The 72,089-nt window shown below is 36.8% G+C and overlaps 1 long non-coding RNA gene across 1 annotated transcript; it reads left to right on the top strand.

Annotated features, from left to right (window-relative positions):
* The first annotated feature begins 15,585 nt into the window (after positions 1-15,585).
* On the top strand, positions 15,586-57,878 carry LOC118934451 (uncharacterized). The gene is made up of 4 exons (XR_005033472.2): positions 15,586-15,633; positions 21,375-21,496; positions 21,783-21,845; positions 57,806-57,878. It is a non-coding gene; the product is annotated as an uncharacterized LOC118934451 (long non-coding RNA).
* The last annotated feature ends 14,211 nt before the right edge of the window (positions 57,879-72,089 follow it).

Genomic DNA, 72,089 nt, shown 5'->3' on the forward strand with positions numbered 1-72,089 from the left:
TCTCACCATCCTCTGAAGGCTTTGTACCCTTTTGCAACCCCATTCCTTTGCCTGTCCTATTTTTTGTCTTTTCCCTGCCTATTATGCACTGTTACCTCTTTCATGATTAGCAAACTCTTCTGTCCATACCCACAAAATATGGGCCATGTGACCACCTTTGTGAAACTTTCCCCAAATATTCTAGGTATTTATATTTTATACACATATTATACCATTTATTGAATTTATGCTCCCCCTGCTCTTAAGTATGAGTTTCTTAAAGGCAGAGAATCTGTAATACTATAGTCCTAATGTTTAGTATAATAGACAACTCCAAAAATATTTATGGCATATTAAATGAATTGCAATGTCCATCACCAGGAGTGAAACCTAATGTAAACTATGGACTTGGGAAGATGATGTGTCAATGTAGTTTCATCCATGGTAACAAATGTCCCACTCTGGTGGGAGATGTTGAAAATAGGGGAGGCTATGCACGTGTGTGAGAGGAGGGTGTATTGGAAATCTCTCTATTTTTCTCCTGATTTTTCTATGAACCTAAAAAGTTCAAAAAAAAAAGTCTTTATTGAAAAAGTGAATTGCAAGTGTGAATATTTTGTTTGTTTTTCTGTCACAATGAAGTTTTATTTATGTCACAGGAGTGTGAGAGGTTTGATATGTGTGCATGTGTTTGCTTATGTACCCAAATATACACACTCTACCTACCCAGGTAAAGGTACTCAGATCCTATCTGATACTGATCAACTCCAAGAAAGCACATGGCTGATCTTCAGATGAAGACAGAGGGAAGCTATGTGATTTCAGGTCAGAACAGGAATAGACCTTTAGCAATGGTTTTCTGTGGAAAGTATCTGGTTAGAGGCACTTGATTATTTGGGGCATTCAGTCACTTCTATGTATTCCTTCAAGTTGCTAGTGGATTGACTTAGGGGAAATGAACTCTGGGAGGTTAAAGTGGTCACTTGATCCCAGATGGTTCTACAATGCTGCACCTGGTTATCTTTTCCTCTCTTCTCAAATAATACACTTTGTATAAGGCATGCCCATATATCATCCTAGAAGTGTTATTTTCTAAGGTCAAAGTTTTATCTAATAAAAATTAGCTCTTAGATCACCAGAATGCAATGCTGTGGCTAGGAAGAACACAGGTTCTTTTTTTTCTTATCAAGGTATCATTGATATACAATCTTATGAAGGCTTCACATGAACAACATTCACGCATATCATCAAGGCCTCACCTGCCTCCCCACCACTCCCTCCATCACCATTGCAGTTACTGTCTATCAGCACAGCAAGATGCCACAGATGTTGGCTATGGGTTCGTCATATACGGCCTTTATTATGTTGAGGTACTTGCCCTCTATATCCATTTTGTTGAGAGTTTTTATCATGAATGGATGTTGAATTTTGTCAAATGCTTTTTTAGCATCTATAGGGTGATCATGTGATTTTTGCCCTTGTTTTTGTTGCTGTGGTATATGATGTTGATGGATTTTCAAATATTGCACCGTCCTTGCATCCCTGGAATAAATCCCCCTTGATAATGATGGATGATCTTTTTGATGTATCTTTGAATTCTGTTTGCTTATATTTTGTTAAGTATTTTTGCATCTATGTTCATCGGGAATATTGGTCTATAATTTTCTTTTTTTGTGGTGTCTTTGCATGGTTTTGGTGTCAGAGTGATGCTGTCCTCATAAAATGAGTTGGGAAGTAGTCCCTCCTCTTCTACTTTTTGGAGAACTTTAAGGAGGATGGGTGTTATGTCTTCATTCAATGTATGATAACATTCAGTGGTGAAGCCATCTGGTCCAGGGATTTTGTTCTTAGGTAGTTTTTTATTACCAATTCAATTTCGTTGCTGGTTATTGGTCTGTTCAGATTTTCTATTTCTTCCTGGGTCAGTCTCGGAAGGTTGTATTTTTTTAGAAAGTTGTCCATTTCTTCAAGGTTGTCCAATTTGTTAACATATAGTTTTTTTATAGTATTTGCTAACAATTCTTTGTATTTCTATGGTGTCCATAGTGATTTTCCCTTTTTCATTTCTGATTCTGTTTATGTGTGTAAACTCTCTGTGGTGTGCCTAGATATTTATAATGGTTTATAATGGTTATATCCTCTTGTTGGACTAACCCCTTTATCATTATGCAATAACCTTCTTTGTCTCTTGTGACTTTTTTGTTTTGAAGCCTGTTTTGTCTGATACAAGTCCAGCAACTCCTGCTTTTTTCTCCCAATTAGTTGCATGAAATATCTTTTTCCATCCCTTCACTTTTAATCTTTGTATGTCTATGGGTTTGAAATGAGACTCCTGTAGGCAGCATATAGATGGGTCTTGTTTTTTTATCCATTCTGAGACTCTGTGTCTTTTAATTGGTGCATTCAGTCCATTTACATTTAGGATAATTATCTATACATATGTATTTATTGTCATTGCAGGCCTTAGATTCGTGGTTACTAAAGGTTCAAAGATAGGTTTTTTACTATCTAACAGTCTAACGGAACTCACTTAGTATGATATTTCAAACACAACCTGAAGGTTCTTTTTTGTTGTTGTTGTTCCCTTTCTTTGCTTCCTCCTCTGTTCTTTATATATTAGGTATCACATTCTGTACTCTTTGTGTATCCCTTGAGTAACTTTGTGAATAGTTGATTTAATTTTGTATTTGCATAGTAATTAATTGGTCTGCTTCCTTTACTCTGGTTTTATTTTCTCTGGTGACAGCTATTTAGCCTTAAGAGCCTTTCCATCTAGAGCAGTGCCTTTAAGAGACCTCATAGAAATGGTTTTGTGGTGATGAATTCCCTCAACTTTTGCTTATCTGGAAATTGTTTAATCTCTGCTTCAATTTAAATAATAATCTTCTGGGTATTATATTTTTGGTTGGAGGACCTTCTGTTTCATTGCATTAAATATATCATGCCACTCCCTTCTGGCCTGTAAGGTTTCTGCTGAGAAGTCTGATGATAGTTTGATGAGCTTTCTTTTATACATGATCTTCTTTCTCTCTCTGGCTTCTTTTAATACTCTGTCCTTGTCCTTGATCTTTGCCATTTCAATTTTATATGTCTTGGTGTTATCTTCCTTGGGTCCCTTGTATTGGGAGATCTGTGGACTTCCATGGTCTGAGAGACTATTTCCTTCCCCAGACTGTGGAGGTTTTCAACAACTATTTCCTCAAAGACTTTCTATGCCTTTTTCTCTCTTCTTCTTCTGGTACCCTTATAATGTGAATATTGTTCTGTTCGGTTTAGTTGCACAGCTCTCCTATTATTCTTTCATTTCTAGAGATCCTTTCCTCTTTCTGTTCCTCAGCTTCTTTGTTTTCCTGTTCTCTAATTTCTATTTCATTTACCATCTCTTCTACTTCATCTAATCTACTTTTAAATCCCTCCATTGTGTTTCATTTCAGATACTGTATTTTTCAAATTTTCTTTCTCTTTGTTTAAGGCCTCCCTGAGATCTTGAACATTTTTCTGTGAACATGTTTATGACTTTCATTTTTCTGTGAGTATGTTTATGACTTTTATTTTGAAGTCTTTTTAAGGATATTGGTGATTTCATTTTCACTATGCCATCTTTCTGCCATCTTTTTCTTGAATTTTTGTTTGGACCAGATTCCTCTGTTTCTTTCTTTTTTTAGTGTTTCCTTTGGGATAATAGATTTGAGTAGGAAGTGCTGTCTAGTGCCCAGAAGGTCAATTTCCTGTGTGGGAGCCCTAGTTGTTGGCCTGCATTGGGTGTGTGCAGTGTGTCTTGCTCTTGGTGTTCTGATTCCAGGTAGGCTGTGTGGGCCATCAGTTGATCAGGGCAGAGGGGCGACTACTCTCTGGAGCTGCTGTCAGGGCCTATCTCAATGGTGGGGGTGCAGGTGAGTGGAACTAGTGCCTGCTGGAAGGAAAGAGCTCCTGGTGCTGGGCTGTGCACATACATTGTCTATGGGTCTGGAGCTGCCTCGCTCAGCCTGCTGCAATGGAGAGAGACGCTGGTGAACAGGACTGGCACCTATCAACAGGAAAGAACTCCTAGTGTTGGGCTGTGCATGCATGCTGGCTGTGGAACTGGAGATACCCCACCTGGCCTGCTGCAATGGAGTGGGGCACTGGCAAACAGAACTGGTGCCTGCAGGGAGGAAAGAGCTCCTGGTGCTGAGCTGCACATGCATGCTGGCTGTGGGCCTGCTCTGATGCAAGGGGGTGCTAGTGAAAAGGATGGATGCCTGCAGGGAGGAAAGAGCTCCTGGTGCTGGGCTGTGCACACACCCTGACTGTGGGGCTGAAGCTGCCCCATCTGGCCTGCTATAGTGGTGAGGGTGCTGGCAAACAAGACCAGTGCCTGCATTTTTTTTAAAGGAATCTCCAGGGTCTCACTGGCTAAATTAGAAATAGGAAAGCAGGTGATGGGATATCAGGAAGCCACTTAGGTTGCCATATCTCCATTTTGAGTCTTTTATGATTACTTTATACTTACCTCCTCTGATGAGGTATAGCCAAATAGATGGCACACTGTTCACAAGTCCAGGACTTGGTTTAGAGCACTTTGTTTTTTAATAAGAGGAGCAAGGAAGGAGCTCTCTGAAAAATGTAGATTTATAAAAACAAAAGCCTTAATCATCTGTCCATATCAGGCAAAATTTGGGATAAATAATATGAATAATTTCCTTATTCATGTCACTATGTATGTGAGACAATCAAATAAACCCAATTCCTTCATTTAGCTTCCTTTCAGTTTGAGAAATGATATACTCAATTTAATGCACTGTTGGAAAGCTGAACAATCTCTAATTTCATGATTTCAACTCCACTCAGCAAACATTTATTGAGTGCCTACTGTGTGCCAGGAACTGCATTTAAAATGTAAATGAGTCAGATTTAATATTTCAGTAGTATATTTTCATGACTTTATACCTTTGTCAAATAATTATAAATGTACATATTTAGTTGAATGGCTAATGGAATCATAACAAGCAAGCAATTTTAACCCAGCTGTATGACAATTAACATGACTGGAGTTGATTTTGTCAAACCTGGCCCTTCAACAGGGTGTGATTTTCGTGCTAGCTTGCATGCCAAAACTGAAGCTACTAGCTTCAGCCTTCCCTTCCTCAGAAATAACTGAATCCTGGGCCTTCTGTCTGAATCTCTAGAGTTGACTTTACTATTGAATAAACAAAGCCAGATTTTTGTCTGTATGTTCATGTGGGTATGCTGTAATTAGCAAAAATAGATGCAGAAAGGTGTTTTGCTTGCCTGCCACCCCTTAGATGCTTGTAGCAGGCTTTAAGCTTCTGAATGGTAAAAACCCTACACATTCCTAGTATTTATCATTGCCATCATTTCCTAGGATCTCCACCTGCTGCTTATTTTCTGCAACTTGGGATTTCTACCCTACACTAACCCCATGATTTCTGCCCCATACCCTGACTTCAACTCACTGGGTGTTCTGTCTAACCGGTTTCCTGTAGGCATTGACTCTGGATCCCTTCCTAAGTCAGCCCAGTGCCTCACTGCTCTTGGTTGAGCAGTACATATCATGGAGGAGTTCTTCTAAAACCTATTTTCTTTGCTAAGACCAGAAGACTAATAAATACTCAATTCAGTGAATAAGCATTGAAATATCCTACCAGTTGTTATACCATGTACAGGCAAAGTGAAGTCCACAAAAGTTCTTAGTGAGACTCTCCCACTTCTCATTCTGGACCCCATGCCTTCCTTTTGCTCCATACTCAGACACCTGGAGTCCTCAGCCTGCTTGTATTTCTCCTTTTCCAAGGAGGCAAGTGATAGTTTCATTTACACTCAGGTAGCAGAGCCTCATTTGGTTCTTCCTTTAGGCAGGTTTGCAGTTTGAAAACACTACTAGGGATAAGAAAATCCTCAAAAGACAGAACGCATACTGAATAGGAGAATTTCATCCATCAGAAGATGAGGTAATCATCCTTGGGAATGCCATTCAGATACTCCACAAATCACAGTGTAGTGCCTCAGTAGCTTCCAGTATTCTGACAAAATGCTTAGCAGGTTTTCAAAAACCCACATGTTGGTTAAAGGAGACTACCATGAATGGTCCTGTGGCTCTCCAATCTTTACTGAGGAGAGACTTCACGGATGCATTATATCCAGAATGGTCTTTAAAGTAAAATTCTCTTATTTTTATTATAAAATAAAACATATAAACAAAAATATTGTGCGTATATTGAAAATATAAAAATAAAAGAAACATACATATACCCACCACCAACCCTAAACGATTAAACCTTATCAGTTTCTTTGATGTCCCAAGCGCCTGCCTAATAGTTTTCCTTTCCTCCCAACAAAGAAAACTAATATCCTAAATTATGTTTTTATCATTTCAATGCTTTCTTGCATAGTTTTCCCACATATGTAAGTGCCTTTTAAAAATATGTAGTTTAATTTTTTCATGTCTTCAACTTTCTATAAATAGAATCATCCTGCATATGTAGTTTTGGTTCATTGATTTTCTGTTTTATAGAATTCCACTGTGTGACTACCACAATTTATTCATCCATCTGTATTTGGACATTGTGACATTTCTGTTTCCTTGTTTGATTAGTTGTTTTTTAGCTATGACTATGGATTCTATGACTATGTTTCCTGGTGAATATTTCTAATAGTTTTTTTTTGAGTCTATAAAGAAGGGTAATTCTGGAGTCATATGTTAAGCATAGATACTAGGTAATGGCAAATGATTTTCCACGGTGCTTGTAGCAACTTACACTATATTACTGTGTAAAGAGCTATGTTCAGGGAGGTCTTTGTGGAAAATAAATACAACCACTGGTAATTATATTACCCAACAGCCACATTCATCAATAAAGTAGACTAAAACCACCACTCATCTAGATAGCTAAGTCCACACCCTATCTAGCTTCCTTAGCTCATGGCTATAGCTTTAGGAAATACTCCAGCTTTCAGAAAATCACACAGTAGAAAAGCCATGAAAAGGCATGATTTATTTTATGCACTATAACCCTAAAAAGGAAGAACAAAAAAAAGCATGGTTTGGCTTTTATTTTTTGTGTTCTTCATTTGTGACAAATAATTTGTATATGTAAATGATAATTTTTAATGAAAAAATTCAAATAAACTAAACTACAAAAAACAATAGATTGAACACCTGTGTAGTCACCAATCAGATTTAATAAATGTTAATATTTTGCATGTTTTCTTAAGGATAGATACGTAGTAAAATGATTTTAGTAACAACTCTGACTTCTTGTGGGGGTGGTCCCACAACAACAAGCAACTCTCCTACACTATTTAGGTATCCTACATTCAACTCAGTTCTAACACTATCTACCTCGAGACAGGACAGCATCAGATCCCACAGGTTAAGGGTTCAGTCCTACAAGTTTGCACCCTTCTCTGTACTTCAGATGCCAATCCCACCCTTGCTCCTGACCAAGGGGCTACGGAATGGAGTTCCCAACAATCCCCTCCTTAGGTTTGATAAATTTGCTAGAGCAGCTCACAGAGCTCAGAGAAACCTTTTACTTACTAGATCACAGGTTTACAATAAAAGGGTATAACTGAGGAACAGCTAGATGGAAGAGATGCAGGGAGCAAGGTATGGGGAAAGGGCTCAGAGTTTCCATACCCTCTCCCAGAGTGCTACTCTCCCCAAACCTCTACAGGTTCACCAACTGGGAAACTCTCTGACCTTTGGGCTTTTGTAGAGGCTTCATTACATAGGTGTGATTGATTAAATCATTGGCCATTGGCTATTTAGTTTGATCTACAGCCTCTCGCCCTTTCCCCCTCTCTGGAGGTCAGGAGATCAGACTGAAAGTTCCAGCCCTCTATTCACATGGTTGACTCCACTGGCAACCAGTCTCCATTCTTAGGTGCTTTCCAAAAGTCACCTCGTTAACACAACAAAATACACCTTTCTGCTCTCATCACTTAAGAAATTCCAAGGGTTTTGGGAGCTCTGTGCCAGAAACTAGGACCAAGACCAAGCATATATTTCTCATTATAAATTACAGTATCACAGATAAATATGAAAATAAAATATTTTGATTACAAGTGAAGCCCCTCTGTAATACTCTCCTATCCCATTTTCCCCCAACCTTTCTCCCCAGAAGTAACCGCTCTCCTGAAGTTGTTGTGTATCCTTGCTTTTTATGTATAGGTGCATACGCAGTGCCCATAGACAATAAAAAATTTTTTATTCATTTAAAATTTTTACATAAATTGCATTGTGTTGTATTTATCATTTGATAATATATTTTTTGATTTTTTAGTATTTCGACATTCATCCATTGGTATACCAGAACTGCTTTGTTACACCCTATATATAATCCCATGATATGGGTAAACCATAGCTTATTTATTCATTCTCCTGTTTGTTTATGTGGGTCTTTTTGTTATCCCACTTTTCACTATTATAAGTGATAAAATCCAGACGGGACTACTGCCTTTTTGAATCAGCCCATCCACCACCTCAGAGAGACCTAGGTTTCATCTGACCTGGGCTGCAAGCATTCTCCAAAGGACACATCAGCAAGCCACCAGCCCACCTATTCCCTGACCCATCCCGTCGAAAAGCCTGCCAAAAGCCTGGTCATAAAAAGCCTCTTGGCCTGTAAGAGACTCCTTTTCCTTGTTCTGCTCGTCAGAACAGAGGGGTCCCTCTCAGGCTTAGCAATAAACCTGCTTGGACTGTGGAGTTCATGTCCCTTGTTTTCCTTTCAATAAGCAATACGGCAGTGCAGATACCTGTGCACTTCCAGATCAATGTGTATGAAAGTTTTCAGTGGTATACCAGGAGCGGAATGACAGGATTGCAGAATGTGAACATTTTCTACTTTACTACAGGTTACCACATTGCTCTCAAAGCTGACTTTGCCAATCAACATACACTTTCTCCAGAAGTGTATCAACATTTCTGTTTCCTTATCTTCACCAACACTTCCTTTATCAGAGTGTAGATTATGAAGGAATGGAGAATAGTGGTCTGAGAAGAGGCAAGAGAGTAGGCAAGGGCTAGATCACCAACAGAACAAACCAGGGAACTTGGATCCTATCCTGAAAACATATTGAAGGGTTTTTCATTAGGAGAATATCATGATCAATTTTCCCTTTAGAAAGATCACAGGAGACAGTATGGAAGATGAATTGGGGTGGAAAGCGGACTTGAGGGAAGACCTCTGGAGGAGGTAGGGATTTTGGGTTCTCAAATTTTACTCATCTTGTTAGATATCTTTGTTTTGTTTTTCAATGAAAAGGACAAATTATTTCTCACATTAAATGACTTTCCTCTAGAAGCACTTCAAGGACATGAAGCTCTAGCCTAAAGGAAAAGAGACCAGGTTTTGCATCCATTGTCTGGCAGTTTTATAAAGGACACATACTGTGCAGAAGAGACATACAGCCTCTGTCAATTGCACAAACGAATAAACACACCTTTATTGCTAATTACCATTTTCTTTTTGTGCTACTGTTTGCCAAATGGCAATGAAAGCTAAAGCACAGATGTTCATTAACATCCTTCTTGATTTACTGATAATTCAACACTGACAGTTTAATAAGCTTAGGACTCAACGCAAAGATTATTTGTCACCACATTTTTGAGCCAGTCTCTTTTCTCACCCCTTGAACTGAACAGCCTGTCCAGTTTTGTAATAATTGCACCAAAAATATCAGTGGTTAGGATTTATGTTGCATATTTTCAATGAAGAGCTCAAAACATGTCTCCCCCACTCTTCAATTTACCTTCACAATAAACTGTGAGTAAGAAAGAGGTTTTATGAACCTCATTTCCCATAAGAAGAAACTGGGGATGTGCCCAAATAATGTTTAAACTTATTTGATCTGTCTATAGCTGAATATAAAGAGCAAAAATTGTTGACTTCTTTATTTAAGAAATAAGAGACTTCTTCTTTCCAGTTTTATTGAGATATAACTGACATGTAACATTGTATTGGTTTAAGGTGTACAGCATAATGACTTAATATTTGATTACATTGTGAAATGATTAAAACAATAAGTACAGTTAACATCCACTACCTCAAAGTCGCAAATTTGGTTTTCTTGTGATGAGAACTTTTCTCCTAGCAACTTTGAAATATATAATACAGTATTACTAACTGTAGTTATCTATAGTGATTATATATTACATCCCAGAGCTTATTTACCTTATAACTGAAAGCTTGTACCTTTTGACCACTTTCACCCATTTTCTCTATCCCCAACCCACCACCTCTTGGTAACCTCCAGTCTGTAAAAGACTTCTTGAAAGTGGGGCATTAACCTATTTATGGATACCTTAGTAGAGCAATATTCAGTGTGATAGAACAAACGCTTTTTGAACACATCTTAAATGGCTGTTCTATTTTAAGACCCTTCACATTTACTCATCTGGGAGGAGGGATCTGAGAGCAAGCTTAGGCCTCAGAAGATGATCCTGAGATTAATTAGAAAACCCCCAATCACTTGCCTCATTATATACTGTTCTTGATATTTTATTCTTTATGTTAGAGACAGGAGATAGTTTCAAAGTGGCCAATTTGTACATCTGCTGACATTCAATAATCCCATAAAAGGGAATATTTTAAAATATGTTTCTTCTTCTTTTTTTGTCCATTAAATCTTCCTCTCACACATATTCACTCCATGCATGACCTTTAATCTCGATTGGATTTGGTCAATGTAGGATCACTGGACAGATTTCCCTGCTGCAGCATATACCAAGGCATATACAGTGGTTGGTTAAGAGCTGTTAACATTTCCTAGTTGATGTTTTAATCTATGGTATTAAAATCACACTCAATATAAGGCCCAAATGATACAGGCACTTACACATACAAGGATAGAATGGTGGTGATAGCAGTGGTGGCCCACTTTTTACAGATTATTTTCTGCAACCTAACGTCTTTAATTAGGACTTTGATTTGGGACTTTTAACAAAGTTACTAGTATATGTTAGGCCTTTTTTTCTTTACCCTTTGTGTAAAACCATCATGGAATTGCAAAGGAGAGACAGATGCACCTGTCTCTGAGCACTCTCAGACATGCAAAAACATACATGCAAATGTTCATAGAAGGCTTATTGGTAATAGTCCCAAACTGAAAACAAACAAAATAGCTATAGGAGGTGAATGGTTAAAGAAACTGTCGGCACATCCATGCCATGAAATTCTACTCAGCAATAAAAAGGAATAAACTATAACATACAAGAACTTGGATGGATCTCAAAAACATTATGCTGAGTGTAAAAAAACCAATCTCAAAATGTCATACCTTATATGATTCGATTTTTATAGTATTCTTGAAATGATAAAATTATTTTGTCAGAACAGATTAGTATTTGCTAGAGGTTAGCTATGGTAGTGGGTAGTGTGAAGGGAAGTGTGCAAACTCTACAGGAATAGCACAAAGGACCTTTGTGGTAGATGGTGTAGTTATTTCTATATCATTATTCTGGTGTTTAATTACATGTTATAAAATGACCGATGTCATTTCTGGTTTAGATATTATAGTATGATTGCCTAAGATGTAAACCGTAAGTGGGAACTGGGTGAAGGGTACCTGGGACATCTTCTTACTATCTTTGCAACTTTCTATAAATCTCTAATTATTTTAAAATAAAAAGTTAAAACAAAATAAAAATATTGATTCTAAAAATATAGAACACTTTCTCTAAAACATTTCGGTTAGTCAAATTTTAGTTTTAATCAGATACATGGAATATTTAAATGCCATAATACCAAATGGAAAGGTCTTACATTCCAAAAATTATTGAATCATGGTTTAATACATTGAATTTGCTTAAAGATTATTTTATCTCTTTTTAATTTTTACTCTCTGTTCCAGTAGAATGGGTATCCTTTTTTTTTCACTTAGAACGATTCACATAAAGACTGGTCTCATTACTTTAATTTGAGAATGTGTAGAGCATGGGTATTGATCGCGAGCTCATTCAAACTTGCAGAGGAATCCTACATACACTGGGGTGGAGGGGGTGGATCATAAATTGATGCTGAGTGGACAACATGATGTCACCAGGTGGCAGTAGAGTATTATGACCACGCATCTAAGCACTGTACTTAAGACCTCCAATAGTCGCTAGGAAAAACTACTAAATTTCTGGGTATCCCCATGTTTACTATTATCACTGTAACATACACTTCAATCCCATAAAATATATATGCAAATTTGATCAAGAAACAGAGCCATGTTAAGATAAATAAGTTTGGAAGTTAGCTTGGCTCACTCATAAACTAAGAGACCCATTACCACACAACCTTACAGGGTATGCAGTTCCTTAAGATCATGTGTCTGATATTTTAAAAGGCTAACAAATTCATGAAGTGCAGCTCAAAGAATTGAGTCTTTCTGTCTGATTAAGAGTAAAGAAACACAATAGCAGAGTATTGCTCTCCAGATGGGATTTACTTTGTGTTTTTAAGAAGGTTGGAAGAGATGGAAGAACTTACAAAGGCAAATGTCAGCTCATCCTAAGAGAAAACCTGTGAAAGAATAGACCTGTGGTCTAAACTTGGTATAGCCCACCCCAGGAAGTGGCTCAGTCCCTCCTTTTAGGGCATGTTTCAAGCAGGGACTCAAACCCAGTTTCCTGTCAATGATAGCTGTGATATTCAAACATTCAAGTTTAATTTTATCTTTTTATGATCTCTTCTACCCTATTCATACTTCATGAAATGTAGCTAATATTTTTTTGAGTGCTTATAATATGTCAGGCACTTTTCAAGTGCTTTTCATTTACCAGATATTTATCAAACAACTACTATACCAGGAATCATTTTAGGTAATGGGGACACAGCAATGAAAACAGCAAATAAAGAGCTTCTCATGTAGCTTACATTCTACTGAGAAAGATGATAAATAATATATCAAGTAGTGATAAGTGCTATGAAGAAAAATGAAGCAAATGAGGGGATAGAGAATGATGGGGAGGAATGATATTTTAGATTGGAAGGCTAAAGAAGGTCTCTCCAGTTAGGTGACATTTTAACATAGGCTACACTGAAGTGAGAGCGAGAACCAGGCGGATTTATGGAGGAGGCGTGTGTTAGGGGGAGCAAAGTCACAGAGGCTAGAGCTTGCTCAAGTCACAGAAACTTGGCTTTGATTCCTGCCTGATCTATTACCTCATCTTGCACACGCTCTCCCATTCTGGAAATACCTCAGCCATACTTGCTTTTGTTCAGTGTGTCAGCACATCCTCCCTCTGGGTTTTTTCATATGTATTCTTTGCCATGAGCACAATTCTTTGCATCTCATTTTTGCCCAGCTGTCCCCACCTACTCATCCTTTAGGTTTTGGCCTTTAACCATGGCTTCCTCTGGGAGGTTGCCCCTGACTCTCCAGAACTGGATTAGATGTCCCTCCTCTTAGACTCTATAGCAAGAATGGTCATAGAACTTAACATCTAAAGGACATTTTTAAAGGTAAAAAAAGGGTGATATTAGTAATTATGTTGGGCCAACAAATGTAAATCCTACTTTTAATAGTCTGTGTTTACTGCCACTTTTCACAAAGTATCAATTTTGGTTTATTTTATTTATCTCTAACCAGTAGGGGACTGAATATGCAAGATACAGAATCTGGCTGAATCTTGTATATCTTGCACATGCTTTTAGCCTGTAGGGCCTGTAAATGTCCATCAAAACATGATTGCTCAATAGACTTTTTGCTCAATAATGAATGGATATAGTGGGATGCCCTCGAAAGAGAAAATTGATCCTGGGAACAGTTTGTTCCTCTACTCCACAAGAAGGAATCGTATGTGTGGTGCATTAATTTTGTGTTTTTCTTGTGGTATATGGTGGTCAAGTTTGAGGGGGTGTGGTGAAAATTGTGAAATTGAGCTGGAAGAAAGGAGAAAGAAGACAACATGCCTTGGGACATTTTTTTCTCTTTGCAAATTTCTGCTAACCACTAAGTCTATGTAGTTGCAAGCCTTAGTCTGAGAAAACTTTCTTTGAAAAGAAAGACACCATGGAAATTTAAGGTATCAAAGTCACTTTCACTTAAGGAAGCAATTTCGCATCTAATGCTAGAAATTACACTCTATGATTTCCAGCCATCTCCTGAAATAAGATGTGAATCTGGTCATTATTGACTTGATGTCATTTTCTCAGATATGTCTGACATTTTCAGAGGCTTTAGTAGTTGAGTTCTGCCTTCCTTTCCTTTCTCCTGGAGTCGTATATGTCCCCTTTCCTTGTATCAGATGTCTCCAAATCACTTTACTCAGATTTTTCTCTCCTCTACTTCAGTTCAGTTAGGTATTTTCCACCATCTGGTTTAAGCTTTTAAATGGGTATCTGGAGGCTAATATTTCCACATTCTAGTAAGAAATGGTAATTTAAAAATATGCTGCTTTTATTACCCTGTGGTGACTGAAGGAAACCATGGGCAAACAGCACTACGTTTTCTCTCAATTTAATGCAGCCACATAGCAATCAGATTCTCAGCTACTAGTGGATTTCTTTTTCCTACTAGGTTAATGCAGGGATTAGACTTCCCAGCAAACAGAATGTATATCCTCCTACAAGTCACAAAGCCAGGACAAATTTGTCAGCTCCAGTGCTAAGTCTTATTGGATCTACAGGTCTTGGGAGAGCAGGAAGAATAGTCTGCTGTGATCATCTGTCCTAACCAATAATATAGGTATCATAAAAATTGATATTTATATCGGTCTGAGTATCTATACAGCAATTGACATAATTTGTATACTGTCTGGACAATAACCACTTCCACAATAATTACTACTCAAGGCATTTAGGAAATGAAAATGAATGTGTTACATTCTGTGGAAATGGGAAAAATTAAGTCATGCTTGGCTCTGAGATATCACAAACAAAATTAAGTATCTGGTTAAACCCCAGTAAAATCAAGTTTCTAGAAGAATCCAAAATAAACTTAAATTTACATCATGAATAAGAAATAGATTTCACAATAATTGAGTAAGGAAAAACCTGTTTCTTCAGTAGATCTTGTCGTGTCAGTTCAGAGCCCTTTTGTACTTAGCTGGCTAATACAAAAACTGTCACAACAGAATTTCTTTGCTTTAATTCTAAGGTTGAATTCATTTTTAAAAGGTAAATTCCACTGGGAGAAAACTATTGAGTCTTATTTGTCTGTCACTCCTAAGTTTCAATGGGCTACCACCTCACTTCTTAAAAACTAAACTTTTAGAACTAGAAAAGAGTATAAGAGAAAGATTTTGAGAACATTAAGGGGCCAAGGAAGGTAAAGAGAAAAGAAGATCTGGAAAGGAGTGGCCAAAAGAACTAAACTCTTACTTGGTAAATTTCACTGTTGGTAAAGTGTCTGTTCATTCATTCGTCCATTCAACAATTATTCACTGGGCGGTAGGGAATATAAGGTGGACAATACCAGATATGACTTGTAAAGCTTAAAGTCTGGATTCCAGAGGGAAAATAGAGGCAACAATAACCATGCAAACAAACAGCTACAAACTAGGATTGATGCTTGAAGAAGACAAGAATACCAGAAAGGGATTTGACTTGAGACCTGCTGAATGACTTGGATGGGCATGGGATAAAATGTTCCAAAATACAAGAGGTAGCATGAGCAAAGGCCTTGGGGCTGTGAGGGAACATGGCAAGAAAACCTTGAAAGGTAGGCAAAGGCCAGACCACACAGAGGGTTGTTGCAAATGTTAAGGAGTTCTAACCTTATCCTAAAAGCAATGGGAAAGCATTGAAAGGTTTTAAATTGAAAGACGGGCCACTGATAAGGTTTGCATTAAAAATTTTTGGCAGCAGTTGGAAATGATAGGAAAGGGGTGGTAATGAATATGATGAGACAAAATTAGGAAGCTGTTGTAGTCACTTAAAGGATACTGACTTGTATTAGGGCAGTAGCAGTGGAGATTGAGAGAACTGGATAGATGTAACAGATTTGGAAGGTAAAACCCATGAGATTTAGTGCTGGATTAGCAATTAGGTAGGTATGAGGTGGTGTCAAGGATGGATTTTGATAATACGAGATCCTGGAAGAGAGTTCTATTTGATGGGATGTGTGTGTGCGTGTGGTGTGTTCAGTATTGGTCTGAGGTAAATTTAAAATAACTAAAATGTAGAAAAAGTAGTTGAATATACTTCTTTGACTCACAGATATCAGATGTCTGATCTGTATCTATCTATATATTTGTATCTGTATCTATCTACACACACACAATACTTACCACAATATGTATGCAATATTGAGATACAAGACTTGACTGTTAATAGTTTTCTGCTTCTCTGCCCATTCCTTCTCTGCTCCTTTGCAGGCTCATCCTCGTTTACGCAGCCATTACATGTTACATCTTAGAACTGAACAAAGTTTGCTCATAGATCCCACTGGCTTCTCATTCTATAATTTTCCCCCATTGCTTCAATTAGCATATATACCCAAGTGCGTAAAAAAAAAAGTATATAACATGTAATGGGCAGAGAGGTAGAAAAGTATTAAAGTATATGCTGTATATGGTAAAGAAAAAGAACGTTTCAAGAAGGATTTTGTGTTTGAAGAGTGAACATTGCTGATGAGATGAGGAACTGTAAAGTCTGTCTTATTTAGTGACACTGATGACATTAAGCAGATCTATTTTTATGGAGGGATGGGGCAGGAAGCTAAACTGAAGTGAGTGAGTGGGAGATAAAGAAGAGACATTAAGTGTAAATAATGTGGAAAACTTAGCTTTAGACAGAATGAAAGGCAGCTCCTTTGTTCTTATTGGCAAGAAGGATGATAACCTGTTTGAAGATTTAAGTACATATGTGGATTTTGTATTGAGGAAATGAGAACACTTCCTTCTGAAAATTTCTATCCTCTTTTCTCAGATCTCTGATCCCTTTTCCCACTTTCTGCATAGACACAGAATGGGAGAGGAAGTCAGAAATTTGAGGATAGTAGAGAAGCTTTGAAATAGTGACTTAAATCAGGAAACATTCTAAGGATATTAAGTAGTGTTGAAATCCTACTTAATATTAGTAAGTATAAACTTAAATTAGAAATAGTTCTTGAATATTATTGAAATTATGGGCCATGACCTCTTTGTTGGATAAACAGGCAAGAGATAGAAGGGACAATCTGAGTGAATGGGAAAAAATAGAGGAATCAGTAGACTAGAAGTCTCCATGACCCTGAGCTATGTCTATAGGATAAGCAGTTGAACAAAAAAGCTGGAAGGACTGGAGGCTGAAATCAGAGAAGGAAAGACTTTAGTGAGTTTTTTTGCTTAGAACGGTTGTAAATGATGGCGAGGTCCAAGTCAGGATTGTGGAAATGACTGACCCACATGGAGGGGAGGAAAAAGCTATTGGCATTAGTTGAAGAACTGAGAAGTGTTGGTATTAAAAGCATGATACATGTAGGTACGAGAGTCACCCAGGTGAAGGCAGAGATTCTGAAAGGGAAAAACAAAACAAAACAACTATGATCCTGACAGCAAGGTTTTAATAAAGAAAGGGGAGTGGCAGGGAGATTGTAGGTGACCGTGAGAATGGTGTAATGGAATGGCATAATTAGCAACAAAACAGGAATTTGTTTTTGCTGTTTTTGTTTGTTTTATTTAAAAGAAGAAGATGGAACGGCAATGATTGAAAATGCTAATGCAGATCAAAGTGGACACAACCTTGATGCTCAATCCATGGTGTGGTAGAAAATCAGAATCACTTTAGAGTACTGTAGGAGAAGGGGCTTTAGGGAAGAGGTAGGATTCAGGTAACACAAGAAAATGAACATAATGTTCACATGTATTCTGAGTAGTTTGTATATGATCATTTGCTAAATATGGAGCAAGGTCCACTAACAGAGGGCCTAGTAAAAGGATCTGAGAGAGGGAGTTGTTTCAGTCATGGGCAAGGAAATACAGAGCATCACAGAGGATATGGAACTTAGGAGCCTTGGCGTTATTGGTGATGACTTAGGGAGATGGGAATGAGATGCCTGGCCTGGGTAATGGTGGTACCAGACACTTTCTTCATGTGATGGCCATATGAGAGAAACATTGCATGTTTTAGTTCCAAATATTTTTTCTCTATTTTTTTTTGATCTGTGAGGAAACAAGAAGTTGAGAAAATACATCTGTTGAGATCTCATCAGTAAGAGATAGACAGTTTTGTGTCCCTGGCTCTTCCTAGATTCAATTCCTCTTCTGGAACTCATGCAGTCATAAATACATAAATACCCTTGGATAAGAAAAGCCACCATTTCATCCTACAGTATGGGAGAATATATTTGTAAATGACTTATCCCACAAGGGGTTAACATCCAAAATATATAAAGAACTTACACGCCTCAACACCCTAAAAGCAAATAACCCGATTAACAAATGGGCAGAGTATATGAAGAGATAGTTCGCCAAAAAAGAAATTCAGATGGCCAACAGACACATGAAAAGATGCTCCACGTCGCTAATCATCAGGGAAATGCAAATTAAAACCACAATGAGATATCACCTCACACCAGTAAGAATGGCTAGCATCACAAAGAATAAGAACAACAAATACTGCCGAGGATGTAGAGAAAGGGAAACCCTCCTACACTGCTGGTGGTAATGTAATCTAGTTCAACCATTGTGGAAAGCAATATGGAGGTTCCTCAAAAAACTAAAAATAGAAATACCATTTGACCCAGGAATCCCACTCCTTGGAATTTACCCAAAGAATACAAGTTCTCAGATTCAAAAAGACATATGCACCCCTATGTTTATCACAGCACTATTTACAATAGCCAAGAAATGGAAGCAACCTAAGTGTCCATCAGTCGATGAATGGATTAAGAAGAGGTGGTACATGTACACAATGGAATACTATTCAGCCATAATAAAGAAACAAACCCTACCATTTGCAACAACATGGATGGAACTGGAGAATATTATGCTCAGTGAAATAAGCCAGGAGAAGAAAGACAAATGCCAAATGATTTCCCTCATTTGTGGAGTATAACAATGAAGCAAAACTGAAGGAACAAAATGTCAGCAGACTCACAGACTCCAAGAATGAACTAGTGGTTACCAAAGGGGAGGGGTGTGGGAGGGAGGGTGGAGAGGGAGGGAGAAAGGGATTGAGGGGTATTATGTTTAGTACACATGGTGTGGGGGATGACAGGGAGAACAGTGCAGCATAGAGGAGGCACATAGTGAATTTGCGGCATCTTGCTGCACTGATGGACAGTGACTGCATTGGGGTATGGGTGGGGCCTTGATAATATGGGTAAATTCAGTAACCACATTGTTTTTTCATGTGAAACCTTCATAAGAGTGTATATTAATCATACCTTAATAAAAAAAAAGACTGCAGGAGAGCAGAGGACAGAGACTGGGACAGCTGTGTGGATAGAGAGGCTCAGAGGATGGCTGTGTGGGTAGAGAGGCCCAGTGGCACAGACCGGCTTGCTGTATGCAGACTCGCTCTGAGTAAATGAGATTCTAGTGATTGACCTGTCACTGTGGAAATAAAGTTGGGTACAACCCTTTCACCGCAAAAAAAAAAAAAAAAAAAAAAAAAAAGGAAAGAAAAACCACCATTTTCTCAACATTTGTGAATTTCTCTTCAGATCAGTTCTCTCAGTATGTAACAATTTTCCTTGCTTTCTAACACTAAATCTTTCTGAGATTCAGCCCTACGCTGGATTTTAGGTCCATTTCTTTTCTAAGGCAGGAGAATCTGAAGATTCTCAGGCCAATAATTCAGTGTCTCAGGAGCTGTAGCCTTACTCGGGGCCCTGCATTCAAATCAGGCTGTAATTCTAATAACTGGGGCTGATGACCTGCTCCCTTGACTTTCTTTCTGGTACCCTGATTTTTCTGTTTTTTTTTTTTTCCCCTTTCAAAGAATTCTAGAGATTGGCAGGCTGTCTCTGCACCAAAGTTACTGGGGCTGATTTCCACTCCCACCCTAACCACCTTCCTATTGCTTGAACTCATCTTCATTTGGCTGCTCTCAGTGAATTGGTTTATTCTGCTTTCCATGCCCATCTACCTCTGGTTGGTCTAGACTTGCTGTTATATAAATGCATCTAAAAGGATTAAATAAAGGAATAGGAAAAGAGATAGGTTGGGATGATGCATCCTAACTTAATTTTTTTAATGGTAAGATTAGTATCAAGCTGCTAAAAATGAGAGGCCATCCTGGGCTGAAGAGTGCAATATCTTCTCACATCTGGAACCTATTCAGAGCACATCAATGTGCTATACCATTTGGGAAGCTGTGGACAGGGCAAGATTCTGATCTTCTAGTTCAAGTTTACATGTAGAACACCGTATTGGTTGTAAGGGCTTAGGACAAATATTTCAATTTTATTTGGTAGGTTTGTAAAATATGACATAAATGCTTTTTGTTATTTCTTACTATTCCTATTCTATCCCATTCATGCAACTGCAAGGGAATTATTATATACTCACTGCCTTCAGGGTACAGTTGTTATGACAGAAATTCAAAGAGAAGGGAAGGAGTCAATTTTTAGCTTTTGAGTTTCAGTATAGATTTCAGAATAAGCTGTGAAGTTCACAGGAGAGGTAGCAATTTACAAGAACAGGTTTATGAATCTCAAAATTTCTGGTTTTTGATTTTTTTTATTGATATACAGTCTTACTTTAGTTTCAAGTAGACAACACAGTGGTTCAACAGTTGCCCATATTATCAAATCCTCACTCCCATAAGTACAGGGGTTTTTGATTTTTAAAAGAAACATCAGAAGAAATAAGGTGAATAGAATGCATCTTTAGAGAAAAAGGGGAGACAAACCATAAATATAATGAATTTACCCTGAAATAGATTACCCTGAATAGAAAACCCTGAATTACCTGAGTTCATCCTGAATTCATAAGATTCAGTATACCACCACAGGGCAAAACAAAGACTCTATAGGAAAAGAGTACCAAATATAGAAACATAAGGGTCTTTATGCACATATAAGTTGCATCTGGAGAGATGTTTTAAACTGCTGTATGTCCAAATCCTTTGACATGTATAATTTGAACAAATAACTCCTCAGTTAATACTGACAAGCCCACCCATAGTACCCCATCCTCTAACTAAAATGCCATTGTACTAATACCATCCTACCGAACTGATTCAGCTAACCAATATTTTTCCAATCTAAAGAGATGCCTTTTGTCCTCTTACAGATTCCTAACTTATGAACAGTCAAGGCATTTCACAATGATAAAGCTAGCAAAATCCTAAGGAAAGTCAGGGCACCTGAACACAGGCTGTAAAGGAAACAGCTAATATTTTTTTCTGAGTCAAATTTGACATTTTACCTCCTTATAGATGTGCTGTTTTTCCTGCTTATCTGAACATAGTTAAACTTTTAAAGCTTTAAAGAATTCTAATTCCTTATTTTCCTCCATTCATTTTTCTCATCAGGTAATAATTACCTAGACAATTCCACCATGTGTCATCTGTATGCCTTTGAACAACTTAACTGAGTTTCCCCAAGTCTCAGTTTCCTTGCCAACGTGAACAAGCCAACTAGAAGATAACTTAAGGTAAGGAAAAAAGATCCTTTATGTCATGATTCGGGAGGTGGAAAAGTATGGGACAATGACGTTAAAAACAGTAAGAAAACAAAAACGTTCGGAGAATTATAAAGACAATTTAGTAGATACTCAATATATGTACTGAGCACATATAAAGTTGTAGCCAGAGTTATAACATTAGCAAATATTTCTTGTTTCTACTGTGTGTAAGCATCTTACTAAATGACTACACATTACCTCATTTAATCTTCACAATAATCCAGTTAGTTGTAATTTTTATCATTCCTTGCTTTAGAGATGGAGAATGGAAGCTTAAAGAAGATAAGAAATTTGTCCCAGTTTTCACATCTAGTAAATGGTAAATAATGAGTCTAACCCTGGCAGGCATTATGAACTACTAGGCTCCTCTACTTTACCTTCATGCTTGAGTACAGCTTCCTCATCCTTATAATTCCTCTTTAATAATCTTCAAAAATGTTTTCTTATTATTTTCTCTTATGTAAACTGAATCTCACTTCATATCTTACATTTTGTGCTCCTATATCTCCTTAACAGTTCTATTCCTGCTTGGCCTTGTTGATTTTTTCATTTTTGGTAATTATTTTTCCCTGAAACACTCTGTTTTGGGTGCAACCATTATGAGATATTCTTCTATGTCCTCTGTTTACTCATCTCAGCTTGTCCATTTTGTTCACCTGGAATGGTTCATTTACCTCCTAATGAAATATCATCCCCTAATGTCTTTTTTTCATTTTGCTGATTTGTGGATTAAAAAAATAATGTTAGAAAATTATGGGATGTGAAGTCTCAAATCAATAATCTGAGTCCATACTCCAGAAACTAGAAGGAGTAAAATAAAACCAAAGCAAGCAAAAGGAAAGAAATAATAAAGATAAGAACAGAAATCAATGAAATTAAACACAGGAAAACAGAAAATCAAAGAAAGCTGGTTTTGTGAAAATAATCAACACTATTAGTAAGTCTTGCAAGACTAAAAAAAATAAATGAAGATGCAAATCACCAATATCACAAATAAAATAAGAGATACCACTACAGATCCTGTAGCCATTAAAAGATAGTAAGGCAATACTACCTACAACTTTAGGCTCATAATTCCAACAACTTAGTAGAAATGGATCAATTCCTCAAAAATCACAAACCACCAAACTCAGCATGATAAACAATCTGAATAACCCTATAACTTTTTTAAAAAGTGTATGTGCAATTGAAATTTTCCTGAAAAAGATATCTGTAGATCCAGGTAGAAAAATCTGGAGAGTTCTGCCAAACAGTTCAAGAAGAATTAATACCACTTTTACACGGTATCTTGCTAATATTTTGTTGGTGTATTTTGAGACTTAAGTTCATGTAAGATATTGGTGTGAAGTTTTCTTTCTTTGTACTACCATCGTCTGGTTTTGGTGTCAGGGTAATACTGGCCTCATAAAATGAATTGGGAAGTGTTTCATCTGAAAGAGATTGTGTAAAGGGTGATTTTAATTCTTCTTTAAATGTGCTTCCCCAGACATGATGCTCGTAAGAGGAGGCAGGAAATACTGGCCTTGATAGGACATGTAGAACACTCTTTGTCAGATTACCTGGTACGGGGAGAGTTGTCTCTTGATTCTTCCTGGTGCTCCCGGAAGGGTCAGGATGTGTGTTTCTAGGCCACTGGGTGCTGCTAGGTTCTGGTTGGGAGTAGGTGGACCTGTGGGACAGAATGTTTCCCAGGTCCTGTTTTGTCTGTCTAGTGCTGGTGTGGATACCACTCTATGAAGACACTGAGCCTGGTATGTATTCTTCCCCTTGGACAGTCAAGAGACTTTGGGCTGGTTTTGCATCTGCCCTTGGGTGGGTGGTCATTGTATTTTTCCTCAAGCCCTTGGGTCCCCCAGGCAGTCTTCTTTTCCTTCTCACCCTTGAAGGTTCTCCTATGACTGTTTTATTATTTCTAGGCTTTTTACTTGCACCTTATAGAAGGAGCTGGGAGAGATGAGTCTATGCCATCTTCTCCCAAACCAAAAGGCTATTGTTTTATTTGTAAACCAGATTTCCTGGTTGATTGTTTTCAGACGGAGAAGGTTGGTAAAGCTTCCAGTTTACTTTGCTTCTGGAAATTAAAGTTATACATCCTTAACTCCTTAGCCTAACATTCATATATTTCCATACATTTATTTCTCATTCTTCATAATATTGCCCTACTTTTCAGTCAAATCACTCTCATTAATACATCTTGCTCCCCTCGGCCACCATGCCTTAATTAATGCCATTGCCACTATTTGGAATGTTCTCTATTTTTCTCAATCACCTTACATCAATTTAATTAAGAACAAAATTATACTCATCAACCATTATGAAATTCTACTTCACTGATTTTTTAAAACATTTTTTATTAAGGTATGATTGATATACACTCTCATGGATGTCTCACATGAAAAAACAATGTGGTTACTACATTTAGCCATATTATCAAGTCCCCACCCATACCCCAATGCAGTCACTGTCCATCAGTGCAGCAAGATGCCACAGATTCACTATGTGCCTCCTCTATGTTACACTGTTCTCCCTGTCATCCCCCACACCATGTGTACTAAACATAACACCATTCAATCCCCTTCTCTGTCCCTCCTCACCCTCCCTCCGACACCCCTCCCCTTTGGTACCCCCTAGTCCCTTCTTAGAGTATATGAGTCTGCTGCTGTTTTGTTCCATCAGTTTTGCTACGTTGTTATATCCACAAATGAGGGAAATCATTTGGCATTTGTCTTTCTTCTCCTGGCTTATTTCACTGAGCATAATATCCTCCAGCTCCATCCATGTTGTTGCAAATGGTAGGATTTGTTTCTTTCTTATGGCTGAATAGTATTCCATTGTGTATATTTACCACATCTTCTTTATCCATTCATCTACTGATGGACACTTAGGTTGCTTCCATTTCTTGGCTATTGTAAAAAGTGCTGTGATAAACATAGGGGTGCATATGTCTTTTTGAATCTGAGAACTTGTATTCTTTGGGTAAATTCCAAGGAGTGGGATTCCTGGGTCAAATGGCATTTCTATTTTTAGTTTTTTGAGGAACCTCCATATTGCTTTCCACAATGGTTGAACTAGATTACATTCCCATCAGCAGTGTAGGAGGGTTACCCTTTCTCCACATCCTTGCCAGCATTTGTTGTTCTTTGTCTTTTCGATGATGGCCATCCTTACTGGTGTGAGGGGATACCTCATTGTGGTTTTAATTTGCATTTCCCTGATGATTAGTGATGTGAAGCATGTTTTCATGTGTCTGTTGGCCATCTGAATTTCTTCTTTGGAGAACTGTCTCTTCATATCTTCTGCCCATTTGTTAATCGGGTTATTTGCTTTTTGGGTGTTGAGTTGTGTAAGTTCTTTATATATTTTGGATGTTAACCCCTTGTGGGATATGTCATTTACAAATACATTCACCCATACTGTAGGATGCCTTTTTGTTCTGTTGATGATGCCCTTCGCCATACAAAAACTTTTTAGTTTGATGTAGTCCCATGAGTTCATTTTTGCTTTTGTTACCCTTTCTTGAGGAGATGCATTCAGGAAGATGTTGCTCATGCTTATATTCAGTAGATGTTTGCCAATGTTGACATCTTAGAGTTTTATGGTTTCATGACTTAACATTCAAGTCTTTAATCCATTTTGAGTTTACTTTTGTGTATGGAGTTAAACAATAAACCAGTTTCGTTCTCTTGCATGTAGCTGTCCAGTTTTGCCAACACCAGCTGTTGAAGAGGCTGTCATTTCCCCCATTGTATGTCTGTGCTCCTTTATCATATATTAACTGACCATATATGGTTGGGTTTATATTAGGGCTCTCTAGTGTGTTCCATTGGTCTATGGGTCTGTTCTTGTGCCAGTACCAAATTGCCTTGATTACTGTGGCTTTGTAGTAGAGCTTCAAGATGGGGAGCGTAATCCCCCCTGCTTTATTCTTCCTTCTCAGGATTGCTTGGGTTATTCGAAGTCTTTTCTGGTTCCATATGAATTTTAGGATGATTTTCTCTAGTTTGTTGAAGAATGTTGTTAGTATTTTGATAGGAATTGCATTGAATCTGTAGATTGCTTTAGGCAGGATGGCCATTTTGACAATATTAATTCTTCCTACGCAAAAGCATGGGAAGAATTTCCATTTGTTACTGTCCTCTTTAATTTCTCTTAAGAGGGTCTTATAGTTTTCAGGGTATAGGTCTTTCGCTTCCTTGGTTAGGTTTATTCCTAGTAGTTCATTCTTTTTGATGCAGTTGTGAATGGAATTGTTTTCCTGATTTCTCTCTCTGCTAGTTCATTGTTAGTGTATAGGAATGCCACAGATTTCTGTGCATTAATTTTGTATCCTGCAACTTTTCTAAATTCAGATATTAGGTCTAGTAGTTTTGGAGTGGATTCTTTAGGGTTTTTTATGTACAATATCATGTCATCTGCAAACAGGGACAGGTTAACTTCTCCCTTGCCAGTCTAGATGCCTTTTATTTCTTTGTGTTGTCTGATTGCTATGGCTAGGATGTCCAGTACTATGTTGAATAGAAGTGGGGAGAGTGGGCATCCTTGTCTTCTTCTGATCTTAAAAGAAAACCTTTCAGCTTCTCTCTGTTAAGTATAATGTTGACTGTGGGTTTGTCATACATGGCCTTTATTATGTTGAGGTACATGCCCTCTATACCCATTTTATTGAGAGTTTTTATCATCAATGGATGTTGAATTTTGTCAAATGCTTTTTCAGCATCTATGAAGATGATCATGTGGTTTTTTTCCTTCTTTTATTGATGTGGTGGATGATGTTGATGGATTTTCGAATGTTGTACCATCCTTGCATCCCTGGAATAAATCCTACTTGATCATGGTGGACGATCTTTTTGATGTATTTTTGAATTGGGTTTGCTAATATTTTGTTGAGTATTTTTGCATCTATGTTCATCAGGGATATTGGTCTGTAATTTTCTTTTTTGGTGATGTCTTTGCCTGGTTTTGGTATTAGAGTGATGCTGGCCTCATAGAATGACTTTAGAAGTATTCCCTCCTCTTCTACTTTTTGGAAAACTTGAAGGAGAATGGGTATTAAGTCTTCACTAAATGTTTGATAAAATTCAGCGGTGAAGCCATATGGTCCAGGGATTTTGTTCTTAGGTAGTTTTTTGAATACCACTTCAATTTCTTTGCTGGCAATTGGTCTGTTCAGATTTTCTGTTTCTTCCTTGATCAGACTTGGAAGGTTGTATTTTTCCAGATAGTTGTCCATTTCTTCTAGGTATTCAAGCTTGGAAGCATAAAATTTTTCATAGTATTCTCTAATAAATCTTTGTATTTCTGTAGTGTCTGTAGTGAATTTTGTTTCTCATTTCTGTTTCTGTTTATGTGTTTAGACTCTCCTATTTTCTTGATAAGTCTGGCTATGGGTTTATCTATTTTGTTTATTTTCTCAAATAGCCAGGTCTTGCTTTCATTGATTCTTTCTATTGTTTTATTCTTACTATTTTATTATTTCTGCTCTAATCTTTATTATGTCCCTCCTTCTACTGACTTTGGGCCTCTTTTGTTCTTCTTTTTCTAGTTTCATTAATTGTGAGTTTAGACTGCTTATATGGGATTGTTCTTTCCTGAAGTAGGCCTATATTGCAATATACTTTCCTCTTAGCATGGCCTTCACTGCATCCCACCGATTTTTGCAGTGTTGAATTATTGTTGTCATTTGTCTCCATATATAGCTTGATCTCTGTTTTTATTGGGTCATTGATCCATTGGTTATTTAGGAGCATGTTGTGAAGCCTCCATGTGTTTGTGGGATTTCTTATTTTCTTTGTATAATTTATTTCTAGTTTCATACATTTGTGGTCTAAGAAACTGGTTGGTAATATTTCAGTCTTTTTTATTTTACTGAGGCTCTTTTTGTGGCCTAGTATATGATGTATTCTTGAAAATGTTCCATGTGCACTTGAGAGAATGTGTATTCTGCTGCTTTGGGTTGTGGAGTTCCATAGATGTCTGTTAGGTCAATCTGTTCTATTGTGTTGTTCAGTGCCTCTGTCTCCTTACTTATCTTCTGTCTGGTTGATCTGTCCTTCAGTGAGTGGAGTTTTGAAGTCTCCTAGAATGAATGCATTGCATTTTATTTCCCCTTTTAATTCAGTTAGCATTTGTTTCACATATGTAGGTGCTCCTGTGTTGGGAGCATAGATAGTTATAATGGTTATATCTTCTTGCTGGATTGACCTCTTCATCATTATATAATGTCCTTCTGTGTCTCTTGTGACTTTCTTTGTTTTGAAGTCCATTTTGTCTGATACAAGTACTGCAACTCCTGCTTTTCTCTCTCTGTTAGTTGCATGAAATATCTTTTTCCATCCCGTCACTTTTAGTCTGTGTATGTCTTTGGGTTTAAAGTGAGTCTCTTGCAGGCAGCATATAGATGGGTCTTGTTTTTTTATCTATTCAGTGACTCTAAGTCTTTTGATTGTTGCATTCAGTCCATTTACATTTAGGGTGATTATTGATAGGTATGTACTTATTGCCATTGCAGACTTTAGATTCGTGGTTACCAAAGGTTCAAGGTTAACTTCCTTAATATCTAAGAGTCTAACTTAACTCACTTAATATGCTATTACAAACACAATCTAAAGGTTCTTTTTTTTCTCCTCCTTTTTCTTCCTCCTCCATTCTTTATATATTAGATATCATATTCTGTACTCTTTCTCTATCCCTTGATTGACTTTGGAGATAGTTCATTTAATTTCACATTTGCTTAGTAATTAGCTGTTCTGCTTTCTTTACTGTGGTTTTATTACCTCTGGTGACAGCTATCAAACCTTAGGAACACTTCCATCTATAGCAGTCCCTCCAAAATAGACTGTAGAGATGGTTTGTGGGAGGTAAATTCTCTCAGCTTTTGCTCATCTGGAAATTGTTTAATCCCTCCTTTAAATTTAAATGATAATCTTGCTGGATAAAGTAATCTTGGTTCCAGGCCCTTCTGCTTCATTGCATTAAATACATCATGCCATTCCCTTCTGGCCTCTAAGGTTTCTGCTGAGAAGTCTGATGTTAGCCTGATGGGATTTCCTTTGTACATGATCTTCTTTCTTTCTCTGGCTGCTTTTAATAGTCTGTCCTTATCCTTGATCTTTGCCATTTTAATTACCATATGCCTTTGTGTTGTCTTCCTTGGGTCCCTTGTGTTGGGAGATCTGTTCACCTCCATGGCCTGAGAGTCTATCTCCTTCTCCAAATTGGGGAAGTTTTCAGCAATTACCTCCTCAAAGACACTTGCTATCCCTTTCTCTCTCTTCTTCTTCTTCTGGTACCCCTATAATGCAAATACTGTTCTGTTTGGATTGGTCACACAGTTCTCTCAATATTCTTTCATTCTTAGAGGTCCTTTTTTCTCTCTGTGCCTCAGCTTCTTTGTATTCCTCTTCTCTAGTTTCTATTTCATTTATTGTCTCCTCCACCATATCCAATCTGCTTTTAATACCCTCCATTGTGCTCTTCAACAATTGGATCTCCAACCAGAATTCATTCTTGAGTTCTTGAATATCTTTCCATACCTCCATTAGCATGTTAATGAGTTTTATTTTGAACTCCCTTTCAGGAAGTGTCACGAGGTCCATGTTATCTTTCTCAGGGGTTATATTAATTTTACTCTGTACCAGGTTCCTTTGGTGTTTCATATTTGTATATGGCACCCTCTAGTGTACAGAAGCTCTACTCTCTGGAGCTGCTCAGTCCCTGAAACAATGTCGGGGGTCGCAGGGGATTGGTATTGGTGCCTGGGGGGAGGAAAAAGCTGTTTCCTGCTTCCCGGCTGCTATGTCTGTCTCCACTGCCTGATCCAGCGGACCAAGCACACAGGTATAAGCCTCTATGCTTTATGTTTGTAGTTTCTGTGGACAGATCTTCCCTCTGGCTGGCCTAATGCCAGGGTAGGGTTTGCCAGTTTGAGGGCCAGTTGGGGCTGGCTGGGAGAAAGGCACAGTAGGCTGCCTATCACGGAGGGGGTCCTTGGAGTCGTGTAGCCATCCAGGTACCTGGAGTACTTGGAAATCGTGAAAGCTCCCAGCCTGCTGGGCAGAGTACACCCAGACAGTTTTGTCTACCTGTCCTTTCTCCTGAGCAGTAAGCTCTGTGCAATCGTTGCCCCTTTAGCAGCTCTCTTGCTAAGGGCTTCCTTGTTAGTAAGTCTCTCAGACTGCCTGCCTTTCTTTTGTCCCAGAGCAGCCAGATATGGATCCCTGCTTTCCACAAGGGGCTGGAATCTCAGTCTCTCCAGGAATTCTGCCTGTCTTAGCTTTCCAATCCCCTAATCATGAGAGTATCATGAAAGCACCATGAAATGTAGGTTTGTGCTCCCCGAGCAGATCTCTGGAGTTGGGTATTCAGCAGTCCCAGGCCTCCACCCCCTCCTGAGCTCCATTTCTCTTCCTCCAGCCAGTGAGTTGGGGTGGGGGAAGGGCTTAGGTCACGCCGGGTCACAACTTTGGTACGTTACCATATTCTGTGAGGTCTGCTCTTTTCTCCAGGTTTATGCATTCTGGTGCAGTCCTCTTTCCTGTTGCTCTTTCAGGATTAGTGGTATTTATTATATTTTCATATTATATGCAGTTTTAGGAGGAAGCCTCTGTCTCTTATCTCACGCCGCCACCTTTAATCCTCTTGCATCTGCCTCTACTTCACTGAGTTTATTCTGAACCCTATTATTAGCATCCCCAGGAGATCCTTTAATCAACATCCCCTTATTACTAAATATGTAATATTTCTCCTTTCATATTTTGCAGTTCTTCATGAGCTATTTTTTTATATACTCAAACCACCTGGATGAGTACTATACATTGAGGAAAAAAGCTTCTAGTAGGAATCACAGAGAAATTATTTTAACTATTTTGAAGGCAACCTCTCAAATACTTTTGCTTGGTATTTATGAATATTTCACACATTTTTTTCCTGATTTTATTTAGGTCCTGGGATTCAAAGAGACTAAAGGCCAAATAATTTAGATAATAAGCTCCATTCTGCATTTTGATTTCATTTGTAGACCTAAATTATGTGACCAGATGTCAAGAGAAAAAGTGGAAACTCTCCCACCCTGTGAACGAATGAGATTGTGTGAAAAGACAGATGGTAAAGAGCAGCAAACATTTTCTGGAATGTTTCTTGGCTTGAAAACCCCTGAAGTTTAAAACCTGGCCTTTATTGAAGTTTTATTAAAGCATGTCTGTAAATTCCATATCTATGGTAGATTAGATATACTGACAACATGAGGTCTTTCACACAATCGTAAAGGGGGTGTTCAGTGAATACATAGACTATTGACTCCAGGATTAAATTCTCCCTTGTAGGGGCAAACTATTAAGAGTTCTGATATTCTGAGATGCCAGAGATTTCCCCAATGATGATTACTTTTTTTAAATTCAGGTATAATTTATATAGATTCTTGTGAAGATTTCACATGAGCACATTGTGGTGACAACATTCACGCATATTATAAAGTCCCCCCCCACACACCCCATTGCTGTCAATGTACACCAATGATGATTACTTTTAAACTGTGTACAGGACTTTTGCTTCCAAAGAACACAGAGTAATAGGTCTAGATTTCTCCTCCTATATGAAACAACAATAAAAGGACAACATATATGAAACAATGGTTTTCAAGACACTGGATATCTGGCAATGAAAGTAAGTGATCCTTGAGATATGAAAAATAAACAAGGTGAGTCCAATGGTGTCTCAGCTTACTGCACTGAGAATTTCCAGTCCACAGGGAGAAGGAGCCCAGGAAGAGATCCCAATAGATTCCCTGAGTTGAGGATAAAGAGCTAAGAGTCTAAGTAGATCAAGGCAACTAGAGTTTACAGAACAGAGTACTGGAGAAGAGAGTGTACTCTCAGGTGTTCAGCTGAGTAATGGTTCATTCCTGTGAGGAAACTATCCATGGCCTTGTAGGATTAGAGGATTAGAGGTAGAAATTCCCATCATTTACATAGGCCCAGGAAAAGTGACTATTCTCACCATTCTCACCAGCCGCACAGGGAAATCTCAATATTGCAAGGCATTGGGTAGAGGAAACAGAAGTATCTCTCCTCAGTAATGGGAAATAATTATCTCTGGACTACATACGTCTTGGGTTCCACCTAACAAATCTTAAAAATAAGACACAAAATGATCAAATTGTTTCTAAGTAACAAAACTGCATCCCAGAACAAAGGACCAGAAATATAAAAATACCAAGCACACAGCAATGTATGCTTCTGGATGTCTTTTCTAAGAGGTTCACAAAGAGAAGGCAATGTGAGGTGGGCAGGCTGTTTATCACAAGGGCCACTGAGGGAGTCATATCCGTCACGCATTTACTTATGATTTTGGGGCTCTTATTTAGGGCATGCTTTTGTGAGAGGACTTAGTGTCAATGCAGGCCTTGCAGGCCTCTTTACCGCACAAAATGGATACTGAGGTAGCAGTATTACAGAGTAGTTTAGCTAAAAATCTCAAAGGCATCAAAAAATAACAAAATACTTAGGAACACATTTAACTAATAAAAAAAATCTATACACTGAAAATGACAAGACTTTGATTTAAGAAATTGAAGAACACAGAAACAAATGGAAAGACATCTCACGTTCATGGATTGGAAGAATTAATATTGTTAAAATGTCCATACTACCCCAAGCCATCTATAGATTTAATGCAATCCTTATTAAAATTCCAATGGCACTTTTCACAGAAATAAAAACAAAATCACTGTCTTGAGAGATATCTGCCTCCATGTTCACTGCAATATTATTCAAAATAGCTAAGACTTGAAAATGATGTAAGTGTCCACTGATGCTTGAATAAATGAAGAAGATGTGGTGTATATATACACAATGGAATATTATTCAGCCATAAAGATAAGGAAATCCTGCCATTTGCAACAACATGCGTGGACCTTAAAGCCATTATGCTAAGTGAAATAAATTAGGCAGAGAAAGACAAATACGATATGTATCACTTATATGTGAAATCTAAAACAACTGAACTCAGAAACACAGAACATATTGTGGTTGCCAGAGGCAGGGGGAAAGGGGTGGGAGAAATGGGTGAAGGTGGTCAAAAGGTATAAGAAATTTGGGGAATATAATGTACTGCATGGTGACTATAGTTAACAATACTGTACTATATATTTGAAAGTTGGTAAGAGTAGATCTTAAAAGTTCTCATCACAAGAAAAAAATTATAACTATGTGAGGTGATGGATGCTAACTAGACTTATTGTGGTAATCACATCACAAAATATACATATGTCATGTACAAGTTAAACTAATACAATGTTATATGTCTTAATAAAATTGGGTGGGGGAGATAGGGGTTAAGTGCTGGAGAACAAAGGGAGAAAAAGGGACTCTGGCGCACTGTTGGAGAACTTACATTGGTGCAGCCACTATGGAAAACTGTGGAGTTTCCTAAGAATATCAAAAATAGAACTACCATATGATCCAGTAATCCCACTTCTGGGTGTATATCCAAAGGAAATGAAATAAGGATCTCAAAGAGCTATCTGCCCTCCCATGTTCATTGCAACATTACTCACAGCAGCCAAGACATGGAAACAACCTAACTTTCTGTCAATGGATGAATGGATAAAAAGAAAAAATGTGGCATATATGCAATGGAATACTGTTCAGCCACAAAAAGAAGGAAATCCTGCTGTTTGCAGCAACATGGATGAACCTGGAAAAATTACACTAAATGAAATTAGTCAGGCAAAAACAAATACTATATGATATCAGTTATGTGGCATCTAAAAAGCTAAACTCGTAGAAACAGAGTATAATGGTGGTTACCAGGGCCTGGGGAGGTTAGGAGGCGGATGGGGAGATATTGATCAAAGGGTACAAACTTCCAGTTATAAAGTGAGTAAGTTCTGGGGATCTAATGTACAACATGGTGATATAGTTAATAATATTGTATTATAGACTTGAAAGTTGTTAAGAGAGTATCTTTTAAATGTTCTCACCACAGAACAGAAATGCTAATTACATGGTGAGATGGAAGAATTAGCTAATGCCATGTTGCTCATCATTTTGCAGTATGTAAGTGCATCGAATCAATATATTGTACACCTTGAACTTACACAATGTTATATGTCAATTTTATTTTAATAAAGCCACAAAAAATAAATTTTATCCAATAGAGCTGGAAAAAAAGGAAAAATGTTCAATTATGAATGAATTTTTGTATAAGGTATGGGGTTTCATTTGAAATTTCTTTTTGTTTTGTTTCAGTCTATGGATATCCAATTGTTACACCATCATTTGTTGAAAAAGCTACCCCTTACCCCACTGAAATGCTTTTTCTCTTTTTTCAAAAATTAGTTAAGCATACTTGTGCTGTTTTGTTTCCAGATTCTGTATATCATATTGATGTCTGTCTGTCCATATATCAGTATTTTGCCATCTTGATTATGATAACTGTATCTATTGTTACATAATAAAAATTCAACACAGAATTTTAAAGATCTGATTGGCTTTATTAATCAATTTATGAGTCAGGCTGCATACCGTCTAGAAGTAGAGGGCAGCTCCAAGGTGCTGTACAAAATGTAGGTATCTTATTGGCAGAAACAGTAGGAAAATAAGCAAATGAAAACAATTGTTTCAGGCTGGATCACCTTCCCCTGGGGGAAAGGGCAGAGGGTCTTAGTAGGTGAGTTACCTCATCTTCCTTTGGGGAATGGAGATGGCCCATGTGACAGATTGCCTCATTGGTACTGACCAGAAAATTCCTGACTGACCTGTTAAAACTACATGCCTGGGGAAGGTCGAAACTACAATTTGGTATTAAGCTCTCGTTTGGTGACTTGACCTAGTATAACTGACTCCGTTTTGGGTCTGTAGTTTTCTTTTTAACCATTCACCTTTTTGATTAGACTCTCAGCTTAACTGAGAGATGTGATCATAATTTGAGGCATTAGCACCTCTCTTAGCTACCACTCTGAAGTTCTCACAGTTTTGTTGGTCTTTTGTGTGAAAGCCATAGGTCATGACATTTTTTGCTTAACTCCTGCAATATTTACAGGTCACGGAAGTCAGACATTCTTTTCATGCCTTTTTTGACATTCCAGTCTTACATTCTAGTTGAGAGAACAGGCAACAATAAGCATAAGTAATTTTTATGTGACGTTAGATTTTTTTTATGGTACATTCTATGACTATTAGTGCCATGGGGAAAAATAGAGCAGAACAATGAGGGCAGGGGTGTCAAGTGGGGAATGATTTACAATGTTAAACAACATAAAAAAGTGTATTTTACTTCCTTTCCCACAATCTCTCCTATTTTAGTGGATATTATTTGGGTTGTATTTTTATTTTTACTTTATGTATCTTTTTTTAATTAAGGTATTATTGATATATACTCTTATGAAAGTTTCACATGAAAAAACAATGTGGTTACTACATTCACCCATATTATCGTGTCCCCCCCATGCCCCAATGCAGTCACTGCCCATCAGTGTAGTAAGAAGCCACAGAGTCACTATTTGCCTTCTCTGTGCTACACTGTCTTCTCCATAATCCCCCCCACACACCATGTGTGCCAATCATAATACCCCTAAATCCCCTTTTCCCTCCCTCTCTATCAGCTCTCCCCTACCCCTCCCCTTTGGTAACTGCTAGTTCCTTTTTGGAGTCTGTGAGTCTGCTATTGTTTTGTTCCTTTGGTTTTGCTCTGTATGTATCTTTTTAAGAATATTTTTTTATTTTCTTACAGATTGAAATTCTCGTAAGGTTGATTCTATCTGTAGTTCAGTTTCTGGTAACATGCTACTGTGTCATACTTTTACTTGTTTATGTTCATTCGGGAACATTCCTACTCCCTATCCATATAAATCTGTCTCCTTATTTAATCAACATTCAAAATTTATTTTATGAGTGCCCTGTTTATTTAAATTTTATTGAAAGCAGGAAGCAGATGCTTGCTAAAAATTGCTTCTGCTTACTCTAGTAAATAGTTTTAATAGTGTTCTCTTTTTTCAGATTAAAAAATAGGATGAAAATTATTAATGACATCAGATCATTTTCAAATAATAAAAAACATCCCTAAAAGCTGCCATTTGACATGTTTTCACATATCATTGATGGCAAATATAAATACCTGTGTTTGAGATTTGACAATATTCTGAAGAATACACTCTTGCAAAATACAGATTTCAGGAGAAGACTTTTTTCCTAAAGAAGGCAATTACAACTGTGTTAGGTTAGAAGCCTCTGACCTATAACATCAGACCTACCCTTTTAACAAGTTTTAAGTGTACTCTAAAGTATTGTTAACTATAATCACAACGCACAGTAGATTTTTAAAGCTTTTCATCTTGTGTGATTAAAAGTTTATACCCATTGAACAGCAACTCTCCTTTTTTTATCTCTTCCCAACCCTTGGCAACCACCATTCTTACTTTCTACTTTAATGAGTTTGACTATTTTAAGTAGCTGGTTCATATAAAAGTAATCATACAGTATTTGTCCTTCTGTGGCTGGTTTATATCACTTATCATACTGCTTTCAAGGTTCATCCATGTTGCAGCATATGACATGATTTCCTTTTTTATGGATGAATAATATTCCATTGTATTTTTATGCCGTGTTTTCTTTATCCATTCATCCTTTGATGGACACATGTTGTTTGCTCCTTTTGGCTATTCTGAATTATGTGGCAATGAACCTGGGAGTGCAAATATCTCTTCATAATATTGATTTTATTTCTTTTGTATATATTCACAGAAGTAGGATTGCTGGATCATATGGTAGTTCCATTTTTAATTTTTTGAGGAGAATCTATACTGTTTTCCATAAAAGCTGCATTACTTTACATTCCTGCCAACAATGTATAAACATTTCTACTTCTCCACAGCCACACAAACACTTATTATTTTTCTGTTTTTTTCCCTTTTTTCTTTTTTTTAATTTTATAATGGCCAACCTAACAAAGTGCTATATCATTGTGGTTTTGATTGCATTTTTCTGATGATTGATGATATTTAGCATCCTTTCGTATTCCTGTTGGCTGTTTGTATGTTTTCTTTGAAAAAAATGTCTATTCAAGTCATTTGCCCATTTTTTAATTGGGTTATTTTTTTTATTTTTGTTTTTGTTTTTGCCTCTGTTGATTGTTTTATTTGTTCTCTACTTTTACTACATAAATCTCATATTCATCTTTTGCTTTCATTTTGTAGAATATTTTCATAAGCCACATGCTGGTTTTACAAAGAAAATATCTCTTAATGAAGGCAGATCTATACTGAACTGACCAATGGCCCAAATTAGCATATAAGGAGTCTCCTTGAATTCCCTCAGTGTGTCTGAACATTATTAGACTTAAAATGAATGAGAAGTTTTGCAGAAGCTTGAATTGATGTATATTTAAATTACTAAATTAGTGATACTAAAACCTGAATGGGGAAGAATTTGGAGTATTTTGGCTGTCCTTTCTGGGAGAATTTGTCTCTGCTCACTTCCTCTTCACTGTTTAGTGAAGTGATATTCTATGACTCAAAATTTTGTATCTATTTTTTTCTGCTCTGTCTAAACTACTGTAGTTATAGAATGTGGCTATGTCATAGCTCTTAGTGTTACTGTCAATTACTGTTAAAGTAGAAGCCAGAGAAAGGAAAAGCCTACCACCCCTAGGTTCTCTGTTAGATGTGTACAAACTCAACCTCATGGTCCCCTTGTAGCTGATTCCAAGTGGTTTGGATGTATAGGAATGAATTTGGTCCAAGAATCTGTTACATATTTGTCCTCAGTCTTACCATAACCTCCAGCCCATACCTTCCACATCAGAATGTTCTTTTGGCTTGTGTTAGGGAAGGACTTCTTTAATTATTCACACACTATACTGTATCTCTATGAAATGATATTTTGAAGTTTTTCAGGGTCTTAATCTTATTCCATCTTAAAAGCAGTTAGTGGAAATTCTCCAAATTGCATAGCATGTGAATATTTATCCTTTTTTAAAGATACATTTGATTATTTCAGTTGGATTTTGTTACTGTGATCAACAGAAGTATGTTCAATATTGGTATTCTAATAACCATCTTTTTTGTAAATAATATCATTTTAAAATATAATATGTGCTTTATATACATGATTAAAATTTATTTTTTTAACCACATGGTTACTGCTCACAGTTATTGTTAAAATATTAACCGACAATGAAAGTACAAGAAAATAAAAACATTCACTTTTCTTTTCTGTTTATCTTCCCCATATGCTTCTCTGAGTCTGAGAAAAATTATGTGTTCTTACCCTTTTTCACATAACTATTCTGTGTCATGAAGATCACTGTGTGTGTGTGTGTGTGTGTGTGTTTAATCAAACTACATTACATTTTATTGTTTGTGGAAATTCCTTCTTTATGTTGGCAAAAAGTCTATAAATCTTAGTTTTCTAAGGAGTTCTGCATTTTCTTTTCATTTTTAAAATGTATCCACATATTTTAGAAGATATTTGGAAAGGCTGTAGTAGCAGCTGCAGGCCAGATACCATTTTTTAAAGTTATCCCTTTTGCTTTTTTGGTGTCAAGGGCATACGAAGTCAGTATAGCATAGAGAAGACTAGTGACTCTATAGCATCTTACTATGCTGATGAACAGTGACTGCAATGGGGTGTGGTGGGGGGACTTGATAATATGGGTGAATGTAGTAACCACAATGTTGCTCATGTGAAACCTTCATAAGATTGTATAGCAATGATACCTTAATAAAAATAATAATAATAATGAAATGTGTAAATGCTCATTGACTAGAAATAATCTTCTATTATTTCTTTTGACACAATACTTTTTCTTAAGTTTATGTTAAAATATTTCCTCTACTTTTGTGGAAAGATATTTCATGTACAAGATTAAAATATAAGTGATTATTTCATTCACATATGGTATCAAGGAGTCTTCATGATTGCAAAATCGCTTTTAAGAAAAGATAATGAGTATAACAAAGTAGAGTATTTTATTAAAAACAAAAGCCATGCCTTGTAGTCAATTTATCCCAAGTAGCTAGTTTTCTATGTGTGAGTAGTTCTTATAACACATTACTACCTTGAACTTTATCTTTGTTAAATTTTTCCAAATGAGCAAGTAAAATGCTTTTAAGTTTTAATGCAGCAGGTAAACAGAAATCCTCCTGTTACTGTTTTTATGATGGATTTTAAGATTGAATGAACTTCTGAATACAGTACAGCTTAATAATGTTGAGCTTTTACTTTATAGAGTTGTTTTTAAACACCTTAATAGCAGTGGTAAATCTGTCTATCTAATCTTGTCATTGCATCTACTTCAAGGGAAAACCTATTTATGAATACTGTATTGCTGCCCTTTTCTTCAGGAAGGCTGCAAGAACATGTCGTCTGACTGAAACTCTCTTTTAAGTACCCTGTAGGCATTTTCTCACTATGATAAGTGCACATCCTGTTATTCTTAACTTCAAGAAATTAGATCATCCCTGTGGAATCACTATGTGAAATATTAAAGGTCTTAGATTCAGTGAAGGTATGAAGTGGCAATATGATGGCTTTACTAGAATACTGAACTTTTTTTTCAAACTATGGGCTCATTCTCTGTTCTTATTCATTCTGGGTGTAAAAAAGTTATTCTCAAGGCTTGAGGGGTTACCTGAGTGTCTTTTCTAATCAGATATAGCTACTTCTGTGTTTTCAGCTCACAAGAATTTTCTCCAAATCACATTTGATATGTTTGTTTACTTTATGAATTTTTTTGAAATGCCATCCTGGGTTTTATTGATAAACTCAAGAGGTTTTTGGGGGTTTCTAGTAGTTTAAATTTTCTCTTATCTTTATTACTTCCCTCACTCTCTCACCCCCACCTTTGGTTCTTTTCCCAGTTTATTTATTTTAATACTCTACTTAATTGTTTTCCATATATTTTGTTTTTAAGTATGTATTCTTAATGTTATATATTTACCTCTATGTAACACTTCAGTTTTGATATGGAGAACTTTCATTGTCATATATTCTAAATATTTTGCTTAACCCATAGATTGTTTAGATGTGCCTTTTAAACTTACCATACATGTTTTACTATATTTAGATTATGTCTCATTTAATGCAAAGTGTTCAGATGACCATTTGTATGATACTGATTCTTTAAAATTTCCTGAAAATTCAGTTAAATCCAGTACATTGTTTTCCTTTTTTAAAACAATTTTCAAGTACTAGAAAAGGTATGATTTCTTTTATATTTTAGATTATTTATGCTTTTGCTCAAAATCTTTATATCTTTACTTAAATTTTGTTTGATCTATTTTTTTATAGAATTGAGTTAAATGTCTTCCACTATATTATGGATTTGTCAGTTTGTACTTCCAATTCTGTTATTGCACATACAAGCATACACAATGGTAAGAGATGCATACGAATTCATGCTATTATATCCTTTTGTTTATTTTACCTTTTTAGTATCATCTGGTAAACCTCTTTACCACTTTTAATGCTTTTGAACCCAAATTTTACTATATTTTAGTGTGAATCTTTTTGTGCCATCTTTAGTTAGCATTTTCCTAATATAACTTTTTTTTATCATCCTAAATTTTAACCTTCCTGTAACACTTTATTTTGCTCTGTCTCTTTATAGTGACAGATTTCTGGCTTTTAAAAAATAAATCAATTAATCTTTTTTCCAATAGCCAATTTAATCCTTCTGCATTTATTTTCAATATGGACAAATTTTGAATTATATTTTAACATTAAAAAATTTTCAGTCTATCTTCCCTTTATTGTTTTTTTATTTTCTGTTCTTGCTTTAGCTTAGATTGATAATGCTCTGTACAAACTCCTTTCCTTTCATTTGCTGATATGCATGCAAAAGGTTGTACCTACTATTGTCTGTTCATTTGTCAATTATAATGTGCACTTATGTGCTAGTCCTCCATTCCATCCCCTTATATACGAAATGTTCCGGATTTGGCATATTTTTTATATTTTTAAAACTTTCTTTTAAATTTATAAGAATTCTTTGTGTATTCTTAAATAATTCTTTGATAGCTATTTGTGTTGTAGTACTTTTTTCAGTTTCTATATTGTCTTTCAGTGGACAGAAGTTCATCCTTTTAATATAATCAAGTTTTAACAAACAATTCATTTCTGGTGTTAATTGTGAATTGTTTTAAAAAACTTCCCTTATCCTTTAGGTCATAAAGAATTCACCTATATTTTATTCCAAAGTTTTAAAGTTGTTCACTGTACTTTTAAATTCTTAATCCAGCTGGTTAATTTTTCCATATAGTGAGACATAGTCATAGGACTTAAATTTTTGCAAATAGCTAACAGATATTTTCATCTTCATTTGTTAAATATTATCTTTCCTCTCCTGATCTGTCATGCTCTTTCATTTAACAAAGGACATGCATATATTTAAGAATGCTTGGTGAGGGTATGTGATCTCTCCTACCTTTAGTGAGTAGACAGGGTGCCACATCCCCAACCACTGGCTTTATAATGAGAGACTGGCATTGATCCCATCTCATGTGCAACATATTTCTTCTTTAACACACTTCAGTAGCCAGCTCCTGGCTGCTACTACATGCTCCAGAGACTAACAGATTTCAGCTCCTTTCACTGCCTTCCATTCTTATTATACAGTTGACCCTTGAGCAGCATGAGTTTGAACTGCATAAGTCTACTTATATGAGGAATTTTTTCAAGAGTATACTGAAAAACATTGGGGAGATTTCTGACAATTAGAAAAACACATTTTCTTTTATCTAGCTTACTTTCTTGTAAGAATATGATATGCAATACATACACAAAATATATGCTAATTAACTATTTATATTATTGGTATGTCTTCCACTACTACTGGCTAATAGTAGTTACATTTGGGGGAGTCAAAGTTATATGCAGTGACTGGATGGAATTGGAAGGATCAGCACCCCTAATTACAATTGTTCAAGGGTCAATTGTATTTCTGGTTCTTAGCTACTATGTCTTTTTGTCTTTATCTTTTTTATATTGCACCTATTATTGATAAATATTTAAAGCACAACTGGTGCATTAGATTTTGACCAGACTTAACTAATGAATTTTTTATGTTAGAAACTAGACTATGAGATCTTAAAAAGCAGGCATTGTATATTTAACTTCATAGAATCTTCAACAAATAATACGTATCTCAACATACAGTAAATCCTCAACAAATGTTTGTCAAATAAATGAAACAATGAGTTACCATATGATCATTCATTGCAATAGAAAGCCTGGAACAAAAAAATACGTATGTGCAATAGCACATGGCCTCCTTAGTTTTTGCTTTTACTGAGATGTTTAAAATTTTTATTTTAGTGATTGAATGTTAAGCATCGAACAGTATATGTAATTATCTGCTGGCTGCTGTCATCACAACATCATTATGTTGCTGCTAGGAATTTTGCATTTTATCTTGTGCTTAAGAAAAATACGCATGCAAACAAACCCAGTATATTTGTAAAACAATATTAAATTAAACTGTTTCTATAATGATTTAAAGCTGGTTACCACTCTATCACAAAACACCTATTTAAGCAAACTTTTTTTTATAAGGATTTAGTAATCATCAGGGAAAACAAAAACCCAGTTATCTCTCAAATTTTAAAGTTGTGACAATAATTTGTTTGCCTTATTCCCTTGTATAACCCAACACTATACAGTACCAGAATATTCTTTGTGCAATATTTCATACATTATCCATTCAGCAAACCAACTATTCCTATTTTTGGAATTCCCAACTGAGTTAAGATAATTGGTCTTTCTAAAAATTTATCACGTTCAGTGTCTAGAGCCTTTCTAATAAAGCTACTAATTAACATATCTCTCTGATTGTTCTCCTGCCCTACCCCTATTTTATTTCAAATGACCAACAATATTTTAATGGGTTTCTATAGTAAACAAATGTCACCATTAATATTGCACCTCTGGATGACTTTCAAGGCTTCTGGAGTTTAACATTCGCCAGAATGGATATATTAAAGGCAATATATAAAAAATTATTGTCGTTAATTTATTTCAGACCCATATGCTTAAGTCGTACTAAATTAATTTTGTTCAAAGTACCATAAGATTGAGGGTATTTATCTCATTTTATGGTGGTATACTTGGTAAGCACGTGAAAGAAATACTCTGTGAAGAACTAAGCTTAAAGAAATATATTTATTTTGATAATGCTAATATCCTCTGTGAAATAGGGAGAAGTTTGGGCTATGCTGGAATATGTCTAATTAATGTCTTTATTCAAACATTTAATCAAGAGTAGCATTGCATACTCATTTACCAGGCAGTAACTGACATGCTTCCAAGATTTTCAAGTTCTATTTTGATATGCAAATAAGCAACTTTATGGTTGATTTCATCAATGTACCTATCTTCAGTTCTTAATTAAATTCAGTGTCCCTGCCTTATTTCCTAAGTTGTCAAACATTAAGTTTCTTCAGGTCAAGCATATAATAACTGTCTTAATTTTGTGCTTGGGAAGAGTATTTAGTTAGATCACTGGACCATAACTTAAACCTTTGAGGTTATTTGGACATATGAGTGCTTATTGAACTAAGTCCTAAAAGTGTGGATGGAACATAAGACTGCAAATTTTATGAGGGGAGAGAGATGGGCAGGAGCTCTTTCTGGAGTTTTCCCTCCTTGGTGAAAATCCTCAAAAAGCTTATAAAAGAAGGCAGAGTCATTGCCACTGGAAGAATCATTCAATATTGAGAATAATTTTTTAACGTTTTCTTTTTAACCACATATAAAAGTACTATTTAGCGGATAGAAAGGAGCTCCAAGGAGCTGTACAAAATGAAAGACTTTTAGAGGCAGAAGGGAGCAGGATGAAGAAGTTAGACTGTAAAAAGTGGATTGGTTGTAACAAGGTCACTTTCCTTTAGAAGATGGCAGGGATCTGTCAGGCAGATTACCTCACTAGTGCTGGCCAGGTTATTCCTGATTGACTGGGTTAAGATTCCATTTCTGGGAGAGCTGAAACTGTAATTACGTATTAAGTCTTGGTTTGGTGACATTGGGCTTAGCATAAGTGACTCCATTTTTGGCCTGTTTTCTTGTTTTTAACAGTGTCCTCAATTCTAAATCAATTGAGATGTAGGACAAGATAGATAATTATCAAAATGTCAGCTATAACTCGATAAAGAGATACTGAAGACCCTTTGTTAGGTAGCCTAGCAACAATAGATTTCCTATTATTGCACCCTAGAAGGATCACAGGCACAGCTTAAACACCTCCAGACCACTCTGAAAGTTGGAGAGATTGTACCACTTATTTCCTATATGGCTGAGGGCAGAACAGAGTTCCTTTTGTGTAGTCAGATTTACCAAAGAGAAATGTTGGAGCCAAAACATTCAGTTCTTTTTCCTAAACTCACTAGCCTGATAAATCACTCCTCTTTCTCCTATAGAGAGGGTAGAACTTTTACGGTAATTAATGACCCTTCACATAGCAACCTCAACTCAAAGAAAAGTAGGTCCTCCCAACATGTATTAATAGAAAACAATGCACATATGTGACAAAAATAAAACTATAAATATTATTTCAATCTAAAAAAGACTCACAAAAACAAGATCTCTGATTCAAAAAGACATATGCACCCCTATGTTTATTGCTGCACTATTTACAATAGCCAAGATATGGAGGCAACCTAAATGTCCATTGATAGATGAATGAATAGAGAAGATATGGTACATATACACAGTAGAATATTATTCATCCATAAAAAGAAAAGAAATCCTCCCAATTGCAACAACATGGATGGATCTAGGGGGTATTATGCTCAGTGAAATAAGTCAGGTGGAGAAAGACAAATATCAAATTATTTCACTCATTTGTGGAGTATAAAAACAGCGAAACAGAAGGAACTAAAAAGCAATAGACTCATAGACACTGAGAAGGGACTGGTGGTCACCATGGGGGAGGGGTTGAGGAGGTGGATGGGGAAGGAGAAGGGGATTAAAGGGTACTACAATTCCCAAACCCAATAGAGGTAGGTCACTGGGACAGTAGTAGAGTACAGAGGATACAATTAGTGACCCTATAACATCTTTCTAGGCTGATAGAAAGTGACCGCCATGGAGAGGGTGAGGTCTTGATAATATGGGTAACTGTTGAACCACTGTGTGGTGTATGGAAACCTATCATAAGATTGCTTATCAATGATACTTTTTAAAAAAGAGCCTCAGAAAATTCCTATACAGATTGAAGGTGGACGATTTTCATAAACTTAAAGGCAATAGAGGGAAAAGACTAATAGTGGAGTTTCTCTGGCTTAGAAACTATATTTGCTGTGCTTTTTACTACTGGATCAATTTCAGTTCCTAATGGACACCTTTTAATTAATAACTTTATAATTTTGGCTTTCTCCATGATGACAATAGCTCTTTTCCCACTGTGTTGCCAGCGTTCTTATTCAACTTGACCTTGTTCTGTTTTTTTTCTTAGAGTTAATTTTCTGAATACTAATTTTATAAAAGGCATTAGAATCTACTAGAAGCCTAGCTGCCTCATATTTTCATTCAAAGAAATATCAGTCAGGAATTTACATATAAATAAAAAGCAATTACACATTTTACTGTAGCCTTCTGATAAGCTGTCAATGGGAGATTTTATTCATACTATGCCATACAAATAACAGCTACTCTCCAAAGTCTCTCCTCCCTAACTCTTCAGTATTGTCTTGGCTATTCGAGGTCCTTTGTCTTATCATTTAAGCTATAGAATCAGTTTGTCAATAATTTAAAAAAAGCTTGCTAAGATTTTAAATCAGATTGTGTCCAAACCATAGGTCAAATTGAGGAAAAATTACATTTTAACAATATTGAATCTTCCAATCCATGAGCACGTAATATCTCTCCACTAATTAGATCTTCTTCGATGTTTTAAATCACTGTTTTATTAGTTTCCCACATAGAGTTCCTGTACATATTTTGTTAGATATATACCTATCTTGGGAAGTGCTATTATAAATCATATCGTTTTGTTAAAATTAACATTTCAATTGTACATTGCTGGTAAATAAGAGAGTAATTGACTTTAGTATATTTACCTTGCATCCTGCAACTTTTTATACTCAGCAGTTCCAGAAAATATTTGTCCTTTTTTTGGGGAAATTTTCTATATGAACAATCATATCACCTATGAATAAAGATAGTGTTACTTCTTTCTTTCCTATCTGTATACCTTTCATGTCATTTGTCTTATCGCAGTAGCTGGGACTTTCATGATAATGTTGAACAGAGAGGGCATACTGTCTTGTTCCTCACCTTAGTGGAAAAGCACCCAGTTTCCCATGATTAAGCATGATATTACCTGTAGGCTTTTTGTAGATATTCACTATTAAATTGAGACATTTCCCCTCTAGTCTTAGTTTGCTGAGAGTTATTAACATGAATCGGTGGTGGATTTTGTCAAATACTTTTTCTACATCAATTAGTATGATTACTATGATCTTTCATCTTTAGTCTGTTGATGAGATGTATTACATTAAGTGATAAACTGATTTTTAATGTTAGACCAGCCTTGCAGACTATTTAGTCATGGTGTGTAATTCTTATTATGCATCATTGGATTCATTTTGCTAGCATTTTCTTAAAGATGTTTACATCAGTGTTCATGAGAGACACTGGTCTGTCACTTTTCTTGTAATCTCTTTATCTGATTTTGGTGGTACAATAACACTGGCCTCATACAATGAGTTAGAAAATGTTCATTCTATTTCTATTTTTTGTAAGAAATTGTGGACTATTGGTATCATTTCTTCCTTAAAAGCTTGGTAGAATTTACTGTGAAATCATCTGGGACAGGTAATTTGAATTTTGACAGGTTATTAAGTTGTTACTGATTCAATTTCTTTAATAGAATACAGCTACTGAGGTTATTTTTCCTTGTATGAATTTTGGTAATTTGTGTCTTTAAGGAATTGGTCTAGTTCATGTACATTATCAAATTGTGGATATAGCCTTTTCTTAGTATTTCTTTATTATCCCTTTAAGTGTTCATGGTACCAAAAAGATAACCCCTCTTTTATTTCTTATCTTGGAAATCTGTGTCTTCTTTTTTTCCTGATTAGCCTGGCTAGAAGCTCATCAATTTTATTTATCATTTCAAAGAACCAGCATTTGGTTTCTTTGATTTTCTTCATTGATTTCCATTTTTCAATTCTACTGATTTCTGCTTTAATTTTTATTATTATTTTTTCTGCCTGCCTTAGACTTGAGTGACTTTTCCCCTATAGTTTCTTAAAGTGTGCACTTAGGTTACTGATTTTCAATCATTTTTCTTTTGTAATGTCTGCACTTAATATAAATTTTCTTCTCAGCACTGCTTTTGTTGCATCTCAAAAATTTACATAAATTTCAGTTTTGATTTTTATTTTGTTCAAATATTTTTGAATTTCTCCTGAGACTTCTTCAACCCATGTATTATTTAAAAGTATGTTGCTCAATTTCCAAATATCTGAGTATCCTGGTATGTTTCTGTTACTGATTTCTAGTTTAATTTCATTGTGGTATGGGATCATACTTTTTATGATTTATGTACTTTTAAATTTATTGTGTTTTATAGCATAGATGTGGTCTGTCTTCTGAGTGTTCTATGGGAGCTTAAGAAGAATGTACATTTTGCTGTTGCTGGAGTATTCTACTGTCTTGCCAATGGGTTTCATCCCTGGACAAGTTCACTATGGATTCACTGTGACCAAAGAAATGACAGTAGAACATTCTTGGGGTGAAAGGATTATACCCAACTTTATTATTCCCACGGTGACAGGTCAATCACAAATCTCATTCACTCAGAGCGAGTCTGCATGCAGCAAGCCGGTCTCTGCCTCTGGGCCTCTCTGCCTGCACAGCCATCCTCTGGGCCTCTGTCCTCAGCATGGCCACCACTCCAGACTCTGCTGTGTTCTCCTCCAGCCTTGCAGCCATGCCACCATGCCACCGTGCTGTCCAGAGCACTGGGCGGAGCTCTTAAAGAGTCAATAACGACATTGCCACACCTGTGTAGAGAGCTAGCCAACCAGGGACAGGTAAGAATCCTGGCCACAGGACCTTTCATTTTATCCACATCTGTAAATGGCAAGTATATTAAGTTGATTGATAGTGGTATTTAGGTCAACTATATACTTATGATTTTCAGCCTGCTTGATATATCAATTATTGACAGAGGCTATTACAATCTCCAACTATAATGGTGAATTTTGCTATTCCTCCTTTTAGTCCTATTGGTTTTGCCTTGCATGTTTTGATGTATGTATTTAGATGAACATACATTTAGGCTTCTTAGGTCTTTTTGGAGAACTGACCCTTTTATCCTTGATATATTTCCTTGTTCTGAAGTCTGCTCTGCCTGATATTAATATAGCTACTTTGGCTTTCTTCTGATTGATGTTAGCATGTACATCTTTCTATATGGCTTTATATTTAAAATGGGTTTCACATGTACAATGGGTAGCAAATTTATAGCTGAGTGCTTTGTTTCCACTCTGACAATCTTCTCTTTTAATTGGTGGGTTGAGACCACTAATATTTAAAGTAGTTATCGATATCTTTGGATTAATATCATCTATGTTTGTAACTGTTTTCTACTTATTTCCAGATGCTTCTTTTTCAACCTTCTCTAGTTTTAACTCAGCATTTTATATTATCACATTTTATATCCTCTCTTACTGTATCAATTATGCTTCTTTTGAGAATATTTTAGTGGTTTCAACATACATTTTAAACTAAGTACATTTGGAAATAACAATGTCATTTCTTGTGTAGTACGGGTAACTTAACAACAAAATATTCTGGATTCCTTTCTCCTGGCCCTTATGATATTACTGCCATTCATTTCATTTATTCATATGCTAAAATCACCCAATATACTGTGACTAATATTACTTTAAACAAACCCCTATCTGTTAGATTCAAAGAATATGAAAATGAATAGATTTTGTTTTGCCTCTATTCCTTTTCTGATGATCTTCCTTTCTTTATGTAGATCTGAATTTATGACCTGAGACATTTTCCTTCTCCCAGAAGATTTTCTTTAAACATTTCTTGGATGACCATTCTCCTGGCAATTAATTCCTTATTTTTGGTGGGGAGGGTCTGCAAAAGGCTTTATTTCTCCTTATTGAAGGATAATTCCACTGAATAAAGGATTCTGGGTTGTGTTGCTGTATTGTTTTTTTTCTTTTAACACTTTAAATATCTCATGCCACTCTCTTCTTGCTTGTATGACTTTTGATGAGAAGTCCACTGTAATTGTTATTCTTTTCCTTCTATAGATAAGGTGTCCCCACTGCTGGCTTTTTTCAAGTTATTCTTTTGTCTTTGTTTTTCTGCAGTTTGAATAGGATATTTCTAGGTGTAATGTTCTGGTATTTTCCTATTTGGTGTTCCCGGAGCTAAGGTTTGGCATCTACCATTAATTTTTGAAAATTTCTCAGACATTACTACTTGAAATATTTCTCCTATATTTTTTCTTTCTTCTTCTGGTATTCCAATTGCACCCTTTGAATTTGTCCTCAAGTTCTTAGATGTTCTGTTGTGGGGGGGGTGTCATTTTTTTCTTTGCATTTCAACTTGAGAAGTTTCTATTGATCTATCTTCAAGGTCACTAATTCTTTCCTTGGCCACATCTAGTCTACTGATGACCCCAACAAAGACATTCTCTTCATTTCTGTTAGAGTTTTTATGTCTAGCATTTCCTTTTGATTCTTTCCTAGAAATGGTCATCTCTGTGTTTGCATTACCCATCATTTCTTGAGTGTTTACTTATTTCTTTACTGCCCTTAGAATATTAATCATAGCTTCTTAAATTCCCTATCTAATAATTCCAAAATCTGTGTCATATCTGAATCTGATTCTGATGTCTGCTTTTTCCCTGCAGACTATGTTTTTTCTTCTCTGTTTTTAGCATACCTTGTATTTTGTTGTTCCAAAACAGAGGGGGTGCATTGGATAACAGGAGCTGAGATAAAGAGGCCTTTAGCATGAGGATTTACATTAATTTTTCTAAGAATTGCACTGTTGATTTTTCTTTTATGGCTATAGATACTGAAGGTATTGAATTTTTATAGTGTCCTTGTTTTTGTCTCCTTGAATTTGGGTTCTATAACTATGCCTTCTCTGAGAGATTCTCTGTCTTATAGCTCCTTCAGCTGTAATCCACTGTTAATGTATTACAGGCTTGTTGGTGTCCTTGTAGCGTGTAAGGGAGGCACAGCTTTCTGTAATTTTCTGATTAAACATAAGTCTTTTAGTGGGCTTATGCCTTTGCCCGTGACTTTCACAAGTGTTTCTTCTTGTAAAGCTCCCCCACCCTCCCTTCAGTGAGACTAGAAGGCTAGAGGGGGCTGGAATAGGAGAAATATCACTCCCTCAGGTGGGATAAGGCTCTGGTGATGCCTTTTCCCTGGAGACTGGGCCTTTCTTATGGCGAGTGCTCTAGGCATTTTTCAAAATGGTTACTTTGCCCTTACTTCTGCCAAAGATATAAAGGGATTTTCCCTGGCTCTTTAATATGAGAAACTGGGAGGGTTCTTACAGGTAAAACATATGAAAGTGTGAGAGCCCTGCTAAGACTATGGCCATCAGCTGTTTCTCATTTTCACACTTATCCACATTCAACCTCCAATAATTCATCAGAATTACGATTTAAGGGTTCCTACCAGTTGATGGTTCCAGGAGTTTCTGCTCCAGGTAAGCAGATGTTAATGATAGTTCTTTGAATTGCCTGTCTATCCATTATTCATGGAGTGGTTGCCCTGCAAACTAAGTTCTGTGATGGATCTCTTGATTTTCAGTTTTTTTCCCTGTCATCTTGCCAAAAGGTTGCAGTGACACCTTGTAAACTCTTTGCATATCTGTGGATAAAGTAAAGGTTCTTATGGCCAGGATTCTTACCTGGCCTTGGTCAGCTAGCTCATTACACAGGTGTGGGCAATACGTTGTTATTGACTATATAAAGAGCTCTGCCCAGTGCTCTGGGCGACATGGTGGCAGGGCTGCAAGGCTGCAGGAGAGCAGAGGCTGGAGTGGTGGCAGCACCGAGGACAGAGACTGAGATGGCTGCGGGGGCAGAGAGGCCCAGAGACAGAGACCAGCTTGCTGCATGTAGACTGGCTCTGAGTGGGTGGGATGCTAGTGACTGACCTGTCACCATGGGAATAAAGTTGGTTATAAACCCTTTCACCCCAAGAACATTCCATTGTCATTTTTCAGTCTCATTTAATCCATAGTGAACTTGTCCAGGGCTGAAACCCATTGGCAAGACAATATCACAGCTCTCTCCATAATAGATTTTGTTACTCTGGGCCATACCACCAATATGGTAGTAAGAGTCATACACCAAAAAAAGAATGTTATGTGTGCTTATAGTAATTATTTGTGGTTTTATTTATAATTGAAGTATTCACTTTTCTACAGTTTGTGGACATGTCTGAAAGGATCTTATCAGAGTACTGTCAAGTTGTAATTTTATTACTTGGAAAACAATATGAATGTCCTGTTTATTAAGTCCCCCAAACAGGACACTGTGGCCATGATATTTAAGGAAACATAATTTTGATGTTACTTAATATCTAACATGAGTATTTTATCCCCTCATAATACTACTCTGTTTGTTCTGATGAATGTCTTTTATAGGAACTAGATTGTCTCCATCTCAGATATTTAGTTCCAGGTCTGATTTGCTCAACCTCTGAGACTGTACTTAGACTTGAAAGAAATCTTGGTGACTAAAGAAGTAATGTGATCTACCCAAATCACAAACTAATTTAGAAGCAGCATTGGGAATGAAGCTCACATCTAGTGTCACACAGTCCTGTGACAAATAGTTTTTTTTTCTTAAGCAAACATTTATTGGTGCAAGGATTTATATCATACAGTTATATAAGAATTAGTCTTTACTGTCCAGGTGTTGTCAACCTAGTTAGGAAGATAAGACAAGTATACAAGCTGTTACATGATAGAAAATGTTAAGTACCAGAAGAAAGCAGATTCAGAGTTGGGACAGAGTATATGAAGTGGAGAGATGAGTGAATGTCAAGTTCAGTGCCCTTTATAATCTGTTTTTTACCAAGAATGTTGTCTGAAAAGAATTCTTTTTATGCTTTGCTGAATGTTCAAACTTGGCCTACGATCTTATTTTTCTATTTCATAAAAAAGTATAAAATATTCCTTTTGGGTTCCTGGATCCAATCCCAATGTGTGTGTGTGTCTTTTCCTGTGCATGACACCAAGCAATTACTGAACACCTGCAGGGTGCCCAAGAACTCAACTCAGTTCTGACACTATCTGCTCCCAGATAGCAACAGATTTCCCCAGGGTAAGGGCTCTGCCTTACAAGACTGCCCTTCATCCCCCACTCCAGAAGCCAGTTGCAAGCCCCAGGCTGTTTCTTGTGCTTCTGACTGACTGGCTACAGATCGGAGGTTCCAACCACCTCCTTTAAGTTCAGTTAATTTGCTAGAGTGGCTCACAGAACTCAGGAAAACACTACATTTATCAGTTAAATAAAGGATACAAGTTAATATGGCAAGGTCCCAGATAACGGAGCTTCTATCCTCATGGAGCCTGAGGCCCAGCTCATTGGCAAATGAAGTTATCTCACAGAGAGAGAGATTGAGAGAGAGTTGTGAGGGCTTCATTGTGGAGTCATGATTGACTAAGTCATTGGCCTTTGGTGATTCTACCCCAGGCCCTTTGCCTTTCCCCCTCCCAGGGGTTGGGAGCTAGGGCCTGAGAGTTCCCACCATCTAATCAGCCTCTGCCCTTGGGTGAGTCTAAAAGACTCTCCCTTAACATAACAAGACACCCATTTGACCTCTGTGTCTCTGAAGCAGGTTTGGTTTTTTGTTTTTTGTTTTTTGTTTTTTTTTTTCAGAAACTATGGACAAAGACCAAATATACCTGAGAAATACATTTTTGTCATCTGAATGACCAAATACATATTTCTTATGTCATTATTTTGCAAATATTGATTAGGAATTTGTACCTAAATAAGACAGACCTGTGCTCAAATCCTAGCTCCATGATATGCTATGTGACTAAGAATGAGTTCACAATTCAAATCAATCAAGTTCAATTCAACAAATATTTATCAATTAACTTCTCTGTGTCAGGCAGTTTTCTAAACACCTAGAATTACCTCAATGAAAAATAAAGAAAAATATGTTTGTCTTATAATATTTACATTTTAGTGGAATGCATGTTAATAAAATAATTGCATGTAATTTAATTGTGCATAAATCTTCCAAGAAATTCAGTAATGAAACTTTCTTGAGCCTCATTTTCCTCATTTATAAAATAGGTGCTAATAATTCTTACCTCATAAGGTTATTAGTAGAGTTAAATGATTTAATATGTAATGCTTGCAGTAAAGTGTCTGGCATATAGGCCTTCTGCAATAAATGTGAGCTGTTGTCATTGTTAGGACATAGTGGTTCTTATAAACCGAATTATATCTACCCTCCCCAACATACGTATGTTGAAACCAGAAGTGTCAAAGGGACCGCCAACATCTCCTATTTGGAAAGAGGACCTTTAGGGGATAGGGCCCTTAGGGAGGTGATTAAGGTTAAATGAAGTCATAAGGGTGGGGCCCTAATGCTATAGGACTGGCATCCTTGTAAGAAGGAGGAGGCACCCGAACCCTCTCCCCTCTCCTGCACTAAGCAAAAATGTGAGGATACAGTGAGAAAGTGCTGTCTTCAGACTGAGGAGAGAAGTCTCACCAGAAACCAACCCTACTGACATCTTGATCTAGGACTTTCAGCCTCCAGAACTTAGAGAAAATAAATTTCTGTTGTTTAAGCCACACAGTCTGTGGTACTTTGTTATGGTGGCCTGAGGGGACTAATACAGTGATTGATTTGGGGATGTAATTTGCTGTTGGTGTTTAAATAAGTAAGGTTCTTATCTTGTGATTTATTTAGTTCTTTCATGGACTGAGCAAAGTGCCATCTATTAGTATAAAGGAATAAAACCATAATGCTTTTCAACAACAAAAATACCGTTCCCAGGACCATTATGAATCAATATTACAAGACATTCCAGGATCTGGGGTTTTCAGTGACAGTAGGTTTGTAAGAATAGGTATTATTACAGGCCCTGTAAGAACATGGACCACTCTTCTCTAATCCATTTGGATTATAATTCCCCCAGGCTCGTGCAGTGGCACAGCTCTCAGCCAAAAACAGTAGGGGCATCCTCTGAAGATCGCTAGGGTTCTCACTCTGTGCAGCTCTCTCCTCTGTGGTCCTCTGTCCTGTGTCCTCTAGTTACCTTGTTCTCCCTGGACTTTCAGCTCCATTTCCTTACCCCAGTGGTAACAAAGGTGCTCTGCCTGGATTATCCAACCTTGCACAGAAGCCTGGAGACTCAAGCAGGTAGTGTAGGGCATTCATAATGCTTAGCTGATTTGTTCTCCCTTCTTTCTGGGATCATGTTCCTTCATTGCTTAATAGCTGGTATCTTAGCAACTGTTGTTTCTTATACTTTGTCTGTTTTGTTTGTTTTTGTTTCAGGAGGAAGAGTAAATATAACCCCCGTCATTTTATATTGGTCAGAAGTAGAATTCTCCATTGTTTGAATTTAACATTAATCTGGACAAATACAGCATAGTGATTTTTTTAAAAATCAACTTTAGAGTCAGAAAGACCTGTGTTAAAATTCCAATTTCAACCCTAAACATCTTTGTGACCTTGGGCAACTTCCTTAACCTAAGATAATGTCAGAGTTTATGAACAGTACAAATAAATGGTTAAAAGCATGAGCTCTGAATTCACCAGCACCTCTGGTGAGCCCCAGGCCTCCCTGTGCAGGGGCATACTGTTTGCCTCACGATACAGAGCTGACATGGAAACGTGTTCTCAGCTCAACAGTAAATCCAGTGCAGTGAGAGAGAGGGTTTAACCATGCTTGCATATTTTATTCTCCCAGGCTCACAAGTAACTTAACTCACTCTTCTGGTGAGGAGAAAGATCAGGAGTATTACTCTAGGGAAAGGCCTCCACATAGAACAAGTGGAGGGGAGAGTAAGTACCCACCCACCTCCCCACAATCATTCAACTCTTGGAATAAACACACAGGTAAGAACTGCCAGTGTTCGAGTTGAATAAAAGACCTCATTTCCTAAGGGTTCTCAGTTCAATAAGAAGAGACAATTGTACCAAATATCTTTAAACTGAATTTACACCAACTAGAATCTTTTGAGAAACTGAAAGCAAGATTTTTGTGAGGAAGACATACTCTCAGATGATGGGACATGGACTGTAATGTCACAGCCTTCATTGTGATCTTTTTTATAGATGAAATTCTGTGTCATATAATTGAGCTGCCCCAAATCAAAATGGGAAAAGAAATTAGGGTATTGAGGCAGATGCTCTTTCTGTGATTTTTAAGAAATACCATTTCTTAATAAGACATTGATTAGTGATCACTCCAAAGAAAACATCTTGTGTACTGAAGCATGTAATAAACTGTCAGGAAACAAATTGAACCATCAACTGACCTTTTGAAAATTCCTCCTAACTTTATGTGATTTTTTTCATAAAAAGATGGTAAAAAGACTATTAATTCTTAGCATTTTATTTCTGGTTTGGATGCAGGTCAAATACAAGCAGGAATTATAAATAAGAATGCAATGTCTAGCACACATAAGTGATTCACCTATGGCTTAGCAAGTAGGATTGCTTTGCTGTTCTCTTTTCAGCTTCTTTTATTAGAATGGTAAATCCTTTCATTTTCTTGGTCAAAAAAATAGGAATTAATACACCAATAATAAGAAAAAATTTATCCCCTGAAAATAAGATTAACAGGGTTTTTATAGTTACACCAAACTAGGCTACCATGCCAAGTTTTTAATGTGTCTTCAGTCTTGGTTTCCATTCAACTTAGCAAATCAATATCTCCATTTACATACAGTGCCAATAAAAATCTTAAGCAGCATATATGGATTAAATTCCTATTATATGCTCTGCTATACTTTGTAATACATAAGATGCAGTTCCTCCCTCATAGATTTTTCCAGTCTAATGAAAAAACACAAAACTGTCAAATGCCCTTTAGACCCGTAGTTCACTGGATGTCTGAGAAAGGGGTCACAAGTACAGGTTGGGAGAATAGGAAGGCTTTGTGGAAGAAATGTCCTTAAGAATAAGTACAGATTAGATAAATAAATGTTAGGAGGAAGGATAGTCCTCAGTGTAAGAACATCATGGAGATAGAAATGAGACTGGTGTGAGAGAACAATTCAGGTAGCAATTTCATGATGAGGAATTGGTGGAAATAGGACTGGTGATAGAGGGTAGATCCCAAATATGGAAATCATGAAAAAGTATTCAAGATTGATGCATTGCCAAATGTGGCATTAATGAGTTCTGTGCATAAGAACAATGTGCTAAAATTTGCATTTCAGGAAATTAAAGGTTATATGAGGAAAGGCAAGTTACAGAAGAATCTAACAGGCTGCTGTACTCATTTGGGCTTAAAAAATAGTGGAAAAATGGAGAGAATTACAAAAGAAAATAAATCCATAATTATACCAGAGAATTTTAGCACAGATCTTCCCCCAGAAGTTGATAGATTACACAGACAAAACACAAGGAAGGATATAAAAGATGAAAAACATAATTAACAAACTTTATCTGGAGAAATATAGCTGCACCCATCATATATTAATGTAACACAGATTTTATGTATATATATATATAGAACACAGATACTGACCATGAACAGGTCACAAAGCAAGTCTAAAAATAAGATATATAGCCCACTTTTGCTGATTACTATGTGATAAAATTGGTAATTAATAATAAGAGAGTAACCACCATACATTTAAAAAATGAAAAAAGTTCTATTCAATTTGTGGTTCAAATAAGTAGTCATAATGGAAATAAAAAAACATCTGTAACTGAACAGTAAGTGAAAATACTACATTTCAGATTGGGGTTGAAGCTATAATGGCATGTAAAGGAAAATGCATATTTTTTAAATCTTCTCTTCCAATTTGGAATTGTATTTGTTGTTTTTGATGTTGTTGATTATGTTTTCACTACTTTTTCCCTTGAACCTAGAACACATCCTGGAATGTCTTGTTTCTTGCTTAACGTCTGTTAAGGGGTGTCTTATTTGAGATGATGAGCCACCATCTAAATGTATGGGTACAGGATAATGTACAGGCAAAACAGCATTAGTCTGAGAGCCAAAGCCTCCATTCAAGACTAGGCTCAGCAGTGTAATGTTGGGAAAGTAACTTATCTTCTCTGGACCTAAAAATAGAAATAGAAAATAGAAAGGTTTGAAATTTTTTCACATCCCTTTTGGCTGTCAACTCTAAATAAGAATCTGTAATTTACTCTTCTCGGTTAGAAATCACAGATCTATTGATTGGTTTATCTTTTTGTTCTGCATCTTTCCTCACTAAGCTTTATGGGTAACCTTGAAGCTGTTTCACTTCCAATGTACATCTGTCCCTGTCACTTCCCAAGGCTTGATAAATGTTTGCTGGGTGATGGAATAAACACTACAATGGGATAGATTTAAGACAAAATTTGAAGCGAGACCTATAGATCATGAGCAGTAAGATAAATATGTATGTGGCTTAGGTGAAAAGTCCAGGGGGAGTTATAGTTTTAGGAGGCATCAGAATAGAGGTGCTAGCTGGAGCTGTGAAGAAAGGAATCATTAAAGAAAAAAAAATGTGGGCCCCTCAGTTTTTTTAATGGTATATAATTTTCTACTTAAAAGGTAATGCAGAATCATTGTATAGAATTTGAAAAATAGAGGAATGTACAAAGAGGAAAACAACACATTTTAAAAATGTGTTTGAAAATGCCTTTGATTCACTTAAAGCTCTGGTTATAACAACAAGATATATCAATTGTGTGTTCTGTGGAAGCTTGTGTGTGGGTGGCTGGCAAAGGATTGGAAGTTGTTATTAAGCAAGCAGGAAACATGGCCTGTCCTTAAAGAGCTCACAGTTAAATTCAAGGGACAATATAGACCCCATGAAATAAGAATAATCTGAAGTACTACATGATTAAAGGCATAAACACACATAAAAATTAAAACTTAAGTGTTAATGCTGAGAGTCAGAGGTGGAACTCTGTGATCAGTGTGGGCTGGAGAATGGAGTTAGAGTTCACAAAAAAGGTAAATGTTTGCTTAGGATATGACAAGATCTAGGGGCAGGTGGTAAGGGTGATGTATTAGGGTAGAGAAACAGGTAAATAGGAGGGAGAGAATGTAAGCTGTTTTGTAACAGCTGAAAGCCTCCTTTCCTTTGCAGTTTTACAGAGGCAGCTCTTGGATTGCACTGTCATCTGAGCAAAAGACATGGGGTTTAGTCTCATCTGTCACTAATTCAAGGTGAGTTCTTAGAGAAGTTGTCTCAAGTTCTGTATCTTTGTAAGACTAGGGTTTCTTTTAGCTCTGTTACTAAAGGAAATATACTTAAAACCCATCATTTAAATCACCACTCACCCATTTTGCCTTCTTTGACTTTGGTATAAAGCATCTCATTAATGGAGAATGCAGATTGATTTGAGAGGAAGAGCATTTATTTAGACAAAACATTACTTCCCCAGCTATGATAATTTTTACAGACTTGAGAATATTTTAAACCTGAGGCAAAGCCTGAGGCAGATTTGCATAATGATTGATGTAAAAGCCTTGTCGCCTCCCACTTGGCTCTTCAGCCTGCACCCAGAACGGGAGAAGGCTCTGAGACACAAATGTATGTAATGCAAAACTTTCCCTAGGAAGTACCAAATTGCATACTTAAGTACTTGTAACCGGGAATATGTTCAGTGTTCTGTAAGTACCGTGTAATTTTCAGAATCCACAAGAAGTAATTTGCCTCCTGTGGCGAAATCCTCGTCACTGACTATTGTATCCTCCTGCCACAGACAGCCACAACCCTGCGGTTTTATAGTCAGTGCCTTCTTTTCTCCCCTGACTGTTCTAACTGCTCTCCTTCCTTTCTTTCCCTTCCTTCTTCCCTCGCTCCCTTCATTCCTTCCCTTTTTTTCTCCCTCTCTCCCTCCTTCCTTCTCTGTCTCTTTCTTTCCTTCTGAGTTTCTCTCATCTTTCATATGTAAAGTTGCTCACTCCCTCTCCACTCCAAGTATACATTAAGGTTAAATTTACCTTTATAACCTCTACTGACAAAGGTTTTTCTGGGAATCTACATTCAGACAGTTGAAGTCTTTCCAGTCAGCTTGAACTCAACATAAAGGAACCAAAGGTGTGTTCAGGTTGCATAATAAAAAAATATATTGAAAGTCATATCAACATGTCAATGAAAAGCCCACGAAAGTGAGACCACACAGTACATTGTTTTATTAATATACCGGTTGAGTGAAAATGGGAAATGGGTCAGCTAGAGCAACAGAAATTCAGAAAAGTGAACTCTTCACTGAGTCAATTAATTGATGCACTTCATTCTGGAAATGGAGGAGTTTTTACAAGATGTTCCCTTCTATTCTGCAGATCTGAAACACATCCCTGTTATTCTGTTGTTTCAGAAATAACTTTGCTATTACTTAAATGTCATCAGTGGATTCCTCCTGAACTCCCATCCTTCTGTTTTTCTACATGGCCCCAAACATGAACCTTCAGCATATATATATACCAATCAGAATGGTTTCCCTTTTCTTAATTTAGAGCTGCCTAGAGATGGTATTACAAATGATCATAGTTTTTGTGCTTTCAAGAACAATAAGATTATTCAGGACAAAAGTAGAGGCATTCATTTTCTTATTTATCTTCAGTTGATTCCTCTCAAAAGAATTATCAAATGTTAGGCTGAAGGAAAATGAACATAGAGTACTTATGATGTCCTATTATTTCTCCAGTATTAATCATTTTTAGGGTTTGCAGGTCGTAAAAAACAACTAAAACAACCAAAAAAAAAAAAAAAACAACCCCAGTGCCTGCCCAACAAATCTTTAGGTAGTCACATGTTTTTCTTTCTTGAGATTTATTGACTCTAAATTTGATTTATCATCATTGGATTCTATTGGGCTAAGTGGGTAGTTCTGGTGATTCAGGGCACTTATTTGTTTACCTTGTATAGATTAAATACTTGCACAACATTAACTCATGTATACATTTTGATTGTTTTTAGATGTACCTGTGGGTCCTCTGTCCACAGATGTGGGGAAAAGTTACTCTTGCTCTGATTCTGTGCACAGAAATGTAATTGACAAAGAGTAAAAATCAGAAAGTAGGCCCAGATATGTAAGGGTCCTGAGCAAAATTGCAAAGGTGCTTTGAACTTTGGCTACTTCACTTGGAACTGCTCTAGAAAATCTATAGCTTACAGTTACTATAACTATAAATTATCTACAGCCATTAGAGAAGTTTATAATTTTTATTCATTAATCAAGAAAAAAATAATTACTGTAGCCCTACTATTTGGCAAGCTTTGTATTAAACTCTTGACCTAAAATATGGGCTCTATCTGCAAGGTATCCATAGGGCTCTTATTTTTAATCTCAGTCATGTTAAAAAGTGTCATAGTTGAAGTCCTGAGGCTGAAAATAGCATTGTACAACTAGATTTCCATTCCATCTTATTATTTCTTACAAGCTAAACTCTGAGTAAACAGGAATAAGACTTCCTCCACATACCTTTAGTATATACAGCCAAACTCCTTTGGGCATAATCACGCTGTAGATGACGTAGGAACAGTTTTATACCCAGAGAAAGCAATTTGTCAAGCATTGTTTTATGAGCTAAAACTAGAAAAAAATAAAATGATCCTTTTTATTTTTACTGCCATTGTATCAGGTACTCATTATTCTTCACTGATACTATCTAATATCTCTTAATAGGTTTATCACCTGAAATCCATCTTTTACACCACCTATAGAAGGATTTGTCTAACAATTCAAATCTTATCACTTAATTACCTTACAAAGTGTGGATTGCTAACCATATCATTCAGATTCAGTTCTGAAAACAGCATTTAAATCTCTTAATCCACTAATCCCAACATACTTAACAAAAATCTCATCTCCAACAGTAGCCTTCACACTCTCAGAGTCCGTCCACACTGCCCTTAAAGTTTAATAAACAGGCAATATAGGCTTGTATCTCCATGCTTTAATCAAAGCTACTCCCACTACCTGAAATACATTTCTCATCTAACAAAATTCATTTTATGCATTGCAGCTCACCTCAACTCCACATTTATTAAGCCCACCCCAATCCTCTCGTTGAAATTGATTACTCTGTTTTAAGAACCCCAAGCACTTGTTTAAACTCCTTTATAGCATCTTTATCATTCTAGTAGGTTCAGGTTGAAGAAACATCCTATATATTATTTATTTATTTATTTATTTATTTATTTATTTATTTATTTATTTATTTATTTATTTATTTATTAAGGTATTATTGATATACACTCCTATGAAGGTTTCACATGGAAAACAGTGGGGTCACTACATTCACCGATATTATTGAGTCCCCCCCATACCCCATTGCAGTCACCGTCCTTCAGTGTACTAAGACGCCACAGTCACTACTTGACTTCTCTGTGCTACACTGTCTTCCCCATGATCCCCCACACACCATGTGTGGCAATGGCAATCATAATACCCCTCAATCCCCTTCTCCCTCCCTCCCCACCCACCCTCTCCCACCACTCCCCTTTGGTAACTGCTAGTCCCTTCGAGTCTGTGAGTCTGCTGCTGTTTTTTTCCTTCAGTTTGCTTCATTGTTATACTCCACAAATACGGGAAATCATTTGGTACTTGTCTTTTTCCACCTGGCTTATTTCACTAAGCATAATATCCTCCAGCTCCATCCATGTTGTGGCAAATGGTAGGATTTCTTTCTTTCTTATGGCTGACTAATATTCCATTGTACATATGTACCACATCTTCTTTAGCCATTCATCTACTGATGGACACTTAGATTGCTTCCGTATCTTGGTTATTGTAAATAGTGCTACAATAAAAGTAGGGGTGCATATGTCTTCTTCAAACTGGGCTCCTGCATTCTTAGGGTAAGTTCCTAGGAGTAGAATTCCTGGGTCAAATTGTATTTCTATTTTTAGTTTTTTGAGGAACCTCCATATTGTATTCCACAATGGTTAAACTAGCTTACATTCCCACCAGCAGTGTACAGGGTTCCCCTTTCTCTGCATTCTCACCAGCATCTGTTGTTCTTAGTCTTTTTGATAGTGGCCATCCTTTCTTGCATGAAGTGATATCACATTGTGGTTTTTATTTGCATTTCCCTGATAATTAGTGATGTGGAGCATCTTTTCATGTGCCTATTGGCCATCTGAATTTCTTCTTTGGAGAGTTGTCTGTTCATATCCTCCACCCATTTTTTAATCAGGTTATTTGCTTTCTGGTTGTTGAGCATGTGAGTTCTTTATATATTTTGGATGTTAACCCCTTGTTGGATATGTCGTTTACAAATATATTCTCCCATAATGTATGATGCCTTTTTGTTTTGTTGATGGTGTCTTTTGCTGTACAGAAGCTTTTTAGTTTGTTTTAGTCCCATGTGTTCATTTTTGCTTTTCTTTGCCTTGCTTGAGGAGATGCATTCAGGAAAAACTTGCTAATGTTTATATTCAGGATATTTTTGCCTATATTGTCTTCTAAGAGTTTTATGGTTTCATGACTTACATTCAGGTCTTTGATCCATTTTAAGTTTACTTTTGTGTACAGGGTTAACAATAATCCAGTTTCATTCTTTTACATGTAGCTGTCTAGTTTGCCAATACCAGTTGTTGAAGAGGCTGTCATTTCCTCATTGTCTATCCATGGCTCCTTTATCATATATTAATTGACCATATATCCTTTGGTTTATGTCTGGGCTCTCTAGTCTGTTCCATTGGTCCATGGGTCTGTTCTTGTACCAATACCAAATTGTCTTGATTACTGTGGCTTTGTAGTAGAGCTTGAAGTCAGGGAGCATTATTCCCCCAGCCTTGTTCTTCCTTCTCAGGATTTCTTTGGCTATTTGGAGTCTTTTGGGGTTCCATATGAATTTTAGAACTATTTGCTCCATTTCATTGAAGAAAGCTGTTGGTATTTTGATCGGGATTGCATTGAATCTGTAGATTGTTTTAGGCAGGATGGCCATTTTGACAATATTAATTCTTCCTATCTGTGAGCATGGGATGTGTTTCCATTTATTGGTGTCTTCTTTAATTTCTCTCATGAGTGTCTTGTAGTTTTCAGGGTATAGTCTTTCAGTTTCTTGGTTAGGTTTATTCCTAGGTGTTTTATTCTTTTTGATGCAATTGTGAATGGAATTGTTTTCCTGATTTCTCGTTAGTATATAAGAATGAATCAGATTTCTGTGTATTAATTTTGTATCCTCCAACATTGCTGAATTCAGATATTAGATCTAGTAGTTTTGGAGTGGATTCTTTAGGGTGTTTTATGTACAATATCATGTCATCTGGAAAGAGTGACAGTTTAACTTCTTCCTTACCAGTCTGGATGCCCTTTATTTCTTTGTGTTGTCTGATTGCTGTGGTAAGGACTTCCCAAACATGTTAAATAAAAGTGGAGAGAGTGGCCATCCTTGTCTTGTTCCTGATCTTAAAGGAAAGGCTTTCACCTCGCTGTTAAGCATGATGTTGGCTGTGGGTTTGTCATATATGGCCTTTATTATGTTGAGGTACTTGCCCTCTATACCCACTTTGTTGAGAATTTTTATCATGAATGGATGTTGAATTTTGTCAAATGCTTTTTCAGCATCTATGGAGATGATCATGTGGTTTTTGTCCTTTTTGTTGATGTGGTGGGTGATGTTGACAGATTTTTGAATATTGTACCATCGTTTCATTCCTGAGATGAATCCCACTTGATCATGGTGTATGATCCTCTTGATGCATTTTTGAATTCTGTTTGCTAATATTTTGTTGAGTATTTTTGCATCTATGTTCATCAGGGATATTGGCCTGCAGTTTGGGGTCTTTGCCTGGTTTTGGTATTAGAGTGATGCTGGCTTCAGAGAATGAGTTTGGAAGTATTCCCTCCTGTTCTATTTTGTGGAAAACCTTTAGGAAAGTGGGTATTATGTCTTCTCTAAATGTCTGATAAAATTTAGCAGTGAAGCCATCTGGTCCAGGAGTTTTGTTCTTAAGTAGTTTTTTGAATACCAATTCAATTTCGTTGCTGGTAATTGATCTGTTCAGATTTTCTGTTTCTTCCTAGGTCAGCCTTGGAAGCTTGCATTTTTCTAGGAAGTTGTGCATTTCTTCTAGGTTATCCAATTTGTTAACATATAATTTTTCATAGTATTCTCTAATAATTTTTTGTGTTTCTATGGTGTCTGTAGTGATTTTTCCTTTCTCATTTCTTTTTCTGTTTATGTGAGTAGACTCTCTTTTTTTCTTGATAAGTCTGGCTAGGGGTTTATCTATTTTGTTTATTTTCTCAAAGAAACAGCCCCTGCTTTCATTGATTCTTTCTATTGTTTTATTCTTCTCGATTTCATTTATTTGTGCTCTGATCTTTATTGTGTCCCTTCTTCTACTGATTTTGGGCCTCATTTGTTCTTCTTTTTCTAGTTTCATTAATCATGCATTTAGAGTGTTCATATGTGATTTTTCTTCTTTCCTGAGGTAGGTCTGTATTGCAATGTAGTTTCCTCTTAGCACAGCCTTCGCTATGTCCCGCAGATATTGCAGTGTTGAATTATTGTTGTCATTTGTCTCCACATATTACTTGATCTCTGTTTTTATTGGGTCATTGATCCATTGGTTATTTAGGAGCATGTTTTTAAGCCTAAATATATTTGTGGGCTTTTTTGTTTTCTTTGCATAATTTGTTTCTTGTTTCATACCTTTGTCATCTGAAAAGTTGGTTGGTACAATATCAATCCTTCTGAATTTACTAAGGCTCTTTTTGTGGCCTAGTATATGATCTATTCTTGGAAATGTTCCACGTGCACTTGAGAAGAATATGTATCCTGCTGCTTTTGGGTGGACTCTTCTGTAGATGTCTGTTAAGTCCATGTATTCTAATGCATTGTTCAGTGCCTCTGTTTCCTTACTTATTTTCTGTCTTGTTGACCTGTCCTTCAGAGTGAGTGGAGTGTTGAAGTCTCCTAGAATTAATGCACTGCATTCTATTTCACCCTTTAATTCTATTAGTACTTGTTTCACATAGTAGGTGATCCTGTGTTGGGTACATAGATATTTACAACAGTTGTATCCTCTTGATGGTCTGTTCCCTTTATCATTATATAATGTTCTTCTTTGTCTCTTGTTACTTTGTGTATTTTGAAGTCCACTTTATCTGGTACAAGTATTACAACTCCTGCTTTTCTCTCCCTGTTGTTTGCATGAAATATCTTTTTCCATTCTTCACTTTTAGTCTGTGTATGACTTTGGATTTGAAGTGAGTCTCTTGTAGGCAACATATAGACGGGTCTTGATTTTTATCCATTCTGTCACTCTATGTCTTTCAATTGGTGCATTCAGTCCATTTACATTTAGGGTGATTATTTATATATCTGTACTTATTGCCATGCAGGCCTTAGTTTCGTGGTTACCAAAGGTTCAAAGATAGGTTCTTTACTATCTAAGAGTCTAACTTAACTCACTTAATATGCTATTTCAAACACAATTTAAAGGTTCTTTTTTTGTTGTTCCTCCCTTTGTTTTCTTCCTCCTCCATTCTTTATATATTAGATATCATATCTGTACTCTTTCTGTATCCCTTGACTGACTCTGGGGGTAGTTGATTTAATTCTGCATTTGCTTAGTAATTAATCAGTCTACTTCCTTTACTGTGGTTTTATTTTCCTAGTGGCAGGTATTTAGGCTTAGGAACACTTCCATCTATAGCAGTCCCTCCAAAATACACTGTAGAGATGGTTTGCGGGAGGTACTTTCTCTCATCTTTTGCTTATCTGGAAATTGTTTAATCCCTCCTTCAAATTGAAGTGATAATCTTGCTGGGAAGATTATTCTTGGTTCGAGACCCTTGTGTTTCTTTGCATTAAATATATCATGCCACTCCTCTATGGCCTGTAAGGTTTCTGCTGAGAAGTCTGATGATAACCTGATGGGTGTTCTTTTGTAGGTTATCTTTTTATCTGGCTGATTTTAATACTCTGTCCTTATCCTTGATCTTTGCCATTTTAATTATTATATGTCTTGGTGTTGTCTTCCTTGGGTCCCTTGTGTTGGGAGATCTGTGCACCTCCATGGCCTGAGAGACTATGTCCTTCCCCAGATTGGGAAAGTTTTCAGCAATTACCTCCTCAAAGACAGTTTCTGTCCTTTTTTCTCTCTCTTCTTCTTCTGATACCCCTATAATGTGAATATTGTTCCATTTGGATTAGTCACACAGTTCTCTTATTATTCTTTCATTCCTAGATATCCATTTTTCTCTCTGTGCCTCAGCTTCTTTGTATTCCCATTCTCTAATTTCTATTTCATTTACCATCTCTTACTAAGGCTACCATCTCTTTGTAGCCTACTTCATTTAATCTGCTTTAAACTCTCCATTGGATGTTTCATTTCAGATACTGTATTTTTCAAAGTTTCTGTCTCTTTCTTGAATTCCTCCCTGTGGTCATGAATATTTTTCTGTAGCTCCATGAGTATGTTTATGATTTTTATTTTGAAATCTCTTTCAGGAAGTTTGGGGAGTTCAGTTTCCCTTGACCCTCTTTCTGGTGTTTGTGGGTTTTGGGTGTGAACCAGGTTCCTTTGATGTTTCATATTTGTAAATGGCTCCCTCTAGTGCCAGAAGCTCTGCTCTCTGGAGCTGTTCAGCCCCTTGAGTGATGGCAGGGTTTGCAGGCAAGTGGCGCTAGTGCCTGTAGGGAGGAAATAACTCTTTCCTGCTTTCCGGCTGCAGTGCCTGCCTCCACTTGTCAGGGCCAGTGGGCCAAGTAGGCACGGAGTATCCTCTATGGTATGCCCTCATAGCTGCCATAGGCAGGGCCACCCTCTGGCTGGCCTGGCACAATGGCGGGGACAACAATTTTGTGAGCTGGTGCCAGCCAGGTGGAAGAAAAGCCAGACTGTATACTAAGATGGGGCCTCATGGCTGCATTGCCAGTCAGAGGGGTGGAGTGACTGAAGCTCCTGAAATTCTCCAACCTGCTGGGCTGAATGTGCCAGGACAATTTTATTGACCTGTCCTTTTTCCTGAACAGCAAGCTCTGTGCAATCCTTGCCCCTTTAGCAGCCCTCTTGCTATTAAGAATTCTCTCAGACTGCCCAACTTTCTTTTGTTCCAGAGTGGCCAGTTGTGGGTGCCTGTTCTCCACAAGTGGCTGGAATCTCAGTCTTCCCAAGTGTTCCATCTGTCTTAGTGTTCCAACCTTACTAATCTCCAGAGCACCGTGTAATGTATGTTCATACTCCCAGAGCAGATCTCTATGGCTGGATATTCAGAAGTCCTAGGCCCACCCCCTCCCCACTTCATTTCTCTTCCTCCTGCTGGTGAGCTGGGGTGGGTGAAGGGCTTGGGTCCCACCAGATTATTGCTTTGGTACTTTACCCTTTTCCATGAGGTCTGCTCTTTTCCCCAGATGTAGGCAGTCTGCCACAGTTTTCTTTCCTGTTACTCCTTCAGGATTAGTTGTATTTGCTATATTTTCATAATATATGTGGTTTTGGAATGAGGTTTCTGTCTCACTTCTCATACAGCCATCTTTAAGCCAATCTTCCATTCCTTTCTATAAATACTCAAAATTGGACTAAACACAGAAGGATTATCCCTGAGATGACCATCAGGATGGTCCAGCTAGAGAACAATATCAACAAACTTTCATCTCCTTTATACACTTATAACAAGGTAGGCATGGTGTTTCATTTCCTTTTAGTAAGAGATCATTTCTCATGCTTTGAGCTCTTTATTTTTCAGTGATGTTTTTATTTTGGGAGTCAGGCATCTTCCATAAAACTGCTTTCATTTTAATGGAGTTAAGGAAATCTCACATGGAGAATTGAAAGCACTTCCTTTTATTGTAGTCAGTCAAGATCCTCCTCAGTAGATGAATTTACTGATCCAGATCTCAAATAGGTCAATAGAATGTATAACTTTGTGGTTGGGCTTGAAGTTTCTGCTAATATATTCATAATTCCTTTAGCATGGCATCTCCTCAGCTTTCTTCAAGAAAAATAATGTCATATTGATAGGTTGTTCAAGACATTGAAGAATTAATGGCTGTCAGTTATCTCTATTTATAATATACAAACTGGTTTTTTAAAATATTTCTTGGAAATATTGGACTTTTTCCCCAAAAATATTGAGGATTGTTTAATAAAGTGATTTAAAAATAGTTGTTCTGGATTCATTAACCAAAGCCTAGCTGCAAAAGTTTTAAAACAAGACTAATTTAAAGACAAAAAGGAATTCTTTTCTCTCTCCCCAGAAACAAGAAGTATAATTTAACAACAGAGCTGCACCCCTACTACCTTCCTCCCACCATGAGATCCTAATTGCCTTCAGGGTCAATCCAGAGAACTTAACCACATTTGAAACATTTCTTTTCTTTGTTCTCCTTACTTTTCTGACCCTTTCTTCTCCAAACTGTTTTGTCCTGCAATTCGCCTTTTCCTGAAAGGTTTTCTAGGTGCATTTTTGCCAACATACTGCTCTCAGAGAACCTAGTTGTGTTTTAACGGCATCCTTCAATGTCTCAAACTAAAAAGATATAACAATTTTTTGGCAGCTGGGCAAACTTTTAAGGAGGCTGGAGAAAGCTCCCTGTGCTTATTTTTCTTGATAGAGATGATTGAAACTGAAATGTTCTGAAGGTAAACTTTTTCCCTGTAATAGTGTCCCTGAAATATTCTCTTGTAATATCAAATGCATAAGAAAAAGAAGGCATTTACTATTCTGGTTGAATTCTAAAAATATCCCTTGGAAGTGATAACCTATATTTTTTGGAAAAGCATTTAATCAACTGCATTTCTGTGTAAAGATTACAAGCCTAGAATAAAAACATGCTAAATAAAGGGACCACAAAGAGGAATTAGCCATGGCTTATTGCCTATTCAATTTCTTGCTTCAGAAGATGGTTCTATGATAAGAAAGAGCATAGAGAGGAAGCTAGAAGCCCTGACTCGGACACAGACTCACTGTGTGATCCTGGAGCAGATCCCTCCCACCCTCTGAGCATCCATTTCCTCATCTACAAAATTAGGTAATGAACTGAAGCATTTCTGAGTTTTTTACCAGTTCTAAAATTTCATGACAGTAACTATCATTGCCTATGATTATGCTTAGTCTCTGGATCCTGTGGAATAAAGTTTATTTTTGTTGGATACTCAAGATCATGCCCCAGTTAGTCTCTTGACAAGAGTAGTGATTTTCTCTGTTCTTTCATAGAAATCTCCTTGAAATAACTACTATTAGGCTTCTAGCTCCCTCAGCTGCCAAACTGGCTTCCTCCTGTGTCCAGGCTTAATTGGTGTTATTTTCTTATTTATGCCCCACTTCTCTCCAAGTGGGCTTTAAGGAAGGCTTACCGCACTTTATCCTGGGTTTCCCACTGTTTCCTGACTTACTGGTTTTGTCTCCCACATTTGATTCCTAATACATATTTGCCCCCTCTACTTTGCTCTTGTTCAATTATTGTCTTGTCTCTTGGTTACTACTGTGTATGTCCATAAATCTGAATACATAAATTGTATAAAATGGATTATATTGGCAACAAAAGGAGTACACTTAATATGTACTTACAGGGAACTACAAAAGAGCTTTACTAAGTTCTTTCCTTATGACTCCTTCTTTTAGTATCTTACCTCTTTTTCATTGAGATGTGAATACTTCTCTAGAGACTCCTAGAGAAAAAAACTTTGAATTGGCTATATTACTGACATTTTCTTTAAAAGCTACAGTGGAATATCCAGGAGGCTGGTGATTATCAATTGTCTTCAGTGTTGTGCGGTTTTGAATAAACCAGGATCAGTGGGTAGGGATTTTGTGATTCTATCTACTCCTGGGTATTGTAAAATAGAAATACCATATCACTCGAGGCTTTCAAGGAACAATGTTGTATTTTTCCTTCCCTTGCATTTGTAGTTTTAATGTAACCTGGCACAACGATCGAAAGATAGAGCAATTAGAATAAAACTCTATTGTAGATTTAAAAATGTATACATTTTTACCTTCTCTCCTACCTTTACTTTCAACTGAATTCCAATCAGTCCTTAATAAGCTCTTTTTTCTTAATTCAAAGCCAAATATGGTTTATCTTCAAGCACTGGTGTCTATGTCCTATAGTGCTGTCTCCTTAATTCAAAATGAACTGATATTGCCAACAATTTGGCCAGTATACACAGGCAGAAAAAATAGGACAACCCACATAAACAGACCCACTTGCTGGGATCACTGTATTGTAAGTAAAGACTATGGGTTCCCCATTATTCTACAGCCCTATTAACTGGGTCTAGGCAAATGATAAAGACCTCAGATGCACCCATTCATATACCTTTCATTCATGGGAGACCATTGATTCCTACTATTTCTGCCTGTAATAATGATTGGCACTTATCAAGCACTTAAACTGTGACGAGCACTGTTCTGAATGCTCTACATGCATTACATCATTTAATTTTGTTCCCTGGATTGTGCAGTAAGTGCTGTTTTTACCTCTGTATTAAAAAATAGGAAAATAAGGTACATGGAAGTTAAATAACTTGCAAAGTCACAGAGTGAGTAATTGACAGAGCCATGATTTAAATGCAGCAGTCTGGCCTCTGCATTAACCATATTCTTAGAGGAAATATAGACATTCTCTAGTGATGATAGGAGTCCTGACAGAATTGGTCCATTTGAAGGATGAAACAGGTAGCCTTCTACCTGGTATAAATGAGGGTATCCAGAAATGTCCATTCCATATCTAAAATAGTCTCCTTTCTACAAAAGTACAATACTTGGATATATATATATATATATATATATATATATATATATATATATGTATGTATGTATGTATGTATTCTTTTACTTTGAACAGCATAAGGCTGCTTTTTAAAATTTTCTTATTATTAATGTACAATTACATGAGCAAAATTATGGTTACTAGACTCCCTCCATTATCAAGTCCCCACCACATACCTCATTTGAGTCACTGTCCATCACCGTAGTAAGGTGCTATAGAATTATTACTTGACTTCTCTGTGCTATACTGCCTTCCCCGTGGCCTCTCAACATTATGTGTGCTAATCGTAGTGCCACTTTTTCCTCCTTATCCCTCCCTTCCCTCCCATCCTCCCTAGTCCCTATCCCTTTGGAAACTATTAGTCCATTCTTGGGTTCTGTGAGTCTGCTGCTGTGTTGTTCCTTCAGTTTTTTTTTTTTTGTTCTTATACTCCACAGATGAGTGAAATCATTTGATACTTGTCTTTCTCCATCTGGCATATTTCACTGAGCATAAGACCCTCTAGCTCCATCCATGTTGTTGCAAATGGTAGGATTTGTTTTCTTCTTATGGCTGAATAATATTCCATTGTGTCTATTAACCACATCTTCTTTAGCCATTCATCTACTAATGGACACTTAGCTTGCTTCCATTTCTTGGCTATTGTAAATTGTGCTGTGATAAACATAGGGGTGCATATGTCCTTTTGAAACTGGGCTGCTGCATTCTTAGGGTAAAGTCCTAGGAGTGTAATTCCTGGGTCAAATGGTATTTCTATTTTTAGTTTTTTGAGGAACCTCCATACTGCTTTCCACAATGGTTGAACTAATTTACATTCCTAACAGCAGTGTAGGAGGGCTCCGCTTTCTCCACATCCTTGCCAACATTTGTTGCTGTTTGTCTTTCAGATGGTGACCATCCTAACTGGTGTGAGGTTATTTCTCATTGTGCTTTTAATTTGCATTTCTCTGATGATTAGTGATGTGGAGCATCTTTTCATGTGCCTGTTGGCCATCTGAATTTCTGCTTTGGAGAAGTATCTGTTTAGCTCTTCTGTCCATTTTTAATTGGATTATTTGCTTTTTGTTTGATGAGGTACATGAGCTCTTTATATATTTTGGATGTCAACCCTTTATCGAGTGTCATTTATGAATATATTCTCCCATACTGTAGGATCCCTGTTTGTTCTATTGATGGTGTCCTTTGATGTACGCAAGCTTTCAGCTTCATATAGTCCCACTTGTTCATTTTTTATTTTGTTTCTGTTGCCTGGAGAGATATGTTCATGAAGAGTTTGCTCATGTTTATGTCCAAGAGATTTTTCCTATGTTTTTTTCTAAGAGTTTTATGGTTTTATGACTTACATTCAGGTCTTTGATCCATTTTGAATTTACTTTTGTGTATGGCATTAGACAGTGACCAGTTTCATTCTCTTACATGTACCTGTCCAGTTTTGCCAACACCAGCTGTTTAATAGACTGTCATTTCCCCATTGTATGTCCATGGCTCCTTTATCATATATTAATTGACCGTATATGTTTGGGTTAATATCTGGACTCTCTATTCTGTTCCATTGGTCTGTGGCTCTGTTCTTGTGCCAGTACCAAATTGTCTTGGTTACTGTGGCTTTTTAGTAGAGCTTGAAGTTGGGAAGTGAGATCACCCCTTCTTTATCCTTCCTTCTCAGGATTGCTTTGGCTACTCAG

The sequence above is a fragment of the Manis pentadactyla genome, chromosome X, assembly GCF_030020395.1.
Source record: "Manis pentadactyla isolate mManPen7 chromosome X, mManPen7.hap1, whole genome shotgun sequence".
Lineage (NCBI taxonomy): Eukaryota > Metazoa > Chordata > Mammalia > Pholidota > Manidae > Manis > Manis pentadactyla.